The 72,089-nt window shown below is 42.4% G+C and overlaps 2 protein-coding genes across 4 annotated transcripts in view; one reads left to right on the top strand and one right to left on the bottom strand.

Annotated features, from left to right (window-relative positions):
• The window catches only part of LOC121690252 (C-type mannose receptor 2-like), a 1,098,322-nt gene extending 1,093,162 nt beyond the window's left edge, over positions 1-5,160 (bottom strand). Inside the window, exons 1-5 of the mRNA XM_042070719.1 lie at positions 5,135-5,160; positions 4,973-4,975; positions 4,708-4,805; positions 4,172-4,552; positions 3,024-3,350 (exon numbers count right to left, since the gene is read on the bottom strand). Of these exons, the coding sequence (XP_041926653.1) occupies positions 3,024-3,350; positions 4,172-4,552; positions 4,708-4,744 (745 nt within the window). The 5' untranslated portion in view covers positions 4,745-4,805; positions 4,973-4,975; positions 5,135-5,160. The remainder of the gene's footprint in view (positions 1-3,023; positions 3,351-4,171; positions 4,553-4,707; positions 4,806-4,972; positions 4,976-5,134) is intronic.
• Positions 5,161-15,932: 10,772 nt separating this feature from the next.
• On the top strand, positions 15,933-40,734 carry LOC121690240 (interferon-induced very large GTPase 1-like). 3 transcript variants are annotated; one of them, XM_042070674.1, is made up of 6 exons: positions 15,933-15,981; positions 25,689-25,725; positions 31,052-31,163; positions 31,922-32,179; positions 34,745-35,005; positions 35,358-40,734. In XM_042070674.1, exons 2-6 carry the CDS (start codon positions 25,702-25,704, stop codon positions 40,046-40,048), a joined length of 5,346 nt encoding a protein of 1,781 aa, XP_041926608.1. In that variant the 5' UTR covers positions 15,933-15,981; positions 25,689-25,701; the 3' UTR covers positions 40,049-40,734. The 3 variants fall into 3 exon arrangements, with proteins under 3 accessions (XP_041926608.1, XP_041926607.1, XP_041926609.1); XM_042070673.1 differs by lacking the exon at positions 15,933-15,981 and having other exon boundaries at positions 25,493-25,725; XM_042070675.1 differs by lacking the exons at positions 15,933-15,981; positions 31,922-32,179 and having other exon boundaries at positions 25,493-25,725.
• The last annotated feature ends 31,355 nt before the right edge of the window (positions 40,735-72,089 follow it).

Genomic DNA, 72,089 nt, shown 5'->3' with positions numbered 1-72,089 from the left:
GGAAGTACAGTCTGCAATGGAATATGGAAAGTAGCAGTAGCAGTTTGCATTTTACATTTATAGTGCTGAGTATGGAAATGCACCATAGTTTATCTTTTATTTCTCTGCATTGTGTAGGCTACACTCACAAATACATAATATACAGCGGTTAAATTGGGCTGGGCTGTCCGGGGAGCCACCAAGAGGTCCAAATCAAATCAAACCAGGTAGGCTAAATTCCTCTCTCCATGAAGCTGCACAATGAAGTTTAAACATGACATAGTCTTATTCTCCCATTGAAGCCTAAACCCCATCACTAGTTGCTAGTTTGTGTGGTTTATTTTGCCTACTTACACTCTGCGAAAAGCTTTATAGCCTATGTCTCTTATCTTTTACAAAGAACAAAGGGGCAAAAATGTACATGCTGAAGGAAAAAGGGAATATTCAAAAGTTACTTATTGTGAGAATGGTCTCTTCTGGTCAGACAGTGAGGCCCAGTGAGTGTGTGCGTGAGTAGGAGTGAGTTCAAGTGTGTGTGTGTCAAAAAGGGAAGGTGTCAAAATATGAGAGAGGAGTGGAAGCGATGGGGAAGGGAGAGTGACAGGTGTTCTTATAGCCAACACCTGCACCAGGTGTGCCTAATGAGCCATTAACGTCCTGACTGCAGCCTGTCTACAGCTCCAACACCTGCACCAGGTGTGCCTAATGAGCCATTAACGTCCTGACTGCAGCCTGCAGCCTCTCTATTACTGCCTTTATGCCGACCGGAAACTCGGAAGACCTGACTTTTCCGTCCTCAAAAAAAGTGTGTTCATGAGATCAGCTCGGAAAACAAATACAGGAAATGCATAAATAAGTTATTAGAACTGCTTACTATGGTTTAGCAAGAAGGAACATGTCTTGAGTGTTTCTATCTATAGTGTAATTTAGTGATGAATTACATGTACCTTGCCTATTTGTAATGAGAGTGAGATTGGCCTCTTGTGTTGTTGCGAGGGAGGCCGCCATGGTTGGAGAATATGATAGTGACATCAAATCGGATACGTCGGGGCACAAGACTTCCGCACGAGTCACCGAGCAAAAAATCTTACACTCTGGGGGGCATGATGAACATGGGGGCTCACAGACATTCACTAGTGTAGAGCACTACACAGTGAATAGAAACCATAGAGCATAGCATTATTTCAGGCTGGGAAAAGAGTCACGGCCAGCTTCTCAGAGTTTGCCAGTAACTGGGCTGACTGCCCAGCTGATCATCCATTGCTATTACATTGGTGTAAATCCTTCAGAGCGCCTTATTTAAACTGCCTTAGCCTGTCTACTCTTGCCGCCTTCTCTGCAAGCCTTTTTGCAACCCACCTCCTCCTCATCTGACTTATCAATGTCTAGTTGCCATTGGTGCATGCTCTGTTCTGTACCCTACACTGTAATAAAGGAAAATAATAATAATAATAATAATAATAATAATAAGCTTCATTTGCATAGCACCTTTCATACACATAATGCATAGTGTGTGTGTGTGTGTGTGTGTGTGTATGGTTCCGTCATCTTGGAGTTATGGTTTCTGTAGATGCAGATGTAGATGAGCACAGGCTGATAAAGACCGGGTATCCCGTGTGGTCTGAAGCACTATATTGCATTAGAGGAATGACCACTGACTCGCCACCTGCCACTACACCTTCTGCCAGTAGAGGGCAGCAGAGAGCCACTCCCCTGCATCACAGTGCCGAGAACAGAGCGCCACACTCATTCTATCTTACAGGCCAGCATCTCCACACAGGACAAGGGGCCCATAACATCAGTAGTTTCAATGAGGCTTTTAACATTTAACATTTTATGTTTCTCATTTTACGTTGGTATGTGTACACGTTGTGACTATAGAAGTGAACTATGACTGAACTATGTTCATTTAGTTCAGCTGTGTCCCTGATTTTGAAATAGTGTATGACTGACTATAAACAAAGCATGTAAGATAACACAAACAACCACCATGCTGATCAAAGTCATTTTTATTAGGCGTTTGCATAGTACATTTTACATTTTACATTCCGAATAAGAAATGTTCATCATATTAATTAGAAATAGTCATGTCAGGTAGACTACAGTAAACATTCATAAATTCTACATCTTGACAAGTATGTGATAATAGTTGGTAGATAGTTAGTAGTACTCATAGTAGTGTATGTGATAGTAGATGGTAGTTAGTTAGTAGTACTCATAGTAGTGTATGAGTGGTGAGCATCAAGGGGAGCTTTAGGACCCTGAGGAGTTTCTTCAACGCTGCTCAGGACTGGGGATCCAGTACTGCTCTGTAAATAGGACGTGAACACACATGTACACACACACACACAAATACACTCATGCACACATACACACACAAACGCACATACACACACACAGACACACATCCGTAAACTGAAGTTAAACCAACACTGTAATATTCCTATTTCCTCCATTAAAGTTTCTCAGTCCAGGACTAGACTTAATTCTTGTACACACACACACAAACACACTCATGTCTATATTAGGGAGAGATGGACTCACCTTCAGTGGTGCAGATGAAGTTGAGTTTGTCGGTCTCAGTCAGGTTGCTGACCCACTGCCCCCCTCCAGACTCCACTGCCCCCGCTCTGTGTTTGCAGGACTCCACTTGCTCTTGTCCTGGGGCCCAGTGGTTGTAGCAAACGGTCTCTCCACAGACCCAGAACCAGCCCAGGCCACAGGCGTGACGCAGGCCCAGCCACACGTGAGCAGTGGAGGCTCCTTTAGCCCGCTCACTCACCCAGCGCTGGACCCGCTCGGACGTCACAGACACCAGGTCCACATGGTGCTCTCGGCAGTACTACAGCGCCTCTTGCCAGGTCTTACTCTCACGGACCAGAACCAGCTTGTCTGGAGGGAATATAGAGGAAATAGAAAAAAAAATAGAGGGAGCAGATAGTGACACAAGTAATAAATCAGAACACCATTTAGAGACAGTGACACTGTAAGGGGATGATGGTACCACTCAGCAACAAAATGAATCAAGTTGAAAAAAGACTGACCTTCATAGCAGATGAAGTTCTGAGATCGGCTACACGGTGCATCATTCCACTGACCACTGGACTTAATTTCAGTGCACTTATCCACATCACCTTTACCATTGTTCCAGTGGCGGAATGAGGAGTTGCTGCCATCTGACCACTCCCAGGTATCTTTGAACAGGCCGATCCAGGCACCATCAACACGTCCTCTAACTTCCTCTATCTGGTCATTCTCTGCTTGATTCCTCACACTGGCCAGGTCTGTGTGTTTCTCTCTGCAGTATCTCTGAGCGTCTGCCCAGTTCTTCTCCTCAGTAACCAGCACATAGGGCTGTGTAGAGTCTCCCCCTGTGGTAATGCATATGTCATGGTTAACAGAGACTGATACAGCAGTCTCAATTGTGAATGTGAAATGTGAATTTGAACACAAGGTTGTAATAAACTGATTGGTTTCCTTGCAGAGACTGGCTTCTTGTGTGTATGACTTGTGTAAGTGAACAAAGCTTCTGAATGCCTGAAGGTGGCTTCTCACCATTGTAACAGATGAAGGGGAACGTTTCTCTGCAAAAGTAATCATGCCATGTCCCTCCATGCTCATCCTGAACAACACAATATTCATCACCCTCCTCTGGTTGGTTTTTACCCCAGTTCCTGAACTCTGTTTCATTCTCTCTGTAGAAATCCCTGTCGGCCAGAGACCACTGCTGCTTAAAACTGCTTCCCTGCTTCAGTCCAATCCAAGCCTGACTGACACCTGCTTCTTGGATCATGCTCTTCACCTTCTCATTCTGAAGGCAGGGATACTTCCTCTAACTTCCTCTACCTTGTCGTTCTCTGCCTGATTCCTCACACTGGCCAGGTCTGTGTGTTTCTCTCTGCAGTATCTCTGAGCATCTGTCCAGTTCTTTTTATCAGTAACCAGCACATAGGGCTGTGTGGAGTTTCCCCCCGTGGTAATGTATGGGTCACGGTTAACTGAGAATCAGCACAGCTTTACAGTCTGAACTAGTGTGAGTGTAACAAACTGTTACTGCACAGTTTGGCCATCTGTATCCATGAGTGAGTCTGAACTAAACTAATGTAAGTGTACCTGAAGTCATAACCTACTGATTTATTGACCTGCAAAGTTTGCCTGCATGTATTGCTGAGTGAATGAATAGTCTCCTCACCATCATAGCAGATGAAGGGTCTGTTCTTACTGCACGGGGCATCATACCACAATTCTTTGTAATTATTTGCACATATGTGTCCACTTTCATCTGGTTGGTTTTCACCCCAGTTCCTGAACTCTGTATCATTCTCTCTGTAGAAATCCCTGTCGGCCAGAGACCACTGCCACTTAGGACTGCTTCCTTGCTTCAGCCCAATCCACGCCCTCTCAACACCTGCTTCATGGATCATGCTCTTCACCTTCTCCATCTCTGTCATGTCGTCTATGGTGACGAGGTCAGTGAACTCCTCTCTGCAGTACTGCTGAGCTTCTGTCCAGCTCTTCTGCTCCTTCACCACATGGAACCGACGTGGCACAGAGGAGGAGAGACGGCACAGACCTGAGTGGAGAGAGGAGCGAGCACACACACACACACACACACACACAAACATAATGGGTTCAGTGGAGGGCATATAGAATAGGATTCATGATGAATGTATTTGTAATATAAATGAGTCTCATTCTTTTAACTCAAACATACACACATAGACTAACCTGAGAACAGCAGAATAGCAATGAGAAGCAGAGTCATTCTGACTAAATGCCTTAAATCTTTAAGTGTACAGTAGTCTTGCGGTGTAGTAGGCACCTTTCTCCAGATCAACTAACAAAACATAGAAAACCCAGAATATTACAAACTACAAAAAATAACGTAAAATGCACGGCACAACAAATTGCATTGGACAACACTAAATATCTGTTACTACTAAAACAACATTTTCTACAACAAGAACAACCAGCAGTAACCTTACATACTGACCAACTAGTTGCTTATTAAGGATTTGCCAAGAATAAATTACCTATTGGTTAAGAAATTGTGCAATAAAGACCTAATACATGTGCCATTATGCGTGTGTTACTGTATGTTAAGTGTTACCATATGAAGTGCTGGTTTGATTAAGAAGGATAAACTGGGTCTTACCTGTCAGACAGCTCTGGAGTTGCTCCTCTGTCACCCCTTCTGGTTACGCTGGCTGGTTGTGTCTGAGAGCCCCAAATTTGACTGGTTCAGGTGTATGTTGCCTGCATTTATTGCACTTCATGCATTCAACCTGCCCCGAGGTCCTTTATGCAAACAAACGCCACACCCCCAGACATACAAACACATACTCACACATTCATTTCATATTTATTATACAGGAAAGTATTTTAAAGTAACAAAGCTACAGTTTAAAACGGGCCTGACTCAGTAAAAAACTGATTTCCAGCAGGTTCCTGCTGGACACACACACACACACACACACACAAACATTTTAATACTGTATCTGGAAGATTATTGTAAAGATCTGAATATTTGTAAACAGTAGCAGCAGCCTGAAGCAGTCCGATGCTGTCATGCTGCTGTTCCGCAGTGTTTGATGTCCACCATCATCACCCAGTTCCTAAGAAGCAGACAGTGACCTGCCTAAATGACTATCGTCCAATTGCACACACATATCATCATCATCATCATCATGACATGCTCATGTCAAAAGGTGTCATGGCTGAAGTCTTGTTCTGACACTAGGCCTCATGTCCATCCATTTCCAACAGCAGGACAGTGACAGGGAAGAAGGAAAAGGCAAAGCCCATCTGCATACTGTTTCCTGTTCTGGACTGGGCCTATAGGCTTCTCTGAGTTGCTTGTGGGTACACAGGGGCATTGTGCCACTGTGGTTTTACTCGGCCTCAGGGCAGTGCCATGGAAGTTCAAAATGTTGCCACCTTTCCCCAATGCAAATGTGTTGGAGTGGGTTATGGACAAGCTGGACTTTGTGGAAGGAGAACGGTCTCGTCCCTGTTATGGCCGGCTCGTTGACCACAACATAGAAAGAGGTGGCAGACAGTGAAGTCCATTTTTAACAAAAGTAATATATGAATCAAAAAGTAAACAGAAATAAAGTCTAGAGCAGGGGTGGGCAAACTACAGCCCGCGGCCTGCAGCCACTATATAGCTCCAATATCTGCAGGGGATGCAGGGTGTCATAACAGTCCCTGAGAGAAGAGACAAGCGCTGTCCTGTGGCACGACTCCTCATGACAAGGGATCCGGTGATGTTTTACCTCGGTCCGGTCTGCTCTTGCTCCTTCAGCCCTGTTACTGTAGATTCAGTAATATCAAGACATTTCACCAGAGCCTCTCTGGCCTGGACTGTCCAATCCTTCCTTCACACACACACACACACACACACACACACACACACACACACACACACACACACACACACACACACACACACACACACACACACACACAATTTGCATGTGTGAACACATACCATTCTAGGATGCAATATTCAAGCATGGAGTCTCCTACTCAGTAATGGCAAGACATTTCACCAGAGCCTCTCTGGCCTGGACTGTCCAATCCTTCCTTCACACACACACACACACACACACACACACACACACACACACACACACACACACACACACACACAAATTTGCATGTGTGAACACATACCATTCTAGGATGCAATATTCAAGCATGGAGTCTCCTACTCAGTAATGGCAAGACATTTCACCAGAGCCTCTCTGGCCTGGACTGTCCAATCCTTCCTTCACACACACACACACACTCACACACACACACACACACACACACACACACACACACACACAAATTTGCATGTGTGAACACATACCATTCTAGGATGCAATATTCAAGCATGGAGTCTCCTACTCAGTAATGGCAAGACATTTCACCAGAGCCTCTCTGGCCTGGACTGTCCAATCCTTCCTTCACACACACACACACACTCACACACACACACACACACACACACAAAGCACCTTACCATGCCTTACTATGCACAGAGAATCACAGGCTCAGTCCCTGCCTCAGTCATTGCAAGCGCCTCTGATTTATTAATCACCACTATGTGGATACTGTTTTTAGAATTGATTTAGATTAAGTGTTAGTATAATTTGTATTTTTGTAATTTGTATTTTAGTATATTTTGATATATTGTATTAAGTGTTAGTATAATTTGTATTTAGTATATTTAGCATATTCTTTATCTTCTACTGTCCTTACTGCTTGGTTGTGTTTTTTAATTACTCTTTCTGCTGTTAAAGAATGTGTTTGTGTTGTATGTATGCTGCTGAGACCTTGAATTTCCCCTGGGGATCAATAAAGTATCTATCTATCTATCTATCTACTCAGACTGAGTGACTGAACAGCCTTGTTTCCATGACATGCCCATTGCCCACACATTATTGTGCCACTCCCAGAGGTGTATATAGAGAGATATTGGGGTTTTCTCCAACCTCTCCTTGCATACGGCCTCTCTCCTCGGTCATCCAGTCCCTCGGAAATCGTTCAAAGCCAATATAAGTATAAGTATATACACTCCCGTGAGGGAAATTTGGTCTCTGCATTTATCCCAATCCGTGAATTAGTGAAACTAACTGCACACAGTGAACAACCCTCCGGTTACAAGTCTGAAGCGCTAACCAGTAGGCCACGGCTGCCCTTTAAGCCTGACGTCATCGAGGACATCTCACTCATCTAATTGCAACCAGAGGAGGCAAGACTGAGGAGAGAGGAGGGAGGTGGAAGGCCCGATACGCGAGGAAACACAAGACCATCCTACGCGGAAACGTGGCATTTTGGAGATGGCCGTTCTCTGGCTACGCAGGGTGACGTCTCCTGTCGGAACATTTAAAACCAATGTTTTTATAAATTAAGCGGCCTCTTCCGCCCTTACACTGACGTCACACGTTTTCCAAATGGCATTTGCGCAGTCGGAATGTCTCATTTGTGCAGTTCATCGGGCTTCATTCCTCCATCCTACTATAGTTCCTTCCTCGTTTCCTTCACAACATTAATTAGAAGGAAGGGCTAGGGGTGGGGGGAGGAAGGAAGGAAGCAAGTGAGGAGACAAGTAGACAGATGAGAAAACCCCATAGAGAGTTTGGCTAAGTCAAATCATGGACGCCATGTTGAAGACCAAGTCAGACTCAACAGCGTAACCCTAATGTGCTATGTTGAAATAAATAACTTATTTTCACCATTAACAGACATAAATGTTATTATCAATGTTTGTCAATATACAAAAGACCCTTACAGAATTATTTCAGTGTATATTACCTGCTATATCTTGTAAAATCCCCATTATAGTGAGTAACCATGTTGCCTAATCAATCTCAGAGCAGTGTTTACCTTTATTTTCGTCTCCCGCATTGTGACATAACCTTTCGTAGTTCATCAGTCACCGAGGACAGGTTAAACTCAATGTGAAAATTATAACTGTAACTATTTTTGCACTGTTAGTAACTGTAGGAGCCATTTACGTATATCCACCTTTAGTTAGGTTAATTTAGTTATTACTTATTTTAGCCACTTGGGGGAGTATTGCACTGGGTGTGGCATGTCACTGGAAATTAGGTATATTTACAGGTGTGGCAATCAATTAGGCAAAGGTGTGGATGGCGTGGAACACACGGTTCTTACCGTAGCCGTGAGCACCCACTCCACTGACAGCACGCCACAGCAATTTATTTATTAGCACAACAGCACTTTATTAATCAGCACTAGGCAAAGCACCATTTTATGCAAAATACCTTTTGATACATTTATAATAAATGGGAACACCACCCAAACAGAGCTAATGCAGGATTCTTTCTGCTACGCGTTGAGAACACCATGCCATCCATGCCGAGGCTTATAGGATAGCCTCCACAGTAACATTAGGCTATTCTCATTATTATTAAGAGACATTGATAAACCTTTCCCATAATGTAGCCTAAGACGTTATGTGATTCTGATACTCTGAACACTAGTTCAGATAGGATAGGACCTAGGCCAACAAGCATGGTGACCTATGTATTGATGTGTTATGATAGTATTAATATATTTTTCCAAATATAACGAAGAGAGAAATTGACATTTACCTCACACAATAGGCCTATTGAGTAATTATTTGCCTCCTTTTGACCTTCTGCTCCCATATTTTTCTCCTTTTTGGGTCACAGGGGAACTTGTGCAATTGTTTCCCGCTTCCTGGTCTTGCACTGCAGCCAAACGCAAAACAGTTGGGCATTTTGTTAATAATTTATGTTGTTTTTAAATCATTTATTAAACGACTCCTGACTACCTCACAATGCGCAGTCTGGGGCCAGTTTCTCAGGTGGTGAAATTGTTGTATAATGAGCATAGAGGCCAAGAAGCTCAGTATGTCATGATTGCCATGGCAAAGGTGAAGCTTGATTCAGACCGCCATCGTGGAGTGTGCGTCCTGTCTCTGTTCTGTCACTGCTGCTGGACTTTCAGCACCAGTGAAAGGTGTCAGTTATGCATTGTTGATGGGATTCATATGACAATCAGCGTCAACGTCATGGGCAGGCCTTAGGGGGCCAAGCCTGTCCAAACAGGCCAATGTGCCCCCCCCCCCCAACTAAGTTCTCTCCCTGACATAAGAAACCAATCTAAATATTATTATGGCTATGATTGACATAAATCCATATTGAACACTGATGTTGAACACTTAGCCTACTTAAAATGGCTATTGTTCACTTGTGTCAACTATGATACTGTTGATTCTGTGCGCAAACTGCGCGATGAAGGGATTCTGCACACTCGGACACTGTTTCAGCGAGTGCCACGATACATTTACCACCACTCCTGCAACGCCAAATGAGCATTAAATCTCGACCAGAAGGGTTTTTTGACACTGCTGCATAAGAACTTCAGTACTGGGAAAATTCGCGTTTTTCGCGTCGCGTTTCTGACCGCAGGATGACCCAGGATGACCCAAGCTGTCAGAGGAGGCTCACTGAGGCACTGTGAATGCATGAGCTGTTGATAAATAAATGACAGAAACCGTATAAATAAAGGGCCAAACTGACATGTCGCATTTTCTGTATTTTCCAATATTGTCCAACGCTAATGATAAACTCAAGCAACAGAGACGTAGGCCTATAGTGCTTTGAATCATGTAGGCTACTTTAGAGGAGATGGAATCGGAGATGGAAAACATTAGACTAACAGTCAATAAAAGTGGAATGTCAGAGCAGCACAAAATACTAAAAACCATGCAGTGTCCTGTTCGCTCTTAAACTTTCCATCACATTTGGTGCATCTACCTAGCCATTATTGTGTTAGAATTCATTCCGTAGGCCTACTTTATGGAACATTTTGAACGATCACATAGTCTATGTGCAATGTTGTGCATAGTCGTAATATTATCAGTAGCCTATGTGCAATTTGCCTTTGAGCAGGATCTTACATGAAGATTTCGAAATGAATGGACAGACACAGAGATGTTGTACTCAGCTGTAGCCTAGGCCTGTTAGTGGTGAGTCCATTACAGCCTATTTACTTGTATTGTAGCCTATGCAATGCTATTCTATTAAACGCTGTGTGATAGTCTATTAAATGCTATAGGCTATGACCGCTATGTTCTTGCACTATTTTCCCCCATGATCATATAGCTCGAAGGATGCTCTTTATTAAATGGCAATTTTGGAAAAAATAACTAATACAAGTGAGTTGAGGTGCTTCCCTGTCAGTGCTCATGGGCCCCCTCACACTTTCTCTGGCGCCGACCCTGATGACAATTAACACACCTTTTCACCAGCTCTTTTGGCTGAAAACATTTCCAACGCGCTTGCCCCTTGCATGAAAAATAGGCGCATATTCTATTCTCTAGCTGGCACAGGGAGACGTGTCTCATGCAGGCATGTCTCATGTTAACACTGAAGGTGTACTCTGTCCCAGGTTTCAACTTCTCTACTTCAGCACTCTTGGAGTTGGTGATGCTATGTGGAGCTGATCCTCTCGTGAGTTTTAGTCCATGATTATGTGTGTGTTGTTCTTGCTGTTGATAGGCATTACTTTCATTTTTCTGATGAGTTTCTGAAAAGTTTATTTTGAGTCCGAGCAGAGCAGCAGTTTCCTCCAGTTTTCCTGATTTGTCCTGCATCTGTTGGTGTGTGTGAGCCATAGTGCCAGATCATCAGCGAAATCTAGATCTTCTAACTGCTCGGTCAAGCTCCACTGTATGCCTGTTCGTCTATTGTTGTTTGTTCCATGTCCCATTATTCCATGTCGCTATTGTGGTGGGTTGCCTTGAGGTCAGAAGCAGCTTTGAATGTACAGTCTACTTGCGGTTTTCCATGCACGTCGTCATAGTCTCTTTAGCTTGGGTCGCTGCAGAGGCTTCCTTCCCAAGGCTTGAGGATTTTCTGATATTTGTTGATGTTCCCGTCAGGCTTGTGCAAAATTCCAGAATTGAATTGAAACTGGCTCTTAAATTCTAATTCAATTCTTGAATTTCACTTGCATTTCAATTGAGGTAGCAAACAGGAAGCAGAATTGAAATTCGAATTGTCCACAACCCTGGTTCCCGTAGCTGAAGGCTTTTTACAGGGTAGAGTAAATGGCCCACGCCCAACCCCCACCTTTAAGGGAGTGTTTTGGAGTTGGCTTGTTATTCCTCTTCCCTCCCCTATTGTCTTCCAGGTGATGGATTACGGCCTCGTACCATGTGAGGCCAGACAGGCTTTGGGCCGTGTACAAGCTGTCTCGGAACATCAAGTCCAACCAACTCCTGCTGGTGTGTATTGAAAGCTGCACTAGGCAAGCTACCCCTACCAGCAACGCGAGACAGTCTCTCACTATCCTATCACAATAAAGGCAAAAAGCCCCAAACACAATATCCCTCCACTTAAACACACTTCTCTACATTAGACACATGATTCAAACCTTACAACATGTGTTTTCTTTTGAAAAGCCACTGCCATGCAAATGGAATGTAAAAAGAGCAGTCATTTTTGCAAATGTGTGATGTTTTGCATATTGTGTGTATTTAGTGTACAAGTCTTTTAGGTTTTGAGTTACATTTTCAATAAATGAGACATTCGTCTGTGTGTGTGGGTAAGAGAAGGGTGGGGGCTGATTTTGCATAAAGAGTACTATATCGGCAGTGGTGGAGGAAGTACTGAACCTCAGTACTTAAGTAAAAGTACAAATACACAGAGAAATATTTACTTTAGTAAAAGTAAAAGTACCACAATGACAACCCTACTTAAGTAAAAGTAAAAAGTACCTGCTTTTAAATGTACTTTAAGTATTAAAAGTAAAAGTATTTGCATAATGATTTATTCTCTTAATATCTATATTCTAAAAGGAAAAATCAGTATGGGCTGTGGCATTTAAATTAAGCTAGTTTTAGGTTATACTCGACTAGATAGTTTTAAGTTAATGCAATTGTGCTTACCATCTGTGGCCCAGTTTACATTCTGACCTACAATTCTAGAGACTGTAATTCTGGTTATCTACTAGGGTGATCTGCTGAGTAATATCATTCAGCAAAACACGAGAGCCTGAAGTTTAACGGGGTAGACAAGGGAAACGTCGGGTGGATCGTAATGCCAATTATGCTGATTGAACAGAAAAGTTGCTGAGAAAGGTGTCTTTATGATTAAGTTCAGTTTCACTTGCGCAGACGCATAGACATTGAATGAGCGCTCACGTTACTACCCCCCAATTGTAGGCTATGCATCTTTATTTAATCACACACAATTAAGGAATATTTCCTAATCTGGAAAATGTTACGTTTTTTCCGGCCACCGGTTCATTAATAGTCTACCATTCATTTGTGCCGCAAATGATAAGACGTGTGACAGAAGCATGGGCATAACCTGTAACTTCGCTGATCCACGGATAGCAATCTCATCGGAGAGGAGGCCCTAACGCTGCAGAGAACAGACAGAGAAAGGCACAGAACGCAGTTGCATGTACAGTGTAGCCATGGGTCTGGTGAATAGGCCTATAGCCTACCGAATGCAGATGGCTACAAGCTCACGCTTTGCCTGGTCTAGACTAGAAGCTTATGTTTCTAAGAATGCACGTAGCGCTCCAGAATCTTTGGTAGCAACCCCCCGGTAAAACAAACGTGTTTGTCAGAGAGAAAAAAAAAACTGATCATAAAATGTATCGTAAAAAGGAACGATGGTGTTGTAGAAATGTAGCGGAGTAAAAGTACAGATAATTGCTGTAAAATGTAACGAAGTAAAAGTCAAAAGTATACACTATAAATTTTACTTAAGTAAAGTACAAATACGTGGAAAATTTACTTAAGTACAGTAACGAAGTATTTGTACTTCGTTACATTCCACCACTGTATATCGGTTGTGTACAAAGACAACAACAAGAACCAGAATACTGTAGCTTATAAGGATAAAAGGAGACGTCTGACAGTAAGGTAAGGCTTTTACAGTTTTTCTCAATCAAAACGTATTGTGATAAACAGAAGTAGCAACGCCTGCAAACGTCAAAAAATGCAGTTGGAAAATGCAGAAATTTATTTACAGCAAAGGTAGACCCACATGCATTGTTTCCTGACATATAATTTGTAATTGCTCAGACTTGCAGAAGAAAAGATTTGACACATAGCACTGACAATTCAATAATGGGCCTACCCATTTCACCACCTTCTCTGAGCCAGCATCCTCTAACCACGCAGATACAATAGTGCTATTTTCTGATTGGCTATTGTATAGCCCCTTTCTTTCTTTTTTGTTTTGTTTGATTGGCTGGTAAGTGGCAGGCTCGACTAAGAACTCCAGGGGAGACGTGCTTGATTCCTCCGGTTCCATAGTGAGAGCGGTGCAGGCAGATAATTTTTGGGCGCTGCAGCATATTAGAAATAGTTTGTCTGCATGAGAAATAGCTTACAATGTGTGGCGGGAGTGCGTGACTAAAAGACTAAAATGACTGACTGTCTAATGCGTGACACTTGAGAGCCCTTCTGAAAGTGTGTAGAGCAGGGGTCTCACGGGCCAATTCCGGCTCACAACATGTCAAAATAATAATGTAATTTGGCCCTTGAGGGTATTTTTAATTGAGACAAACAACACTGATTAGGCCTATTTGACAAAAAAAGCATTGCATTTTCAGAAATAGCGCTTCTTTTTTTGTATTATTCTTTAACACTGACGTGGCCCTCCAATCAGATGATGTTGGCAGAAGTGGCCCCCAGCTCATTTGAGTTTGAGACGTGTAGAGCAAAACGTTTGCATTTCTGATCCCGTCGTCCCAGCGACAGTTTAACAGGTGTGACAATTCCGAATCCCCATGTTATTAACATCTCAAGATACGGGATATCCTTATATGGGCAAACATGGTAGCTTGTATGTAGGCGAACTTCAGAGGTATATTGTACAAATAGAAATAAAAACTATAGACACACACACACACACACAAAATAAAATGTAGTGGTTTCAGCTGTTCAGCAATCAGCTGACTGCTTGTGGGAAGAAACTGTTACTAAGACGGGTGGTGTGCAGGGCTGGACTGGGACAAAAAATCGGCCCTGGCATTTTTGCCCCAGGCGGCCCACACCCACCATGACTGGTCAGACACATTACCTGCAGACAGTCCACTTAAAATATGTGTGCATTCTATGCCATGAGTTGCCTAGTGTTCTGTGTTCCTGTGATAGTTTTGGATCTTTCAAGACGGGTCTCAAGACTTATCTGTTCAGCTTAAATAATTAATGAGTTATGAGTTCTCTGCCTAAATTGTGATGCCCCTTCTCCCTTGGTGCCGTGCGCACAGATGCGCGTGGTAGCGGCGGGACACTTTAGGTGCGTTTACAGTAGCCTACAAGGCCGATGAGCTGTGATAGAAAATCGGGAATGCAGCTGTCGCTGACGGGACAAAATTACCCAAAATACGGGATGTCCCGCACAATTACCTTACCTGCATATCACTTCACTGCTTGAATGACAGTACCATACATGGAGACATATTTCAAGTTAATAACGGAGAGGTTAACTCTAACTTTTGTGTCTTTTTCTTTCGGTGCGCGCTATCATTCAGTTATGCCGCAAATTAACAGACAGAAGCCGGGCGTAATTTAAATTCATGGCTCCGTATACCAGCAATCTACTCGTCGAGGAGGCTCGTAGTTTGAGCAACGCTGCAGATCATAGACAGAGAAAGGTCTGAGAATAGAACGCAGGCATGATTTTGTTGTCACAGCCGGCATTGTAGGCTATTAGCGCTAGTAGCTATGGAAAATGAACCAGTGGCGCTGCCAGCTGAAGAAAAAAGCATCCTGATTTGTGTTTTAGTAGGGTGGGAACTTCCCCATCCTGAATTCCGACCACTCTTGCCTCCTATCAGTACTCCCTCTCATCCTGTTGGGAAAATGCCCGGTATGCCAGACAGACCCTGAGTCACGGTCACAGTCAAAATGTGATTCGTCAGCACCTTAGAAAGAGAAGGCATCCTCCCTTTCTATTCCTTCCTGGCTGTCAGTCGTCAGGTGCAATTTTGCGTTTTGTTGAGATCAGATCACGTTAGCAAGTGTTTTTTCATGGACAGTAGAGGTTTGGGAGACGGCATTCAAACCTTTTATAAACTTAAAACAAATGCGGTTGGGCAGACAATCTAGACGTCACGTTATTGACCCATTAGAGCTATAGCCTATGGAAAATGAACCAGTGGGTCGCTGCAGCTCTTTGAGGGCCAGCGCTGCCAGAAAAAAAACCCATCTACGATTCGCCCCAAAAGTGCCATGGCCCACCGGGAAAATGCCCGGTAGGCCTATGCCAGACGGCCAGTCCAGCCCTGGTGGTGCGTAATCTGATGCTCCGATGTGGAAGAAAGGAACTAAAACGAACAAGTGCGACCCTTATGGTGGCATTGGCATTCTTCTCTCACCCTCCTCCCACTTTCGTTTATCGAGAAAACGAAACTAGAAATATCCGTTATACGGGAAATGAATAGCCCTCAAACTTGATTAGCCTACTTTGAAAACCACTGAAGACAGCAGGCAAGGTAGGTTCGACCTTTCCCTGAGTAGCCTATCTCCACGTTTAACTTTCATGTGCAAATGTTAGCCGTCAATTTCGGCAGCAATCTATCTACAAAAACACCAATTTGAAGTATCATTCATGATATGTTGTCAAATATTGAAGTAGTATGAAATAGAAATCAAAGCACTTTCCCTATGTCGCACGCGCACGTTAATTGTTCATCCAGCACCGGCTTTGGAAATAACGATGCCCACAGACAAGGTAGAATATGTTGCATGATTTTGTGAAAGTATGATGTATTGCGACATCAGAAGCAAGTCAAATTTGTAGTTTCTTATTCTCATTCCATCGAACTAACCGATCTGGCAAACTCGCATAGTGCGGTTAGCCGATAGAGGGTCGCGAAGCGATTACAGAAGTGTCGTTCACCCTGTTAATGAACCACTGAAACGATTTTGGAAAAAAATATTTTAAGGTACAACATTTAAATTGTATGTTTCTTCCGTCCCCGTAACGCTTATCAGTTCAATTTTCTATTCCAGAACTTAAAAATCGGAAATTTAAAAATGTATTTCGATTTCCTAACATTGTGTTTTTTTGTTCGCCAGGTAAATGCGCGAGTAAGATTTTGGCGTCGTTTTTTATTTTGCATATGTGTTGAGCTTGATAGAAAATTGGATAATTGAAAAAATAGAAATTCAGGTTCTGTTCTGTATCTGCATGCGTCTCTGTACTTGTCTGGAGAAGCCAACCCCCTACCAACCCACACCCACCTAGTGGCTGTGCACAAAAACCGCAGACGGCTCGGTGCCAGGGGCGGAGTGGGGCACTAAAATCCACCGGGAAAATTCTGACGGCACCGGATCTACACGTTAGGTGGTTGTACCGCTGCATTAAAGCACCCAACGTTGCAGATATGCAACAAGCTTTTTGAGATTCTGCTTATCATTCATCATTTAGAAGAATAAATCAAAGAATATATATTTCTTTGATTGATTTGGGGCTCAACTGAGGCACAATTACAATATGCAACTCTGGCCTTTCAGGTATACAACTAGAGAATGTAATTCCAGGGAATTACGAGTGCATGAAAATGACGCTAGGACAGACATGGTGGTTGCACAGCTTAATAAAAGTTGATAGTTTAAAAGTAGACAGTTTAAAAGTTGAATGTAGATTGGGAGTTGATCACACTAGTTGAATGAAAAGCCCAGGTTGCCAAACAGTTGTGGGCAGAGGACACAATTGGCGGGAGTCATAGCTGATGACAACTGACAGTTGGATTGGTTCAAATATTTCATAGGGAATTATTGTAGTGAGGACTTTTATTTTGAAACAGCATTGGGTAGAGGAAACAGTTGACGGGAGTCATAGTTGATGACAACTGACAGTTGGAATAGTTGAACAGTTAAAACGTTGGATAGTTTAAATGGTTAAATAATTTAATAGGGGATTATAGCAGTGAAGACTTTTATTTTGAAACAGTTGTGGGGAGAGGAAACAGTTGACGGGAGTCAAAGTTGATGACAACTGACTGTTGCTAGAGTAGTTATGGTGGTTGCTATGCTGGTTGCTAGGTTTTAACTGTGAATGTGGTTGCTAGGCTGTTGCTAGGGTACTTGAAGTCGTTGGTAGGTTGTTGCTAGGGTGTCCATGGTGGCTACTATCAGAAATAAAGCAGTTACTACAGTGGTTTGCTAGTATAATCATCTTGGTTGCTATGGAAACTGACATAGATGCTTAATTTCAATGGTTGCTAAATTGGTTGCTAGGTAGGTGGTGGTTTAATATAGTAGGCTAGAGGCATAGTTGATGATAACTGACAGTTGGAATAGTTGAACAGTTAAATAGTTGGATAGTTTAAATGGTTAAATTATTTAATAGGGAATTATTGTAGTGGAGACTTTTATTTTGAAACAGTTGTGGGCAGAGGAAACAGTTGAACAGGATCTGTAGTCTTAAGCGAGCCAGATTGTATGCTTAAAGCCTGAGACAGACAGTTGCTGGAGGTGGCCGGAACCATAGACATAATATACATAGACGCCGCATCGACCGCTACTCCTTACTAGCGCTGACGAGATTTGGAGCCGCCATCTTGGACCGGTCATCCACTCCACTCAGTGTAATCTGTTTGGCCGGTGAGATGAGCTGTCAGCGCACTTAATTAGTCATATCTCACTGAATACCGAACAGATTCTCACGCGTTTTTTTTTGCTGCAAAGGTCATACATGTAGCTATGATACAGGACACATGATTTAGCGTATTTTAATATTCATAGTGGGTTTAACAGTAATAGAATATTCTGATATATGATATAAAGTGACCTGACGTCCGATATCAAAACTGGGAACATAATCCATGTTTGACAGCATAGACAAAACTAGTTTGATACAAGTTTAATGAGTTAAATATAGTTCACAGTTGACAGAAAAGTTCCATCAACAGCATTATTCACAGTCCACAGAAAGGTTCCATAAACATTTAAGTGAGATCAGTGCCATTCAGACATCTGAGGGGTATTCCAAGTAGGCCTATGTGGTTTAGTGACAAACTTGGGTAAATTGACTCAGAATAAGTTGTAAACCTCCCAGTAGAAAAGCTGTATGATACAGGAAACACGGTTGTGTGTATTTTAATATTCATAGTGGGCTTAACAGTAATAGAATATTCTGATATATGATATATTATAAAGTGATGACATCCAATATAAAAACTGGGAACTTAACTAATCCACGTTTGACAGCATAGACAAAAACTGGTTTGATACAAGTTTTAATGAGTTAAATTTACAGAAAAAAATCCATTAACATTTTCAGTTCAGTGCCATCAAAAATAAAGTGATGAACAGACATTGGTGTGGCATAAAGGAAATGGAGTAACTGGGTTCAATATCAACAGCATTTGTTAGACAAGTTCCATAAATATTGTAAAGTGCAAGTTTGTAGGTTTGTTTCTGATCCTTAAAAAAGACATTGGTTTGGCATAGTAAGTGTAACAGTTCATCAATTCAAGACAAAAAGGTGACTTGTCACTTGTACAGTGTCAATGGGTTCATCAACAGCATCTGTTATTTACAGTTCACAGAAAGGTTCCAGCCCCAATGAAGAGATTAAATAAAAAGGAATTAAGAAACATTTTAGAAACTGCTAAGATCAACCTGTTCATTGCAATCAGTAAAGAATCAGGGAGTGTCTTCACAGGCTCAGTGAGACAGAGTTACCGTGATGCAGTTGGTTCTATGATTTCGACAACTGGTGCATGTCATTTTGTATGTTCCCACCTTGCTAAAATTGCTTGGGTACACTTTGGCTGAGAACAAAAGTGCTTCAGACAGCAGGTGGGCAAATAAGATGGCATAGTAAACTGGGTACTCCATAAAAGAGGACTGAGTCAACCAGACGATGGGAAAATGGGACACAGAGTGGCGAATGCAGGTGATGAAGGTGGAGCTCATAAATCAAACATTCAGTCACAGTGTAGCAGATGCCCTGCAGTACTGCAATGAAGAGCTGCACCTTCCTCAGTTCCAGGGGTGTGAGGAGACCGTTCAGTTCATTCACAGTCTTCTTGAACAAGGCAGTTGTTCTGGAGAGATACAAAATAATAAATAAATGAATGAAAAGGAATTTGAGAGGCATCTTATTCTTGTTAGGGTAAATTACATGTGAATAATACAGTGTTGGGCAAGCTACTTCGAAATTTTAGTGAGCTAAACTATCAGTTACTCTGCCATGAATAAAACACTACACAAAACTACCACCCAGTCAAATGTATTAGTAGCCTAACACAAACACAGCAGTAGGCTAGTTCACTACATAGGAAGCTACTTTAAATTGTGCTAATTTCACATGACAAGAAAAGTGTAGCTTGTCTGGCTAAGCTACTTGATAAATAAAGAAGTTGAGCTATTGAAAAGTTATTTTATTCAGGAAATAGTGAGGCTACCACCAACACACTTATGCTACAAGTAGCAGCTAGCGATTGCCCAATAGGCTAGTCTGTGCCACTTGTGTAAAATTTGCCAGCCAAATCTAGTATGATTTATTTCTACAATAGCCTTCTTGTGTCAGTTGTAATCTAAGTCAGTGTTATGGAATATGACTTATCAAGTCTCAGTTCATAGCCGGGTGAACACCGAGTAAACATAGCCTAGCTAGATGGCTACGATTTTCATACAGTAATATCAAAGATTGCTCCTTCTCAGCTCTCTGGTAATATTCTATTCACAAAATACAACCAATAGTACGGTTATGTTAAATCTTACTTGTGAAAAGTAAATCCCCCGAGTATGGTCCACCGATTTGAGAAGGAACATGCTGCACAGTGCTGTCATCTTGTGTCTTCTGCTGCAACGCAACGAGGAGTATGACCGGTCCAAGATGGCGGCCGCATTTCTTGTTTCCAGCAGCCAATGCGGCGTCTATGTATATTATGTCTATGGCCGGAACCATATGGCTCTGGCCGGAACACGGCATAGGATTCTAAGTGCTCTATTGTGATGCCATAATCGCCAATGTTAACCCTTTAGACGCCAGAGGTTTTTTTTCGAAACGTTCGATTTTGACATCTTCATTTCAAAAGGCTATATCTTAAAAGTGATAAGAGATAGAGACTTTATGTAAATTAGAGAAATATTAAGGATGACCCAAAGTTTATGTAGAGATTAAATGTGTATATCTAATTTGCATATTATGATGTCATATGGTGGCGGCCATGTTGGATTACAGAATTTTCATGAAAAGTTGCATGTTTGAATGATAAAATGCACCACTTCTTTCCCCCCAAAATGTCCCTCACCTTCTGTATGCTATATTGCACAATACTGAATGCTCAGGTAAATAGTAAGTAGTAAACAAACTGTGCATCAATTGCAATGATTACGTGGATTTTGCAACAACACGCCAACAAACATGGGTATGTAGTGAGCACTCAAAATAATAGTATATGCAATAAACTGACGCTTCGAATAGCCCAGGCTACTTTGGACTTGAGACTTTGACTAAACAAACGACAATTCCGACTGCAAGGTCCCAAATTGAAACGAGCGATAGGCTAATGCCACATAGCTAGACAACAAGTGGCAGACTGAGCGACGTCACTTATGCTAAAGACTGTTTTTGAGTCACATCGTTGCAAATTTCAAACAATGATGCATCATTCCACAAAATGGTTTGTCTTCAGTATTAATAAGTTATTCAGTAAGATTAAAGGAACCATATGTAAGATTGTGGCCAAAACTGGAACTGCAATCACTTTCAAATTACTCTAGAGCGGTGTATCCCCTCCCCCTCCCCCCTGACTTGAGGTTGCCAACCCGGATGCCCAAACACTACTAACTTCGTGATTAGTACATAGGTGGAGGGTGGCGCATCTGGCCAAAACACAACATGACATGACAAAACACAACATCAACATCAGTTGAGGGCTGCGACTTCACTTTTTAAAATGACAATATCCTGGCCGGACTACTGTTGTCAGTGATATAAGTATTTGAAATGAACATGATTTCTTAATGTCTAGTGACATACCAGGGCCATTTTATGATTAATTGAAATACATTTCTTACATACGGTTCCCTTAAAACACATTTAGCCTTAACTCAAAACAGTTGTTAGGCTGATCTGTAGAAATGTCCTAGCGGCCAAGCCTAAATTTATTACACATGTATTAGAGGCCACATTAATTATAGGCTAATATATTATAATATTCAGTATCCATTATTGAATGCTTAGCTGGAATGATGTTTCCCTATCATCCTATTTTTAAAGAAGGCATACCTGTGGGCATGTAATTGGGCTACGGGTTTTCTTCAGGAATGGCATGTTTGAACAGGCACTGCACTAGTTTAGGTAAATGCAGAATACCTATTACTCACATTGTCATGCCTCTTAAGAACAGTAATAGGCCGCACATTGTTGTCTCCCGACTGCACAAATATTTAGGTAAATATATTACCTATTACTCACATTGTCACTCACACAGAGTGTTTCACTACAACGTCAAACAAAGCTGTGGAAAATGAACAGGACTGTGTGAAACATTGTTGCATTAAAACCTCTGATGAGACTGATGCCTTTTAACTCACACTTTGGGCCCTATCATGACATTCTAAAGCGCATCGTCACTCGTCAAAAGTCTATTCAAATTTAGTAGGATGTCCAGTTCACATTGGGAGGGGTTTCCTTATCAAACATGGAGTGCATGGCGCAACACGGTGTTCCTAGGTTTTTAAATCAGTCATATGGGTGTGTTTGGGGCGTAACATTATTTTAAACCAATGAGAATGACATCTGTCATTCCCTTTAACAGCGCAAAGCGCGATATGTCAAATAAATGCATCGGTATTTTGGCATTCAATGGCGCATTTGAAGGAGGCTGCTTGCGAGACCGTAGGCCTATGAATAGTCATTCTTAAACCATGCTTTACTAAAACCTAGCATAGCCTTCACGCATTTGCAATCGTCTATTATTTGAACTCATTGGCAAAGTGAAACTAACTTCACCAAGGAGTCAGTCAACGACAAGACAGTTATATGCAGTTACTTTCACTATTGACTGACAATGGGTTACCACCGAAAACATAGGCTGGAAAAAGCAACACTTACCCTAATATTGCTCAAATGACTGAATAAAACTACATTTATCCTGCAGAGGAGTTGCTTATATCTCGTGACAGTGCATCTTCAGCTGCTCCATGTCTCTCGCCTCTCCCCTAATCACTTTTAACCGTCATTACCAATTTACAAATGATGGTGAATAACTACTCATCATGAGATGTACAGTATTTCGTAATATCTTTATTCTAATTATGTTTCCCATTGTAATCGTGCAATTTGTAATGCTTTGCATGGACGTGCGCTGGTGTGCGTTCATGAATGATAGAAGGATGGTGCGTGCACCTGCCAATATGACTGTTGACATGCGCTCCTAAAATAGCATATGAACAACTCGCCAATGACTTCTGACCAGGTTTAGGTGGTGTATGATAGCGATTTTTAGACAACGTGCTAGGACCCTCCCTAGGTTGTTAATTGCCACACCCCTGGGCGCAATGCTTAAAAAATAAACGTGCAAAATACCGAATTCAACTTGTGCGGGTGCCCAAAATACAGCCCTTTAAGTTTCCGGGAAGTGACCTAGCGAGACCTGGTGAGACTGCCACCTAGTGATAGACCCACGAAAATGGCCTGAAAGCGCCAACCATCAAAAGCCGAGTTATGATAAAATGTCCAGAAAAAAAAAGTCCAGATTGTGCGTTTTCATGAGTTTTCGATCGTCACATATTTTATTTCCATTCATCACAGAGTTCCTAAAATCACATATAAGGTGTGTTAAAGTGTCTAGTTTCGTAATTAAAACAAAAAAGCTAAAAATTTAATATTACGTTTTTGGCACTCTATGAGTTAAGAACAGTAATACATATAGGCTGCACATTGTTTACAAACAGACTCAGTAGGAATTACCTTTCAACTTAGAATTAGCTGGTGGTTGCTGTGGCCTGTTCTAGTGTCTAGTGTTTTTTGACTCCTTGGTATTAGAGTGTCTTCATAAAGTACATTAGTTACAGTGGGTCGGAGCATCCTCTAACTTATATTCATTCCATCTGGTCGTCGATGTTATATCAAGTTAATTTAATGTGTCATTATACAGATAGGAAAGAGTTGCTTTTGAACTATGCTCATTGCAAGAGGCAGGAGGTGCCATCATATTTTATTTTACTATTTGAGCATAACATATACAAAACCTGCATCTGGGCTGCATCTGCATCTGATTCCACCTCATGCAGCTCAAGGCTGCTGTGGGTGACAGCCAACCCGGCATGCAACCAATGTTTTGTGAGACACTTAAAACATCACTGCTACACATGTGAGAGCGCAAGCAAATTACCTCAGCTTTGACCCTTCAGATATTTTGGCACTGTATCTGAAGGACCTAATTTAATTTTCAGCTATGCGAATAATGGTTGATGTTTGTCCTATTAAAAACACTCGGTATGACCTGTATGTAGTCTAACATACATTATTTTGGAAGATATTATTTATATATTCTTGTAAATAATTTCTAACATCAATCTCTTATTGACTAGGTCCCGGGTTGGTGTAAATATTACATTGTCATGTAGGCTACACAAAACTGCATGATCATCAACAGTTTAATGATAAAGTTCAGCTCCAATTTACAGAGTTGAATATAAATGAAATGCTGGGGGAAACTAGGCACATTGTAAGGCCATAGAAGACGGAGGGTTCACTTGAGTGTAACTGTCCTGCTATATACATAGTGTCAACATTTCTCAACAACAATAGTAACATTAATTCTGTCATGCCCCTTCAGTCAAGCTTTTCTGTTGACTGAAACAGCTACGTAACTTAGAAGTGAGAAGTGGGTGGAGACTTTTATTTTTAATGCAGCGGTACAACCACCAAAAGTGTAGATTCCACAACCACAAAATGTGTACAACCACAGAGGACAGATGTAGATTGCTAGTGACAAAATATTAGCTTTCATTGTTTTACGATGTCTTGTAAATGACGTTTTATTCAAAAGTTCACATTGCACGCATATTTCGGCTCCCATGTTAACAGGTTAGAGCTTGCACACTGCCTGCGTGACACGCACGTCACGTTTATGCTAGGAATAGGACTCACGCCTATTTGTCACGCCACACGCAAGCATGTTGGAATCATTTCCATTCAAAACAGTGAAGAAAAAGAATTTACGTGAGAGCAAGAGACGTTTAATTGTCAGAGAGGCCACATCAGACACGCTTCTGGTAAGCAAAGACATAGAAAACGCCACGCGACATTCACACCACGTTCCCGGTGTGAAACGGGCCTAATGTCCCAATGATTTTTGTTGTGCGTGCTGCCTGGCGTGCCGCAATCAATGATTTCGGCTGCGTGGCGTTTCCTATGTCTTTGCTTACCAGAAGCGTGTCTGATGCGGTGCTGCGGCCGCCTTTCTGCCAATTAAAACGTCTCTCTTTCTCACGTCATTTTTTTCTTCACTGTTGGATTGGAAAATGCCGAATGGAAACGCTTCCAACACACTTGCATGTGGCGTGAAAAATAGATGTGAGTCCTATTCCTATCATGTACGCGTTTTCGGCGCGGCTCAAGCTGCGCCTGAGACGTGTGTGTCACACAGGCGGTGTGCAAGGTCTAACCTGTTAACATGGGAGCTGAAATAAAAACGGACACGCCAAGCAGCTGACACACTCACGCCACGCACCTGGTTCACACCCGATTCCCAAATAGCGAGCAGCCTATGATCACCTAATTAAATGCTCTGCAGGCCGGATTAAAGTGTGTGGCGGGCCGGATCTATGATAACCTAATAAATGCTCTGCAGGCCGGATTAAAGTGTGTGGCGGGCCGGATCTATGATAACCTAATAAATGCTCGGTGCACTTGGGCAATACGCTGCTGTTTGCGCGTGTAATGTGAATCCCCCCTTTACGCACCCAGTATAGCCCCCCTGTTAGCATGGCACTTCAACTGCTTCCAGCTCTATTTCTGACACATCTTTCTAGCGCTCCTTTTCCAAGAGACATTTTTAGACATTTTGTAGTTCTAATGCAGCTTTTTTCAATTGGCAGAAATGGGCTTCCATACACAACTGATCTTTTTCTGGTGTTTTTCTACACAAAAAAATAGCTTGGTTTATTATGGCATTATGGTTTTAATTTCATTTCAGAATTTTGGTAAATTGTCTGACCTTTGTTTCAGCACTGTGAACCCCATGGCTGATACCTCAGAAGATGAGGTAGTATATTCATATCTTTAATTAACCTTGTGTGTTTCTGTATTGTTTATTTTTGTAATTTCACATCTTTGTCTACATACAGTATATCCCTAGCCTGGAAGCCAGCTTGAATTTACTATAATGTGATGTTCAAATTTGAGCCTAATACTAGGGGTGTGATGATGGTGTACGGATACTACATGTATTATAATAAGTATTGCAATACCCTGAAATTAAAAATGTCACAATACCTAATTTTATTAGTGTCAATACCTTTAAGAATTGACCATGTTCTTTTGAAGTTACATGCGTGTGTGCAAGGCATTCCTCTAGTGCCTCCCCTAGCCTGCGTGTCTTTTCTCCTCACACACACCTATAGCTGTCGTGCCATAAACAGTGAGACATGGCTGCTAGTTTAAGTGATGCTATGGTTGCACAGCAACACTAAAAATAGTCTAAAGTCGATTTGCTCACTTACATCTCTCAAGTTTGTGTTGCTAACCTACCTAGGCTTATGGGATTTAGGTAATGTAGGCCTACTGTTGGGTTTAATGTCATTTCAGAAATAGGCTATGCAATCTTTGCTAATTATCCCGCCAGATCAGGTCATGTCTGTCATTCGTGTAGTGCTTACTAAAATCATAAATGAACATCGCAAATCTCTTCTATGATCCCAGAAAGATTTTCTTCAACTTGTTAGTTTCCTGAACATTTATTGTATCTAATGACACAGAAAACATAACGAATTGCATCCACATATCCTTGTTATGCACTATTTTTCACTAGCCTAAAACCGTGATACTGAAGGCTAATTACTCCCACGTACATGTATTTCTTAAAGTGACAGGCACTCAATTACACACACCACCAATGCGTACTCAATTAGACCTACACACCACATTAAGGATATGCCTAAGTGTAATAGTTTAAAAATCAATCAAATTAAAATCGCAATTCTTGACTTGGTATCGGTATCGAAACAATAATTTTGGTATCGTGACGACACTAGTGATGATACTCTCAGCCCATAAGGACGCACAAGAACGAGACAATATACCAGGACTAATTAGCAAAATTACATTTTGGCCTGTAACGGGTGATGTGTTTTGAATTAAAACTTACTAGTGTTGTCTGTTAATACTGTGGGAGGTACAAAGGCCGACAGATGTTAATTTTTGTTGTCAACGTAATTGATCCGGCTGCCATATTGAATTTAATAAAAAACACTTAAAAGTTTTCAAAGGTCACAAAGTTTATCCAATTTTCATGAAACTTGACGCAGATGATCGTCAGACCATGACTTATAAGTGCATTGCTTTTTGGAGCCACATTCAAAACCTGACGTCCGTCATGACCAATTAAGTTTGGCAGCAAAGCCGCCAAACAGGAAGTGGCCTCATAATTCAGCAATGCTTTAACATATAGAAACCAAAGTCAGTACATGGCGTCAGGACCCAATAAGGAGGAGACTCAATAAATTTGATGACTTTTCACCACTATGGTGGCACTATAACTACAGGAAGTAGGCTCATATTTCAGCAACACTTTCACGTAAAAGAAACCAAACCCAATCCTGAGGACACTCAATAAAATTAGTGACCTTTGACCACTAGGGGGTCTAACTAGAGTTACAGGAAATTAGCTCATATCTCTGCAATGCTTTCACATATCGAAACCAAACTTGGTTCATGGACTCGGGGTCACATCATGAGGACGCACAATACATTTTTATGACCTTTGACCACTAGGAGCACTATAATTAAAAACATTTTCTCGTATCAACACCAAACTTAGTACGTGGACCACAACCTGAGGACGCACAATAAATTTGGTGACGTTTGACCACTAGGGGTGCCATAATTAGAAACACTTTCACCAATCGAAACCAAAGTTGGTATGAGGACATGGGACCAAATCCTGAGGATGCATAACAAATATGTTGACTTGTGACCACTATGGGAGCGCTAGAGTTAGGGAAATTATCTGATACATCAGCAAGGCTTTCACGTATCAAAACCAAACTATGTAAGTGTATGGGGTGTGTGGGGGGGCTGGGGTATGTGTGATTGGGGGTGGGTGGGGGTTAATGGGGTGTGTGGGGGAGGGGGTTTATATGTGTGACAGGGGGGGGTGATGGGGTGTGTCTTCGAGGGGGTCTGTGTGGAGGGGGGGTATGGTGTGTGTGCGGGGTTGTTGGGGTTATGTGACGGGGTGGAGGGGTTAATGGGGTGTGTGGGGGAGGAAATGGCAAATGCAAGAAATGGAGTGGAAAAAAAAAACCCTGATGAAGTGTGAGGTTGATGAGTTTAGGTATAAGGAAGAGTATGACAGATCAGCATTCAGTTGGCTTGTGGATAGAAGCTGTATCTGTGAATAATGTAACAACAATGCGTTGCCATGACAACTCTTGCTCAACAGCTTGGTCCCCTCATTGCTGCTTGCAGCTATATTTTATGTCTGTGTTTGGTATATAGCCTTGCTTGCATACAGAAGTCTCTTATTGATGTGAATTAATGTGTAGAACCCAAGTTTAATTTTAAATGTATTTATGTCTCTGTGTGGTATATAGCCTACTTGGGATGCATGCTTACATGCAGATGTCAAAAGTTTTTCTATTTTCATATTGAAGTGAACTAATGTAAGTTTAAACAGTAGCTGTGACATGCAGTCACCTGACATCACCAGATTAGTGGATATTTCAGAACTATTAACGTGGACAGCTCCCCTTAAGAGCGTCTTAAGAGCAGTGCACGTGCGTTCACGCTACGAACATGTTCGGGAAAAACCAAACGAACAATCTTAAGATGAAACGTAGAAAACCCTCGTAAGTGCGTGTATCCATCGTTATCGGGAAACCGGGCCCAAGCCTTTTTTTATTTTGATTGAGGTGTTTATATGAGAATTTGTATTCCGATTGAGTCCATCAGGGCTTAAAGGCACCATGCCTGAATTCAGGCATAAGGTGGTATGCCTATGATTTGAAAATAGGCAATGGAACTACAGTATATATGAATTCCTCATAAATGTCTGATAACTTCAGGCACAGTCAAAATGTAAAACAATCCATGTGCATTTTGAAATAGGGATGCACCAATACCATTTTGTTTTTCAAATCGAGTACCAGTATTTACATTTGAGTAGCCTACTTGCCGATACCGAGTACCAATATATATAGTATTAAAACATGCAATGAATTGGAACAATTATTTTCCTCTGCTCTGGTTATTGCAATACACAGAACATAAATATTAATGAGTATCAAATACATGTATGTAATAGCAGGCTATTTCAAACCTAAATGTCTACACATTTTAATTAAACATATTATCAACAAGATTTTTTTTCACTGTCTCCATCTCTCCCACCAAAATCTAAATCAAAATCTCTAGTCACCAAAATCTCATAGAGTAACAAAAGTCAGTTACCATAAGACTGTAGACCCTTGTAAAAGTGGTGTGGCTCCACGTTTGTTTATTTCTCTCCACAACTAGCACAGTGAAGTGCACAGAGCTACACTTAAACACAGCTAGACTTAAACACAGCTACATACAAGTATACACTCAACAAAGTTTGTGCCACTTGCACAGGTTAGGTGAGCTATTGTTTCAATGGTGGACCATTTGAGCAAGGGTATTAGACTGTGTAGATTCAACTCAGGTCCATAATTCTTGTTATAACTTCATGTTTTTTAAGTAAGCGGTGCAAGATTGAAATAAACATAGTGGCATCACATGAAAGGGTAGTGGCCATGCTACTATGATTTAGGGGAAACTGTAATTAAGTGGTATTACTGTTTTCACCGGATTTCCAAAATACTGCTAAACAAGAAATGGCGGGGGCATCTTCTATGTTAATTTCCATCGGCTTGTTAGTCGGCTGTGCTGCTGCTGGTAAACGTACTCTTGCAGGCTGATGAAATGAAACCAACATAAATTAAATACTTATCAGTAGAAGCGCACACCCTTCATTGCGGCGCAACCATGCATTTCATGTCTGCAACTGCTGTCACTATCAGAAACGTCTGACACAATGCAATCTCATAGAGACCTATTCAGATGACGCTACATCCATTTAAAGCAGAGGGAACAGGGGTTGTTGTCTATTTGGCAATGGCCTCAACTGTCTATCTGATCAAATAGATGCATGTATCCAAATCATGTCAAGATTGCAGGAAAGCAAACTGATAGTCATAGAAATGTATTTTGTCTTAAATCACATGGTGACATATAGGCTACATGATCACAACGCTGCGTTGTCATGGACTACCTACAGGCACAAACTATAGCCTACATAGCGGTGTGCCTTTAAAAATAGTCAGTGAGTAAAGTGAGTAGGCTAATAATTTAGGTTTTAGGTTACACATCTGCTAAAATGTATTGTATATATGTATATGTATAGTCAGTTACCTTGCCAATTCACAAATAACATTAATAATATGACCACATTTATTTATTTTTTTCTTTTATATACCACAAAACCTGATATAATAGCCTACATCCTAAACCATGCAGATAGTAAGTCAAAAATCCATAGCTTAATCCAAGTAGGCAGTCATTTATTTTATCGTCCTCCAGAAATGGTTTACCACCAATATGGACGCGCAAGGAAGCTCATGCCAAAAACTGAACTTGTGTGGGACAAAATAGCTGCCAGAAGTGGGCCAATGTAATGCCATGTTTTTATAAAATGTGGGCAGTCAAATGCGATGCTAATTGGCTGAAGCTAACCTTCCAAATCCTGACCCCTGGTCTATATGCCCAATTAAGGTGTTTTTGGGCCAATCAAGTCATTTGGATGGGCTTTATACGATGATGGACAGATGAGCAACAGTAAAGTAGTCCTCCTCATCACCTGAGCTGAGTTGATTTTGTTTACAACAAAATGGCTGCCGATGTTTAGATGTTTAGATTCCGCTATTCCATCTGGGGGGTAATTCCAAGTATGTGTAAGTGGTGAACCTCCTAATAGAAGAGATCTATGGCTTCATTCTCCTAACAAAACAATGTCATATGGCTCTTGTTGTAGGAGGTTTACCACTTACTCTGAATTAACTCACCCAGGTTTGTCACTAAACCATGTACTTGGAATACCCCCCTGTTGTACAAGATTTTGACAATGCAATAACTTTAAAAGATGAACTGAATACAGCGAGTTTAGCATTTAGCATCCTCAAATTTTGTGGGTAGGGTCAATTTAGGCTGCATGGCTTCTAGGCGAGGTTGAAACCTGCCCCATAATCAAATCCAAATGCTGTTACCAGACTGAAATGCTGATAAGAACTATCAACATCAACATCAGACATAGCGGTTTTCATGTGTTTTGATGGAGCGTGTTGTTTTTTTCAAAGGCATTTGAAGATGCCAGTGATTTCCATAAAGATGAAGAGTCATGCTTATGCACATCATTAACAAGTCAGTCATTAGAAGATGACAGCAAAGAAAATTGTCTACTAACAGATGGTAATCAATGTCTCACAAACATTGTTCTTCCTGTTTTCTGTTTACATTTCACTCAAACATTCCTTAAAATGTCACATTTGTATGTCATATACAACCCAAATTCCGAATAAGTTGGGCCGCTATGATTTACAAATCATGCCAACCCTATATTTAATTAATAATAGTTCAAAGACAACATATCAGCTGTTGAAGGAGAGAAATTTGACTATTTCATGGGAAATATAAGCACATTTTGAATTTGATGCTAGCAACACGTCTCAAAAAGGTTGGGACAGGGGCAACAAAAGAAGTAGTTATAGTGTGAACTCTACCATGCAAAGAAGACATTTTATTTAGACATGATACAGAAATGCTACCGTATTATCTGGACCTGAGCTCATTTAAAATGGACTGAGGTAAAGTGGAAAACAGTCCTGTGGTTAGACCAGTCACAATTTGTGATTCTTTCTGGAAATGATGGACTCTCCTGACTTAAAGAGGAGGACTATCCAACTATCCAATTTATGCAACTTATTATAGTGCTATATTTAAAACCCAGCAAATCTGGCAAATTTCTCTCCTTCAACAGTTGATATGTTGTCTTTTGAATTATTCTCAATTAGATATAGAGTTGACTTGATTTGTAAATCATAGCATTCTTTGTCCCAACTTTTTTTGGAAATCAGGTTGTATAACTGTGATTTTGTTAGTGTGTGTGTGTGTGTGTAATGCCCTTCAATGTAGAATTCACATCCATATGAAAACAACTGTATCTGCAGATGTTCCAGCTCCAGGTGACCTGACCATACAGAGCATCAGCACCCACTCTGCTGTTCTTATTTGGGACCCACCTGAGGGGATAGTCACCTTTGAGCTCAGCTTCTTCACCGATGGAGAACAGGCAGAGACCAGGACCACCAACTCCAACAGTGCTGAAGTGGAGAAGTTGAAACCTGGGACAGAGTACACCTTCAGTGTTGCCTCGGTCACAGAGAAGGATCGGCGGAGTTCGCCAGTCACTGTGACCACACACACTAGTAAGAACCTACTGATTCTTGCAAAATTCATGGACAGCTGTACATGCATTTGTTGTATAGGTAAAATACTTTTGTCTTCATAGCTGGTTCCAAATCCCACAGCTTGTCAACAAATGGCAGTGTTTTCATGCTCCAAATCAGTGTTTGTGCAAGCATTCCACAGAACTCAGAATGGTTGTATTCGAAGCTAACGTAAAAGTCTTCTGAATATAGTTAGGTATAAGACTGGAAAGTTTGGTGTATGCAGGTGCTTCTAAAGTGAAGATTTTGTTCTCAGAGTGGGAGAGGGAATCAATCTGTATCTGTCTGTCAATCAAGGGTATCAATCAAGTATCTGTCTGTCTATCTATCTATGTATCTATCTATTTATCTATCTATTCTAGAGGAAACTCATTTTGAGAAAACAGCCTTGAGACAGCCAATGAGATTCTGTTCTCAGCCTAGACTCACCTTTGAACTTCACATGATATGTTTCGGATAATGGTCGCGGTAGTGCATGCATGTTAGAATGCTAACTTTTGGTGAATTTAAGAGAAATATACAGGCGCTAGTACACAAAATGTAATGAAATAAACACCTAAATGTGTAAATCAGACTTTTTTGTTGTAGTAGTGAAAGAATACAAGCTAAGGTGGCAAACTACCCCAACATCTCGAAACCAATGCACCAATGCATGAAAAAACTATGTTTTCACCTGCCATCCAAATGTTGGATTCTCTGGTAGTTGCGTTGTGTTTTAGTTCTAATGTCTGTATTGAAGATGGTCAATAAAGCTTGACGGCTGGATCAGGATCGGCGATTAGATGATGATTTATTGTAGATGGTACAATAATGAATAACAGAAGTCTTGAACAGTAAAACTGCACATAGTCTAACAGTTGTGGTTGTTATTAGAAGCGGCTACTGAACTTCCCGGCAGAAGATGCTCCTCGAGTCGCTTCCTCGAGTCCAAACCTAAGAAAAAGCCTGTTATACTAAAACATACAAACGTCAATCATGCCAACGTGGCAGGTGCCAACCAGTGTACAGAAACCGACTCTGGCCAGATGGAGATACTAGCCCGAACAGGCCGACATGTTGTCTCCCTCGGCCCATGTTATCACTTATTTTCCTTGGATGTTCCTAAACACTGGGCTGTATGACCTTCCTGCTGGTACACAGGCCTAATGCACAGTTATGTACAATGGTATGGACCTCTCCCCGTTGTATACATATGAACACATATGAACACATCAGAATACAGTGAGAATTCCCCAGAATGCTGCTTATTGGTCCTTGTTGTCAAGTCTCCCTATCTCTCATTTTTAGATTTGTTCTATTTATTTGATTTTATTTTACTTCTTTATTTAACTTTTAAAATTTCTTATCCAATATTTTATGCACTAATTCATTCAGTTTCTTCGGCATTTTTTACCCCTGCCATGTAGGACCATTTTTTTGCCGGTATCTCCTTGCTCCTCAAATGTATTTCTTTATTGTCAACTCTTAACTGCCTCAACTGAGGTAAAGTGGAAAACAGTCCTGTGGTTAGACCAGTCACAATTTGTGATTATACAGTGTGATTTTTGAATGTTAAAAGGTGCAATTGGTGGATAAACTTGAATAGGAGGTGGATAAACTCTATTGCTGAAATTTCAGAGGTAGATAAGCTGCGTTTACTTGTGTTTAGCCTCCACTACATCCCTGCTTTGTGTGGAACAACTGTACAACAGAAGGGGCAACAGAATATCACGTTCCATTCTTAGCTGTCTTAAAGGAACGGTTCGCTGTAAGCAAAATCAAGATTCTATTTATGGATGATAAGTTCAAAATTTCGTTTGGGAGCAAAATAATGTTAATTGGAGGAGTTTTGAACTAGACCTTTGCTTGCATTAGCAACGAAATGGCTTATAATTTGTAGCAAATTTACCTTGAATTTCCCCTGGGGATCAATAAAGTATCTATCTATCTATCTATCTATCTATCTATCTATCTATCAATTTGTGTTATTTTCAAAACACACAACCACCTTATGCTTTGGTGATAGTGTGGAGAGGATCCCTACAGAAAAATCAAATGACATGCTAACTGAAAAAAATCTAAAGAAAACTAAGGGCGAGAGACAAGTATTCAGTTGGTTGCAATCACACCGTTTGATGGGAGAAATTTTCACACAGGATAGCATGAAATCGAACTGAAGTCCACAGACAGACATGTATGAGGTTGTATGAAGTTTCCAGGTGTTTGTCCCTGCCCCATCCATCTAACATAATACCAATTTGGGTGAACACCAAACTGACCAGAGATCTTTCTGTCTCCCTTTGACCGACTGTGTGCCATATTAATTTACATCATACTGGTTTCTTGGTGTTTTATGCCCCCAACGTTGTCTTCAAGGCAGGGCTGCCTGGAAGGCGCTAGGGTTAGGCATGGGTTAAGGTTAGGGTTAGGGTTGGGGTTAGGTTAGGATTAGGTGCCTTTAAGTCAGCGGTGGCAGTGCTGCCTGGAAGACGACGTTAGGGGCATAAAACACCATCGAGCCATCATACTGACTACCAAAATAATTCATATGATACTCAATTTCAGAACCGGTTCCTCCAGAGAGAATCAAGGTGAACCATGTCAGTGCAGACTCTGTTTCCCTCAGCTGGGAGTCACCTGACTTCCCGGTGGGGGAGTACCATGTGACCTGCTGGCAGGGAGATCAACTCGTCCAGGAGATGGCAACCAAGTCCAATAAGACTACATTCAACAACCTCTTATCAGATGTTCAGTATTCCATAAAGGTCACATCTGTTCTTGTGAATGGCAGTGAGAGCAAGATGGCCACCAGATATGCACACACAAGTAAGTGCCAAATGGATATTATGCAGATTTTTGTCTCTACCTCCATGTTGTTTTGTTGACTTGAGAATATGTCTACAATAACTACAAAGTATGGTAATGGGACATTACCCTTTTTAAGGAAGGAACATTTCTCTTCATATTGATATCAATAGACCAAAGAGGCCCACATGCATTCAACACAAATTTTCATAAATGGTACAGGGTAAAGACTGAAAAACTGAAATGTCCTTCCTCGGCTAGTATTTTCTTATAGAGTTTGTCAAGTAGATTTTAAAATCACTTGTATTTATAAGTATGTCATTGGAAGGTGAGGAGCTACCCTCCTGATGCTGACTGTGCTCTGTTCAAACAGAGACCAATCTAATGGGCCTTCTGGTCAAACTGGGGTTAGTGGACCACTTCAAGGACAAGCTCTCACTCAGCACTGTTCTTCAAATCAGTGAGAAGACCATCACCGATAAAGCACCTACATCTCTGTCATCCTTGCCTTGGTGTTTCTTAAAGAGATTAATGATGGTAAATGTGACAGCTAGAAGTGTGAAATGTGTTTCAACTGTTGATGACAACTTGGACAGTGCAGACTTTGATATTTACAATGACTTGGACAGCTTGGTGGATTGCATGGACTCGAGCATTGTGATAAACCCCTTAGATATTGTGACTGCTCTGTTTCTGTGTTCCGATGGCTTTCTGCAGCAGGAGATGGCCTTGAAAATGTCTATGTGTCAGTTCTCCGTGCCTTTGCTTCTCCCATCTTGTGATACAAACCAGCCAATGTTTATGGTCTGGGCTTTGCGGGATATTGTTAAGAAGTTCAGACCACACTCTCTGGGGGATCCTAGGGGATTTGTAGAAGAGAGGATTGTTCTTTCTACTCTGCCAATGGTATCGTTTGTCAGGTTAGGTGAATGTGGCTTTTCAAAATCACAAATCCTCAACAAGTTGCTCAGCAACCCTCAGCAATACCATGACACCTTCCTTCACCATGATATGGACTGTGGGGACAGTCCACGGAAGATCTCTGACGGATTGGTGGAAATTAGCTGGTACCTTCCTTGCGGTAACAAAAACATTGACATTTTTCCTGAGCCGGTGGCTGTGGCCAACTTAAGAGGTGACATTCGCTCGTTTGAAACACAGTACTCCTTCTTGTGTCAGACATCTTCAGCTGTTTTTGTCTTTTTTGACAGTTTGGATACAGAACACAAAATACTGACAACTCAACATCACAAGGCACAGTTGTTCTTGGTGGGCAATGCTCAAAACAAGAACTTCAACGTGAATGACTTGAAGCTGGTAGCCTCAGAACTGAACTTGAAGAAAGCCAATATAATTCTTAAAGTCAAACAAATGAATAATGCAGACTTTGTGAAAAATCTGCGTTCAACCATAACAAATTGGCTGAAGAGTGACCCATCCAAAATGCAGCTGGAACAGATGTCTGACATTGCCCATGAGCTTGGCATCCGTGTAGATGAGGACAACAGGGAATGCCAGAATGCAAAGATAAACGCATTTGAAATAACTACAAAAATTGAGGACACATCACAGTTCAAGGAGAGCCAACTGCCCTTGCAAGGGAAGATTTGGAAGGAGCTGGCAAAACTTGAAAAGGAAGAGTGTAGACTAAGAAAAGCTGGAGATCAGAATATTGAGAACTACAAGAGTGAGCTTCAGACACAAAAGAGGAACCTTAGGAAAGAGCAGCGTAGCTACAACATGTCAGGGGCCATGACATGTTTCATTAATGCATTATCAATGTCTGGACTAGAGAGGGCTTACTTTTTGAAATGGATGAGAATGAATTTGGATAACTTGTCAAGGAAAAGTCTCACAGGACTTCGAGACCAATACAAGGAAAAATGCCAGGATTCAGTGGTAAATAAAAAAGAAATCAAAGAACTTGACAAACAGATTTCCAACAGCTCTTTGGGAATAGAGCACTTTGTGCGAGAGATGGGCCAGCTCTATGAATCCACGTTAACCCTACCAAAAACTTCGAAAGTCCGACAACAAATGGTGCATTTGCCTGACCTGTGTGCCAAGTTACTGCTAGATGGCTTTCCTCTGGAACTTGTGGATGGGGATGCCTCCAACATACCGTTGAACTGGGTGAGGGATGTGTTACTGAAGCTTGATCATCTGGTAAAGCCCAGAAACAAGATCCTTGTGGTTACTGTCTTAGGGGTCCAGAGCACTGGAAAGTCCACACTCCTTAACACCATGTTTGGGGTACAGTTTGCTGTTAGTAGTGGGAGATGTACAAGGGGAGCTTTCATGCTGCTCATAAAAGTCGATGATGACCTTCGTAATGAGATGGATTGTGATTACTTGATGATAATTGACACAGAGGGATTGAAGTCTCCAGAACTGGCTCAGCTTGATGACAGCTACGAACATGACAATGAGTTGGCTACGCTTGTGGTCGGACTCAGTGACATCACAATAATAAACATCGCCATGGAGAACTCTACGGAAATGAAAGACATTCTCCAGATTGTGGTGCATGCGTTTCTAAGGATGAAAGAGGTGGGAAAGAAACCGATTTGTCAGTTTGTGCACCAGAATGTGGCTGACGTCTCTGCACATGATAAAAACTTGAGGGACAGGAAGCTCCTTCTGGAACAACTAAATGAAATGACACAAGCTGCAGCCAAAATGGAGGGCAAGGAGGAGAACCAGAAGTTCACAGACGTGATGGAGTATGACCCAGAAAGAGGAAACTGGTACATTCCTGGATTATGGCACGGAAATCCTCCTATGGCTCCTGTCAACGCAGGTTATAGTGAGGCTGTCTATGATTTCAAGAAGACCATGGTCCAAGTGTTTGGAAACTGTAAGACGTCTGGAAGCAACATCAAGGATTTCCTGGAGTGGACAAAGAGTCTGTGGAATGCTGTGAAGTACGAGAATTTCATATTCAGCTTCAGAAACAGTTTAGTGGCAGACGCCTACATGCGGCTATGCACGGAGTACAATAAATGGGAGTGGGATTTCAAGAAGCACATGTACTCATGGCTCACCAGCGCTGAAACCAAAATCTCCAACTTTGAGGTGACCAGGACTGAAATGGACAATGACATCAATGACTTTCTTTGCCAGTTGAAAACCAAGGCTGTCCTAGAACTTGACCAGAGGGAAAAAGTCGTTCTTAACAGTCTGACAGAGTACTTCAAGCAGACAGAGGGTCATGTCTTTCTTGTGGAGCGATACCGTGAGGATTTTTCCAGCAGTGCAAAATGTCTCAGAAGAGACTTGCAGAATTCCGTGCAAAGCAAACTCGAAATGGCTGTTTCCATTAGTAAGGGCATGAACAAATTAGAAAGGATTAAAAAATCCCACACTGATGTCATGGAAAGGAAAGTGCTGCAGCTTCTTGAAAAATGTAAAACCAGCAGTTCAAAGAAGACTGATCCAGAACTCCAGGAAATCTTTGAGAGGGTGTGGGAAGAAACTGTGTCTGAAGTAGCATCCCATGGATTGAAGAGAAGGGACATTGTGAGCGATGTACACAATCACCTGAGGTCAAATTTGAAACAGAGAGGAGGTTCAGTGAATGAAATGATTAACAAAGTCAATCTGTCAGAGTGTGGTACACAACCTTTCATTGTAAGTCCTGAGAATTTTTTTCAGAAAGTATTTCATAATGTTAAAAACTTTTTCTCTGAAGACAACCAAATGATGGCCCAGGAAGTAGCAGACAATCTCATTCAGAATTGCTTGTCATTTGTTGAAGAAAAATGTTGTGGAACATCTGACTATTATGAAACCTACATTCAAGAGATTCTACACAAGATTGACAACACATTATCCTCCAACCGTAAGTTTCAAAAGGATGAATTTGAAGTTTCTCTAAAACTCCATATTTGTGGAATTGCCGCCAAACGTTTTCAGGACATGCACAATCGCTTCATACATGATAATGATCCAAATAGGTGCCTTCAGCATTTCAAAGAAAAGTACTTTGCAGATTTCAAAGACCTGTACAATGAGCGAGATCAGTGCAAGAGGAAAGCAGAACAATTTACAACGTTATGCCTCCAACCTGCTGTGGAGTTTTGGATTGCAGCCTCTCTAGGTCCAGACATAGTTGATGAAATACTGATGGGAAAGAATGCACTTCAGTTTAGCACAAGAGCATTTTTTCAGTATTCACTCCTAAGAGAGTTGCTCTTGGAATGCAACTTTACAAATTATGAGAGATACATCTGCTCTTATGAGGATTTTGTGAAAGACTGGATATATGGCCGCATCAAGGAACACTTTGAAAATGGAAATAAGATGTCTCAACTGGAGGACAAGTACCTCAAGACAATCTTAAAAGATATCCTCAAGGCTATTCAGACTGCACAGAAGCAGACAAATTCAGGGGCCACCGTTAAGAAATTCATTCAGAACATTTGTAGAGAACTTGAAGCAAAACTGGCCATTCCCAAGGATGTTCTAGATGCCGTCATGGCTCTTAGCAATGCAAAGGTGGAACCATTTGCCCAGTCGCTCTCAGGGTTCATCCAAGACCTTGAACGATCACTGAAAGAGAAGTTCCTAAAGCTAGATACTCAAGCAAGACTCCAAACTCTCAGGATGAAACCACAGGATGAGCTGTTCAAACGAGTCTTCGGATGTGGCAAGCAGTGTCCATTCTGCAAAGCACCCTGTGAGGCTGGTGGGGAGGCTCACACAGATCACTGTGCTTCAATCCACAGGCCTAAGGGTCTGGGTATGTACCGATGGGAACAAAGTGAGAAACTAACTATTGATATTTGCTCCTCATCTGTGTTCAGTGACATTCAGTTCAGATGCTCGGAGACAAAGTATCAGTGGCATCCTTATAAGAAATATCGTGAGATTTTCCCTGATTGGCACATTCCAGCAGACCCCAGTATTCAAGCCTCAGATTACTGGAAGTATGTCATGGTAAAATTCAACACACAGTTTGCAGTTCACTACAGGGCAAAGCCAGCTGATATTCCTCCTGAATGGAAAAGAATCACCAAAGAACAGGCTGAGAATAGCTTGAAGGAATCATTCAGTATCAAGTAAATCACAAATATATATAAAAGTGTTCTCCAATGTTTTCTCATTTAGCCTTTTAAAATGATGAACAGAATGTGTCTGGAACATTGGATGAATGTTTGCTAAAAATGGGCAATGAAGATATTGCATTAAAAATCAGCCATTTCTTTCTTCAACAGTCAAGAACCCTTTTGCAATTACTGTATGAAAGCACACGATGCAATCTGAAAACTGCTGCCCAGATTAAAAAAAAACAATCAACTGATCTCAGCTGGTATTCTGTCTATAATGGAGTGGAATGGAAATTTCTAAGTGACCCCAAACTTTTGACCGGTAGTGTATAGTTTAAATGAGTTAGAAAATGATCAATCCTGAGTGTGTTTGTACTTCAATGATCTTTCAAAATAACAAGTAGGTAGATGGACTTTTGACTTGTTTGATTGTTTTTTGCTCCATTATATTTTTCAGTGTGCACATGCAGAATAAACAATGATACTCTTCCGGTTAATTTAGCATTTTGATAGGTGAGAGTGATAGAAAACATGGGGGTAATAAAATATGAATTTATCAGTAGGTGCAAGGTTCAAACTGTTAAAGAAGCAATTATTTGTGTACTTTCGTGATAACTGTTATGGTAGTTGCATCATTGAACATTGATCTGATCTTTATTGAGAAATCTGCATTTTTTTCCCTAATAAAATATGTAATCTGTATGTAAACTGGTTTATTTGTTTTTATTGTAGTTGGAGATAGTGACTGTATCAAAGATTTAGTCAGTAATGCCAAATGTTTTTGAATTTGTCTTGAATATCCCCTTGGGGATCAATAAAGTATCTATCTATCTCTATCTTTCTATGTTTTGTATTTCATTTTTTTAGTCAGTCAAATCACTAAGAGGTTGACTGACTGAGTGGTGAAGCTCATTCATGTATATATATAATCTTCTTCCCTTCTACCAGAGATGCAAGACAGTGGGCCATTCTTCCATTCCATTGTAAAGCAAAATACTTGTTAGTAAAATCAGAAAGAAGTTGACTGAGAAGTAAAGCTCATATACAGTATAATAGTATAATATATCACTTTCAAGACTTTTTTCCAAATATTACACAAGGGGGTTTAAGAAGATTATAAAAATTAAAAATAGCCTATCTGAAATGGTCAGAATAGGACAATTAAGTAATTTTTTACTGATGTTAGCGCTCATGTAATCAGTCAGTGTGTTTAGTACTTGTTTACAAAATACAGGAAGATTCCCATACCAGCTCTGTCAACTCTCTTCTTCCCTTCTACCAGAGATGCAAGACAGTGGGGCATTCTTCCGTTCCATTGTCAGATCATTTATGTTGTATTATGTTTTGATATGGGAAAAGGTACAGTAATCAAGGTATCACCAATGCCCCCCCTGCGCTCTGAGTGGCTGCAGTAGAGTGTATTTGACACTAGAGGGAGCTATAAGAGCAGTTATAATCGTGAACTGGCCATCTTCTGGCCATTCTCATAGTATATGAAGTAACATAATAGAGGTGCATGGTGGACCTCAATATCCCATACAGTAAGAAAATATGTAAAAGTTGACTGTACTGTATAGTGAGTGTGCAGTAGAACCCATTACTGTATTTTACAGTGTGGGTCTAATAAAGTAGTTAAGAAGTTAACAACCTACATTTGGCAGTGAAACAGGTATGAATGAACAGGTATGATAAGGGATCAGATTCCAAAAATAATTCAGTGGAAATGCATGGATTCCAGTTGCTGCTACTGGAAGAAACTGGAATCCATGCATTTCCACTGAATTATTTTTGGAATCTGATCCCTTATCATACCTGTTCATTCTTACTCGTCGCTTGACTTATCGTGACTAAATTCAAGATGGCTGCAAACGCTAAACTTTGTGAAGATACTGTCTGTATAAATCGTCTTGTAAGTAAACTACCAGTGCTTTTTCAAAGTTCTCAATGTCTCGTTTTAAATGTCAGGGCCCTCGGAAGTCTACCAATGAAGTGTGGAGATACATTGAGCCTCGTAAATGGGTGTAAAACAGTGATTTATTTGCATGGCTAGCCCGATGCCGAAGCACCACTATTGAAAAAGCTGTTGGTAGCATCGGCTAACTAGCGCCAGATTTTGGAGTGCAGGGGACAAGCCGAGATGGGCTATGAGACATACGTTCACACTCGGTATCATGTTTCAATACACTTTAGGTCAATATCACACCGGAATTCTCCTTTAAACCTCCCTTGGCTGTCACCGGAACCATCTAAAAGGCTTACTACATATACCTTGTAAGATTTGAACAATGAACAATAAAGATACAGCAATGGGAAATTTTGTGATTTATTCATAGACAATCATTCTTCCATGTTCTCCGAATTGTCTCTATGGTATGGTGGACTATGAAGTTGCAGTAGGATATGATATGAATAAACTCAGCAATGGAACTTCAACAAGAGACAGTGTTACAGATTTCATTATTACACAGGATTTTGACATCTGTTTTTTTTTTTTTTGTCTTAGACATGTTTACCACTCAGTTTACTGTGCCGTGTGTGTGATTTGTATTTACATCTCTGAAAAACAGCAGTGTGTTTAAATCACATCTGTCTCTCATCTCTTCTCATTCTTCTCTTTGGGTGATCTTTCCATCTGGTTGTCTCATCCAGATAAGTTTGGTGTCTGCTGGGATTCCCCTCTCCCTCAGTCTTTGCTGAATCTGGAGAACAGAACCCAACTCATTCAGAAGCACTTTGCAACATGGACTGTTCACACTGAAACCACATGTCTGGTTCTTTTAGTGAGCTGACCAGAGAACCACTTTGACTCTAGAGCAGGAATCACATATACTGTATGTTTCCTCAGAGCAAACACACAAATGTTATCACATACCTAATGGCACCATCAGCAATTCTAAATTATTTCTAACCTATAACTTTTGTCACATCCAGCGAATATCTCCTCATTATCCGCTACCTCTCCATTCTTTGAGTACACTGTAAAAAAACACAATCTTTGTATACAGCCCTGGCTTCAAGAAGCATATCCACCAAACATGACAAAACACACAAACACAGTCACTCATTCAGTCACCGAAAGGGAGGATATTGTGGTACAGTATGGTGTTTGTTAGTGTTTTGGTCAAATATCAACAGATGCGACATCATTCTGAATTGCTGACAGCATCAAGTTCTCTAGCACTATACATTTCAGGTTGAATGACTCTAGTATAAGGTAATGTGTTACAAACGGTGTCACCTACAGTACACAACACCGAAAACCATGTTGTTGAGGGCAAAACCATGTAGTCTTATAGGGTTTTTCTGTGGTAAACTCATAATCCATTGAATATAATGGGTTTTTATTATCTTCTGTTGAAATATTTGACCAGAATTAGGATTAAAGCTGCAGAATGAGATAAAGGAAAAATATATGAATTCATTACCTGCTGTAGGAAGGTCATCCATGTTCACCTGAGAGTCCGTCTGAAGCTCCACCCAACAGGTGCCACATTTCTCAAAACATGTTTTTGCGGTATTACAATGAACAGGCCTAGGTTAAATCACAAGACGGATACTTCCAGTCCTTGATTATGATTGGCTGAATCACATTTATGCCTAACAACAGTCGTTAAGTGTTCTAAAATGACTGGAACCTACGGCCTCTTGAGGCTTATTGTTTACAGTAAATAATCTGTGCCAAGGCCCAGCTGCTGTATCGGATCATCTCTCCGCTGACCCAGAACCAGATGCCCAGGCCACAGGAGAGGCGCAGGCCCAGCCACACATGAGCAGTGCCCGCTTACTCACCCAGCGCTGGATCCGCTTGGACATCACAGACACCAGGTCCACATGGTGCTCTTGGCAATACTGCAGTCTTATTCTCACAGACAAGAACCAACTTTGTCTTACTTTGTCTGAAAACAAGGGACAAGGTAGAGCATCCTATGTTAGTCCTATTAACTTCTAGTCTCTAGTTTTGTTTTCTCAGAAGTAGGAAGAGGATCTTCCATTGTAAGAGGGACATTGACATATTGTGGTGAAGCTGCCTGGTGTAAGAATTAGTCATTGGGCTCACCCCTAATACAGGTATGCAGGTGAGCAATGTGTGAGTGGGTGAGTCAGGACTGTCCAAGTGAGCATGCTGAATGCCGGGTGAGTACTGGAACCAGGGGGGATCTGAATTGTGGAAGTTGTGATCATTAGGATCCTCCCCTCAGGAGGGTCTTATGAAGCAGAGAAGTCTCCTTTTACTTCCAAAAGACTGTTTGTGTCTATTTTTATGAACAACAGACAGGCTGTTAGTGCAATATAACTTGATATCTGGAAAAACATTTCCTCATTACTGTGCCGTGTTGCCAGAACTACCACAACTCAATAACATCTTCACCACTCACTGCACAAAGAAAGCCCAAAATTTGAGGGAGTCAAGGACACCAACCAACCTGCATATGAGCCAGCTAGCTTGCTTCATCTAAAAAGATTTTACTGGTCCATCAAATCATACAGCACCCCTCTTAGTAATAGTTTCTTCCCACAAACAGTTAGGCTGCTGATTGCTGAACAGTTAACACCACATACCAATATCACACTGAGGTCATGTAGCCTATTTATTGTATTTCTCTACGGTATTAAACCACATTGGTTACATGCTTATTCTACTGTTTTAATTGCAGCATGGTACTCTTATCATATTCACTGAACCGTTTGAATGTGTTGAGTCTCTCAATGCTGTTTTTCCCCCATACAGTATGTCGTCAATGTCTTTTGTGTAAGGCAGAGAGAGAGAGAGAGAGGGAGCCTGAGCAGAAGTATTTCATTGTATTCATAATAACCATGACAATAAACTTGAACTTGAACTAATCAATTGGAGAAGTTTCATGATGATATACACTACCTTTCAAAGTTTGGGTCACTTAGAAATGTCCTTGTTTTCATCATTAATGTTGTAAATGACTTGTAGAAAAAATTGGCTGATCTTTAATGCAGTATCTACACTGCTCATTATCTACACTGCTCATTCGCCTTACATGTATTCACCCGGCGGCCAGAACGAGGCTACAGGGTACCACCACCATCTGCTGGACTGAGGTGTAATGGCAAGTGTACCCTGTAGCCTCGTTCTGGCCTCCTGGTGAATAAGGCGAATAATCAGCAACCATTCATGGAGTATATGGAGCAGAGGAGTATATATTCAGGTAGATCAATCGCTAATCTCATAGAAACACAAAAAAATAAACAGAAATACACAGAAATACATGTCAATGTGTACTTGTTTCATTTTCTATGCACTCTCATACATTTTAATTGTCCACATACGTTTTGTTTTTGTCCGTCTTCCATTTGAAAAATGAGACACAAATTACCCAAGACTGAGAGAGAGAGGTTCCCTGAGGTAAATGGGAGAATGCAGGTAAAATTGAGAGGAGATGAAGAGAGTTGACATGCAGAGCTAGTATGGAGATCTCCCTGTTTTGTGTAAACTAACTAAACACATTGACTGATTAACAGTACTTACATTTTGGCAAAGAGAGCACATAAGTAAAAAAAAAGTATTTTATTATCATTATTAAAATCACCACTTAATATATAATATTTGGAAAAAGTGTACAGTACATTTAAAGGTGCCATGTGTAAGAATTGAGGTAAAAATATCCAAAAGATGAGCTACACGCATCAAAAGAATGAGAAGAAATAAGGGCGATGATGTCATTAAAAAAATAACAAGGTAGAGTGCTGCAGAGATATCAACCTGAAATATAGCTGCAAGCAGCAATGAGGGGGCCAAGCAGTGAGATCAGCAGGCCAGATTTGCCATGCAACTCAATGCCGTGGCATCAGGCATATAGCATTAAGCAGTCACAACAAGTTCCATGTTAAACAACCCAAGATTGGCTGAGTTACAAGGTCAAGTTTCACATCAAAACATAACTGATTTTGTGGGGCTGAACCAGGGCTGAGTGTCGCCGCCCCCTCCCCCAGCCAGCCCACCGCCGCAACCGCCCCTGCCCATCCCACCCCGTCCCACCCTTGCACGTACACATTAGAATGAACTAGATGGAACTTGCGGTCATCAGTTTCACATCAAAAATAAAAGATTGACTGAGATATGATCACACTTGCTGTGATTTAAACACAGAGGTCAAAAATTGACGTCATAGGGTGTGTGGGGGTGTGAACTCGACTTGGCCCAAGGATTCCAATGATACCTCATTTTGCCATTCGGGTCAACAGGTCAAAAGTTACGTCCGTGAACACAAGTCCAACTTTGGCCTGTTGGTGGCGCTAGAGCGCTTGAGGTGCCGGCATGAAACTTGGTGGAATGAATTATTGGACTGTCCCCAATTAGTGTGCAAAATTGTATAACTTTTTACCAGACGGTTCTATGGGCTGCCATTGACTTCCATTGCAAAATAATGCGCATCAGCAACTACTGGCCAAAATGCATTTTTGTCAATTACGGAGCCCCCTAGAGGTCAAATGTCACCAAATTTCTTGAGCGTCCTCCCAATGTGGTCTGAGGTACATGTACTAAGTTTGGTTTTGATACATGAAAGCGTTGCTGAGATATGAAATCACTTCCTGTTTGGCGGCTTCGCCGCAAATTTCGATTGGCTGGTACAGGTCAATGCTTCTGTCAATTGTTCCAGAAAGCAATGCACTCATCAGGCATGGTCTGAAGATGGTCTCTACCAATTTTGGTGAAGAACAGATGAAATTTGTGACCTGCGAAAACTTGTACGTGTTTTTGATTAAATTCAATATGGCGGCCGAATCAATTACGATGACATCACAAGTTGGCTTGGGTTGACCTAAGGACCTTCAACAGTAGTACCAGACACCACTAGTGTGTTTTAATTCTAAGCACAACTGCTGCTACAGGCCAAAAGGCATGTTTCTTAATTACAGCGCCCCCTAGAGGTCAAAGGTCACCAAATTTCTTGAGCGTCCCCCTGATTGGGTCCTGAGTACATGTACTAAGTTTGGTTATGACAGATGAATGGGTTGCTGAGATATGAGCTCACTTCCTGTTTGGCGGCTTTGCCGCAAATTTCGATTGGATATTACGGGTGAACGGTCATAGTTCCGAAGACAAAACACCACAACTTTTGTGAGGCTTGGTCTGAAGATCATGTATGTCAAGTTTGGTGACGATCGGACAAAATTTGTGACCTGTGAAAAATTAGTTTCACTTTCACTTAAATCCAATATGGCGGAAAATCCATCATGGCGGAAAATGACGTCATAGGGTGCGTTGAACTCGGCCTGGTCCAAGGATTCCAATGGTACCTCATTTTTCAAAATCGGGCCAACGGGTCAGAAGTTACATGCATGAACGCATGTCCAAATTTGGCCTGTTGGTGGCGCTAGAGCGCTCGTGGTGCGGACTCGAAACTTGGTGAAATTAATTCTGGGACGCAGCCTAATTAGTGTGCCAAATTTCACAACTTTTCACCAGACGGTTCTATGGGCTGCCATAGACTTCAATGGCAGAGGAATAATAATAAATATAGCTGCAAGCAGCAATGAGGGGGCCAAGCAGTATAGGCCGGAGTAGCCACGGCGACAAGATAGAACTCAGCAGACAGTCGCGATCAACACTTTCAACAAGTGTCACATCAAACATAACTGATTTTGTAGGGCTGAAACAGGGCTGAGTATTGCCACCGCCTCCGCCAGCCAGCCCCCCCACCTAATCACCCCTGTCCGTCCCACCCCGTCCCGCCCCGCCCTACCACGCACGCATTAGAATGAACTGGATGGAATATGTTGTCATCTGTTTCACATCCAAAAATAAAAGATCGATAAAACACATCGCAACTACAGATCAAAATGCAATATTGCTAATTGCAGCACCCCCTACAGGTCAAAGGTCAACTACTTTCGAAGTGTTATCATTTTTAATAACCCACGTTTCACAATATACTGTGCAAATAAAGGCCTAGACTCGCGATCAACTAATGTTGTTGCGCTGCATTGCCTCTAAGTGTCGCCAACTGACGATACACATTGGAAATGTGCGTAGGCCTACGCCAGACATGAAGTTTGCGTGGAGGACCTCACATTCTCACGTTCAAGTCAGCCTTCGTACATCCGCACGTGAGCGTGAGAAGTGACGTACGCAGCATTTTTGTGCGTATGCAAGCTTTGTACATGAGGCCCCTGGTCTGTTTTATTTCACGTGAATATTGCAAAGTACCACACACACACATGCTTTCATCATGTGATCACATGTGTTGCATGCATGCACCTGATTGAAGTCGCGCTGACAACGTGTTACAATTGTCACGAGGATAACAGGACACGCAAATATCTCTGCTCTTACCTCAGACGGATGTTCAATGTCCACATCAGAGTCGTCATTAGATGTAAAAATAACCCTGATCTCTTCATCAGTAAGCTGACGCCTTTTCAAATGTGCCATGACTAATATTATCGATGAAATTGTATAGCGTCTGTAAATACTACGAATGTTTTCTGAATGAATGAACTTCGAGATGCCGGTCGCTGTAATGTTTTGCATTGACGGACTTGATGGATGCACTGCTATTGCGCAAATAAAGCTGTGATTATAATGGGACAAGATAAAGATGTATGCGCATTTCTTGTGCGAGTTTTAATGTCATGAATGTAGCAAACTAGGTTTCCTGAGCCGTGCGTTACTGAAAGCTTCATAGCTTGTGAATGAACGATGTTTGTTTCCAGCATTCCGTACATTTCGCGGTCATTTTGATTTTCATCTTTTCAGTGGCCATGAGATTTGACTAAACACTGAATAACATCATCATTTAATTTAGAAAAATCACTCATTTTGCTTGTTTTATTGTGCTTGGTGTAATGACTGACATTCAGAAATATGGCAATAAATGGCAGTGAAGCTAGAAACATTTGTAGCCTCCTGTAAATAAACGTCTTCCCAATACTTGCCACTTCCGTGGATTTTGTCATGTACAGTATGGCCCGACCACACAATCATAATATAAACTAGATCTGCAAAATGTGGACATAACAAAATGGTAGTGGCAAAGTGATTTGCGAGAGACCATTTTTGACTTTGAGAATGTACAATGTCAGCCCATGTTAGCCAACCAGTGGTAGCCCATTGTTAAGCAGCAATTAGAATACTTATGTAGCAACATTCCAAACACAAAAGTGTGACGGTACGCTTTTACGGATAGTTACGTTCTTAAGGGTTAAGCAGTCACAGCAAGTTCCATGCCATACAACCCAAGATTGGCTGAGTTACAAGGTCAAGTTTCACATCAAAACATAACTGATTTTGTGGGGCTGAACCAGGGCTGAGTGTCGCAGCCCCCTCCCCCAGCCAGCCCACCGCCGCAACCGCCTCTGCCCATCCCACCCTGTCCCACCCTTGCACACACACATTAGAATGAACTAGATGGAACTTGCTGTCATCAGTTTCACATCAAAAATAAAAGATTGACTGAGATATGATCACACTTGCTGTGATTTAAACATAGAGGTCAAGAATTGACGTCATAGGGTGTGTTGAACTCGGCTTGGCCCAAGGATTCCAATGATACCTCATTTTGCCATTCGGGTCAACAGGTCAAAAGTTACGTCGGTGAACACAAGTCCAACTTTGGCCTGTTGGTGGCGCTAGAGTGCTTGAGGTGCCGGCATGAAACTTGGTGAAATGAATTATTGGACTGTCCCCAATTAGTGTGCCAAATTGTATAACTTTTTACCAGAGGGTTCTATGGGCTGCCATTGACTTCCATTGCAAAATAATGCGCATCAGCAACTACTGGCCAAAATGCATTTTTGTCAATTACGGAGCCCCCTAGAGGTCAAATGTCACCAAATTTCTTGAGCGTCCTCCCGATGTGGTCTGAGGTACATGCACTAAGTTTGGTTTTGATACATGAAAGCGCTGCTGAGATATGAAATCACTTCCTGTTTGGCGGCTTCGCCGCAAATTTTGATTGGCTGGTACAGGCCAAAGCTTCTGTCAATTGTTCCAGAAAGCAATGCACTCATCAGGCATGGTCTGATGGTCTCTGCCAATTTTGGTGAGGAACAGATGAAATTTGTGACCTGCCAAAACTTTTTTGTGTTTTTGATTTAATCCAATATGGCGGCCGAATCAATTACGATGACATCACAAGTTGGCTTGGGTCGGCCTAAGGACCTTCAACAGTAGTACCAGACACCACTAATGGGTTTTAATTCTAAGCACAACTGCTGCTACAGGCCAAAAGGCATGTTTCTTAATTACAGCGCCCCCTAGAGGTCAAAGGTCACCAGATTTCTTGAGCGTCCCCCTGATTGGGTCCTGAGTCCATGGACTAAGTTTGGTTATGATAGATGAATGGGTTGCTGAGATATGAGCTCACTTCCTGTTTGGCGGCTTTGCAGCAAATTTCGATTGGCTGTTACGCGCAAACGGTTTTAGTTCCGAAGACGAAAAGGAATAACTTTTGTGCGGCTTGGTCTGAAGAGCATGTGTGTCAAGTTTGGTGACGATCGGACAAAATTTGTGACCTGTGAAGTTTTAGTTTCACTTTCACTAAAATCCAATATGGCGGAAAATCCATCATGGCGGAAAATGACGTCATAGGGTGCGTTGAACTCGGCTTGGTCCAAGGATTACATCGATACCTCATTTTTGACAATCGGGTCAACAGGTCAAAAGTTACGTCCGTAAACACAAGTCCAACTTTGGCCTGTTGGTGGCGCTAGAGCGCTTGAGGTGCCGGCATGAAACTTGGTGAAATGAATTATTGGACTGTCCCCAATTAGTGTGCAAAATTGTATAACTTTTTACCAGACGGTTCTATGGGCTGCCATTGACTTCCATTGCAAAATAATGCGCATCAGCAACTACTGGCCAAAATGCATTTTTGTCAATTACGGTGCCCCCTAGAGGTCAAATGTCACCAAATTTCTTGAGCGTCCTCCCGATGGGGTCTGAGGTACATGTACTAAATTTGGTTTTGATACATGAAAGCGTTGCTGAGATATGAAATCACTTCCTGTTTGGCAGCTTCGCCGCAAATTTCGATTGGCTGGTACAGGTCAATGCTTCTGTCAATTGTTCCAGAAAGCAATGCACTCATCAGGCATGGTCTGAAGATGGTCTCTACCAATTTTGGTGAAGAACAGATGAAATTTGTGACCTGCGAAAACTTGTACGTGTTTTTGATTAAATTCAATATGGCGGCCGAATCAATTACGATGACATCACAAGTTGGCTTGGGTTGACCTAAGGACCTTCAACAGTAGTACCAGACACCACTAGTGTGTTTTAATTCTAAGCACAACTGCTGCTACAGGCCAAAAGGCATGTTTCTTAATTACAGCGCCCCCTAGAGGTCAAAGGTCACCAAATTTCTTGAGCGTCCCCCTGATTGGGTCCTGAGTCCATGTACTTAGTTTGGTTATGATAGATGAATGGGTTGCTGAGATATGAGCTCACTTCCTGTTTGGCGGCTTCACCGCAAGTTTCAATTGGATATTACGGGTGAACGGTTTAAGTTCCGAAGACAAAACACCACAACTTTTGTTAGGCTTGGTCTGAAGATCATGTATGTCAAGTTTGGTGACGATCGGACAAAATTTGTGACCTGTGAAAAATTAGTTTCACTTTCACTAAAATCCAATATGGCGGAAAATCCATCATGGCGGAAAATGACGTCATAGGGTGCGTTGAACTCGGCCTGGTCCAAGGATTCCAATGGTACCTCATTTTTCAAAATCGGGCCAACGAGTCAGAAGTTACATGCATGAACGCATGTCAAAATTTGGCCTGTTGGTGGCGCTAGAGCGCTCGTGGTGCGGACTCGAAACTTGGTGAAATTAATTCTGGGCCGCAGCCTAATTAGTGTGCCAAATTTCACAACTTTTCACCAGACGGTTCTATGGGCTGCCATAGACTTCAATGGCAGAGGAAAGATGTGTAATAATAATAGGAAAAGCTAGAAACACAATGGGTGCCTTCGCAGCTTCGCTGCTTGGCCCCCAAATATAGCTGCAAGCAGCAATGAGGGGGCCAAGCAGTGAGATCAGCAGGCCAGATTTGCCATGTAAGTCAATGCCGTTGCATCAGACATATAGCCTTAAGCAGTCACAGCAAGTTCCATGCCATACAACCCAAGATTGGCTGAGTTACAAGGTCAAGTTTCACATCAAAACATAACTGATTTTGTGGGGCTGAACCAGGGCTGAGTGTCGCCGCCCCCTCACCCAGCCAGCCCACCGCCGCAACCGCCCCTGCCCATCCCACCCTTGCACGCACACATTAGAATGAACTAGATGGAACTTGCTGTCATCAGTTTCACATCAAAAATAAAAGATTGACTGAGATATGATCACACTTGCTGTGATTTAAACACAGAGGTCAAAAATTTACGTCATAGGGTGTGTGGGGGTGTGAACTCGACTTGGCCCAAGGATTCCAATGATACCTCATTTTGCCATTCGGGTCAACAGGTCAAAAGTTACGTCCGTGAACACAAGTCCAACTTTGGCCTGTTGGTGGCGCTAGAGCGCTTGAGGTGCCGGCATGAAACTTGGTGGAATGAATTATTGGACTGTCCCCAATTAGTGTGCAAAATTGTATAACTTTTTACCAGACGGTTCTATGGGCTGCCATTGACTTCCATTGCAAAATAATGCGCATCAGCAACTACTGGCCAAAATGCATTTTTGTCAATTACGGAGCCCCCTAGAGGTCAAATGTAACCAAATTTCTTGAGCGTCCTCCCGATGTGGTCTGAGGTACATGTACTAAGTTTGGTTTTGATACATGAAAGCGTTGCTGAGATATGAAATCACTTCCTGTTTGGCGGCTTCGCCGCAAATTTCGATTGGCTGGTACAGGTCAATGCTTCTGTCAATTGTTCCAGAAAGCAATGCACTCATCAGGCATGGTCTGAAGATGGTCTCTACCAATTTTGGTGAAGAACAGATGAAATTTGTGACCTGCGAAAACTTGTACGTGTTTTTGATTAAATTCAATATGGCGGCCGAATCAATTACGATGACATCACAAGTTGGCTTGGGTTGACCTAAGGACCTTCAAGAGTAGTACCAGACACCACTAGTGTGTTTTAATTCTAAGCACAACTGCTGCTACAGGCCAAAAGGCATGTTTCTTAATTACAGCGCCCCCTAGAGGTCAAAGGTCACCAAATTTCTTGAGCGTCCCCCTGATTGGGTCCTGAGTACATGTACTAAGTTTGGTTATGACAGATGAATGGGTTGCTGAGATATGAGCTCACTTCCTGTTTGGCGGCTTCGCCGCAAATTTCGATTGGATATTACGGGTGAACGGTCATAGTTCCGAAGACAAAACACCACAACTTCTGTGAGGCTTGGTCTGAAGATCATGTATGTCAAGTTTGGTGACGATCGGACAAAATTTGTGACCTGTGAAAAATTAGTTTCACTTTCACTTAAATCCAATATGGCGGAAAATCCATCATGGCGGAAAATGACGTCATAGGGTGCGTTGAACTCGGCCTGGTCCAAGGATTCCAATGGTACCTCATTTTTCAAAATCGGGCCAACGGGTCAGAAGTTACATGCATGAACGCATGTCCAAATTTGGCCTGTTGGTGGCGCTAGAGCGCTCGTGGTGCGGACTCGAAACTTGGTGAAATTAATTCTGGGACGCAGCCTAATTAGTGTGCCAAATTTCACAACTTTTCACCAGACGGTTCTATGGGCTGCCATAGACTTCAATGGCAGAGGAATAATAATAATAAGAAAACTAACAATAACAATGGGTGCCTTCGCAGCTTCGCTGCTTGGCCCCCAAATATAGCTGCAAGCAGCAATGTGGGGGCCAAGCAAATAAGCAGAAGTTGGGATTGGACTGGACTAGACTAAGCTAGACTAGACAAGGTTGGACTGGACTGGACTGGACTGGATTGGATTGGATTGGACTGGACTGGACTGGATTGGATTGGATTGGATTGGACTGGATTGGGATTGGGATTGCAGAGATATGAGCCTACTTCATGTGATTGTTGATTGGATTGGATTGGATTTAATTGGACTGGATTGGATTGGACTGGATTGGATTTGATTGGACTGGATTGGGATTGCTGAGATATGAGCCTACTTGATGTGATTGTTGATTGGATTGGATTGAATTGGACTGGATTGGATTGGATTGGGATTGGACTGGACTGAATTGGACAGGACTGGACTGGATTGGATTGGAATGGACTGGATTGGATTGGATTGGGATTGCTGAGATATGAGCCTACTTGATGTGATTGTTGATTGGATTGGATTGAATTGGACTGGATTGGATTGGGATTGGACTGGACTGAATTGGACAGGATTGGATTGGAATGGAATGGACTGGATTGGATTGGATTTGGATTGCTGAGATATGAGCCTACTTCATGTGATTGTTGATTGGATTGGATTGGATTGAATTGGATTGGATTGGACTGGACTGGATTGGGATTGGGATTGCAGAGATATGAGCCTACTTCATGTGATTGTTGATTGGATTGGATTTAATTGGACTGCATTGGATTGGACTGGACTGGATTGGATTTGATTGGACTGGATTGGGATTGCTGAGATATGAGACTACTTCATGTGATTGTTGATTGGATTGGATTGAATTGGACTGGACTGGACTGGATTGTACTGGACTGGACTGGACTGGACTGGATTGGATTGGATTGGATTGGACTGGATTGGACTGGACTGGATTAGATTTGATTGGACTGGATTGGGATTGCTGAAATATGAACCTACTTCATGTGATTGTTGATTGGATTGGATTGAATTGGACTGGATTGGATTGGGATTGGACTGGACAGAATTGGACAGGATTGGATTGGATTGGATTGGATCGGATTGGAATGGACTGGACTGGACTGGATTGGATTGGATTGGGATTGCTGAGATATGAGCCTACTTCATGTGATTGTTGATTGGATTGGATTGAATTGGACTGGACTGGACTGGATTGGATTGTACTGGACTGGATTGGATTGAATTGGACTGGACTGGATTGGATTGGGATTGGACTGGACTGAATAGGACAGGACTGGATTGGATTGGAATGGACTGGATTGGATTGGCATTGCTGAGATATGAGCCTACTTCAAGTGATTGTTGATTGGATTGGATTGAATTGGACTGGACTGGACTAGATTGGATTGTACTGGACTGGATTGGATTGGATTGGATTGGACTGGATTGGACTGGACTGGATTAGATTTGATTGGACTGGATTGGGATTGCTGAGGTATGAGCCTACTTCATGTGATTGTTGATTGTATGGGATTGAATTGGACTGGATTGGATTGGATTGGGATTGGATTTGGATTGTTGAGATATGAGCCTACTTCATGTGATTGTTGATTGGATTGGATTGAATTGGATTGGGATTGGGTCTTGAGTCCATGTACAAAGTTTGGTTTCAATCCATGAAAGCGTTAGTAAGATATGAGCCTAATTCAAGTCATAGTTTTCCCTAGTGGTCAAAAGACACCAAATGTATTGTAGCTATTCAGGATGTGTTCATGAGTCCACGTCCCAAGTTTGGTGTTGATACGAGAAAGTCTTGCTAATTATAGCACCCCTAGTGGTCAAAAGTCACCAAATTTATTGTGCGTCCTCAGGTTGTGACCACTAGTCCACGTACTAAGTTTGAGGTTGATGCGAGAAAGTATTGCTAATTATAGCGCCCCTAGTGGTCGTCAAAGTACACTAAATGTTTTGTGTGTCCTCAGGATGGGGTCCCAAGTCTATGAATCAAGTTTGGTTTTGATATGTGAAAGCGTTGCTGAGATAGAAGCTAACTTCCTGTAACTCTAGCGCCCCCCTAGTGGTCGAAGGTCACCAAATTGATTGTGTGTCCTCAGGGAGGGGTTCCAAGTCCATATACCAAGTTTGGTTTTGATATGTGAAAGTGTTGCTGAGATATGAGCCTACTTCCTGTGATTATAGCGCCCCCATAGTGGTCAAAAGTCACCAAATTTATTGAGCCTTCTCCTAATTGGGTCCTGAGCCCATGTACCGAGTTTGGTTTTGATACGTGAAAGCTTGGCGGAGATAACATTTCACTTCCTGTTTGGAGGCTTCGCCGCCAATTTCGATTGGTCGTCATGGCTGACTTGTTTTGAATAAAGGTCCAAAAAGCAATGTGTTTGTGACGGTTGGTCTGAAGATCATCTGTGTCAAGTTTCGTGAAAATTGGATGAAGTTTGTGACCTGTGAAAACTTTTAAGTGTTTTTGATGAAATCCAATATGGCGGTCCAATCAATTATGTTAATGTCAAAAGTTGAGATGTGACAGCCTAAGGACCTCCCAAAGTATTGATAGAGATCACTAATATGTTTTAATTTCAAACACATCACCCCATACAGGCCAAAACGTAGTTTTGTTCATTATAGCGCCACCTGTAGGTCAAAAGTCATGAAATTTATTGAGCCTCCTCTTAATTGGGTCCTGAGCCCATGTAGTGAGTTTGGTTTTGATATGTGAAAGCCTTGCCGAGATCTGAGTTCACTTCCTGTTTGGCGGCTTCGCCGCCAATTTTGATTGGTCGTGACTGGCGACCAGCTTTGAGTATGGGTGTCAAAGGCAATGTAATTATGAGACATGGTCTGAAGATCATCTGTGTCAAGTTTCGTGAAAATTGGATGAAGTTTGTGACCTGTGAAAACTTTTAAGTGTTTTTGATGAAATCCAATATGGCGGTCCAATCAATTATGTTAATGTCAAAAGTTGATATGTGTCAGCCTAAGGACCTCCCAAAGTATTAACAGAGATCACTAATATGTTTTAATTTCAAACACATCACCCCATAGAGGCCAAAACGTAGTTTTGTTAATTATAGCGCCACCTGTAGGTCAAAAGTCATGAAATTTATTGAGCCTCCTGCTAATTGGGTCCTGAGTCCATGTACTGAGTTTGGTTTTGATATGTGAAAGCCTTGCCGAGATCTGAGTTCACTTCCTGTTTGGCGGCTTCGCCGCCAATTTTGATTGGTCGTGACTGGCGACCAGTTGTGAGTATGGGTGTCAAAGGCAATGCAATTATGAGGCATGGTCTGAAGATCATCTGTGCCAAGTTTCGTGAAAATTGGATGAAGTTTGTGACCTATGAAAACTTTTAAGAGTTTTTGATGAAATCCAATATGGCGGAGGTCCAATATGGCGGAAAGTAATGTAATAGGAGTCAGTGAACTCAGGTCGGTCCAGGGGTTCCAACTGTATATGGATCTTCAAAATTGGACATACGGTTGAAAAGTTAAGTGCATGGATGCAACGCCAACTTTGAGACATTGGTGGCGCTAGACTGCCTGGGGTTCAGACTTGAAAATTTGTGAAATGGAATATGGGAAGGTATGGAATGAATGTGCCAAATTTCACAACTTTTTACTGTACGGTTCTATGGGCTGCCATAGACTTCAATGGCAGCGGAAAGATGTGTAATAATAATAATAATAAGAAAAGGTAGAATCACTAGGGGTTGCCGCGCAGCTTCGCTGCTTGGCCCCCAAATATAGCTGCAAGCAGCAATGTGGGGGCCAAGCAAATAAGCAGAAGTTGGGATTGGACTGGACTAGACTAAGCTAGACTAGACAAGGTTGGACTGGACTGGACTGGACTGGATTGGATTGGATTGGACTGGACTGGACTGGATTGGATTGGATTGGATTGGACTGGATTGGGATTGGGATTGCAGAGATATGAGCCTACTTCATGTGATTGTTGATTGGATTGGATTGGATTTAATTGGACTGGATTGGATTGGACTGGATTGGATTTGATTGGACTGGATTGGGATTGCTGAGATATGAGCCTACTTGATGTGATTGTTGATTGGATTGGATTGAATTGGACTGGATTGGATTGGATTGGGATTGGACTGGACTGAATTGGACAGGACTGGACTGGATTGGATTGGAATGGACTGGATTGGATTGGATTGGGATTGCTGAGATATGAGCCTACTTGATGTGATTGTTGATTGGATTGGATTGAATTGGACTGGATTGGATTGGGATTGGACTGGACTGAATTGGACAGGATTGGATTGGAATGGAATGGACTGGATTGGATTGGATTTGGATTGCTGAGATATGAGCCTACTTCATGTGATTGTTGATTGGATTGGATTGGATTGAATTGGATTGGATTGGACTGGACTGGATTGGGATTGGGATTGCAGAGATATGAGCCTACTTCATGTGATTGTTGATTGGATTGGATTTAATTGGACTGCATTGGATTGGACTGGACTGGATTGGATTTGATTGGACTGGATTGGGATTGCTGAGATATGAGACTACTTCATGTGATTGTTGATTGGATTGGATTGAATTGGACTGGACTGGACTGGATTGTACTGGACTGGACTGGACTGGACTGGATTGGATTGGATTGGATTGGACTGGATTGGACTGGACTGGATTAGATTTGATTGGACTGGATTGGGATTGCTGAAATATGAACCTACTTCATGTGATTGTTGATTGGATTGGATTGAATTGGACTGGATTGGATTGGGATTGGACTGGACAGAATTGGACAGGATTGGATTGGATTGGATTGGATCGGATTGGAATGGACTGGACTGGACTGGATTGGATTGGATTGGGATTGCTGAGATATGAGCCTACTTCATGTGATTGTTGATTGGATTGGATTGAATTGGACTGGACTGGACTGGATTGGATTGTACTGGACTGGATTGGATTGAATTGGACTGGACTGGATTGGATTGGGATTGGACTGGACTGAATAGGACAGGACTGGATTGGATTGGAATGGACTGGATTGGATTGGCATTGCTGAGATATGAGCCTACTTCAAGTGATTGTTGATTGGATTGGATTGAATTGGACTGGACTGGACTAGATTGGATTGTACTGGACTGGATTGGATTGGATTGGATTGGACTGGATTGGACTGGACTGGATTAGATTTGATTGGACTGGATTGGGATTGCTGAGGTATGAGCCTACTTCATGTGATTGTTGATTGTATGGGATTGAATTGGACTGGATTGGATTGGATTGGGATTGGATTTGGATTGTTGAGATATGAGCCTACTTCATGTGATTGTTGATTGGATTGGATTGAATTGGATTGGGATTGGGTCTTGAGTCCATGTACAAAGTTTGGTTTCAATCCATGAAAGCGTTAGTAAGATATGAGCCTAATTCAAGTCATAGTTTTCCCTAGTGGTCAAAAGACACCAAATGTATTGTAGCTATTCAGGATGTGTTCATGAGTCCACGTCCCAAGTTTGGTGTTGATACGAGAAAGTCTTGCTAATTATAGCACCCCTAGTGGTCAAAAGTCACCAAATTTATTGTGCGTCCTCAGGTTGTGACCACTAGTCCACGTACTAAGTTTGAGGTTGATGCGAGAAAGTATTGCTAATTATAGCGCCCCTAGTGGTCGTCAAAGTACACTAAATGTTTTGTGTGTCCTCAGGATGGGGTCCCAAGTCTATGAATCAAGTTTGGTTTTGATATGTGAAAGCGTTGCTGAGATAGAAGCTAACTTCCTGTAACTCTAGCGCCCCCCTAGTGGTCGAAGGTCACCAAATTGATTGTGTGTCCTCAGGGAGGGGTTCCAAGTCCATATACCAAGTTTGGTTTTGATATGTGAAAGTGTTGCTGAGATATGAGCCTACTTCCTGTGATTATAGCGCCCCCATAGTGGTCAAAAGTCACCAAATTTATTGAGCCTTCTCCTAATTGGGTCCTGAGCCCATGTACCGAGTTTGGTTTTGATACGTGAAAGCTTGGCGGAGATAACATTTCACTTCCTGTTTGGAGGCTTCGCCGCCAATTTCGATTGGTCGTCATGGCTGACTTGTTTTGAATAAAGGTCCAAAAAGCAATGTGTTTGTGACGGTTGGTCTGAAGATCATCTGTGTCAAGTTTCGTGAAAATTGGATGAAGTTTGTGACCTGTGAAAACTTTTAAGTGTTTTTGATGAAATCCAATATGGCGGTCCAATCAATTATGTTAATGTCAAAAGTTGAGATGTGACAGCCTAAGGACCTCCCAAAGTATTGATAGAGATCACTAATATGTTTTAATTTCAAACACATCACCCCATACAGGCCAAAACGTAGTTTTGTTCATTATAGCGCCACCTGTAGGTCAAAAGTCATGAAATTTATTGAGCCTCCTCTTAATTGGGTCCTGAGCCCATGTAGTGAGTTTGGTTTTGATATGTGAAAGCCTTGCCGAGATCTGAGTTCACTTCCTGTTTGGCGGCTTCGCCGCCAATTTTGATTGGTCGTGACTGGCGACCAGCTTTGAGTATGGGTGTCAAAGGCAATGTAATTATGAGACATGGTCTGAAGATCATCTGTGTCAAGTTTCGTGAAAATTGGATGAAGTTTGTGACCTGTGAAAACTTTTAAGTGTTTTTGATGAAATCCAATATGGCGGTCCAATCAATTATGTTAATGTCAAAAGTTGATATGTGTCAGCCTAAGGACCTCCCAAAGTATTAACAGAGATCACTAATATGTTTTAATTTCAAACACATCACCCCATAGAGGCCAAAACGTAGTTTTGTTAATTATAGCGCCACCTGTAGGTCAAAAGTCATGAAATTTATTGAGCCTCCTGCTAATTGGGTCCTGAGTCCATGTACTGAGTTTGGTTTTGATATGTGAAAGCCTTGCCGAGATCTGAGTTCACTTCCTGTTTGGCGGCTTCGCCGCCAATTTTGATTGGTCGTGACTGGCGACCAGTTGTGAGTATGGGTGTCAAAGGCAATGCAATTATGAGGCATGGTCTGAAGATCATCTGTGCCAAGTTTCGTGAAAATTGGATGAAGTTTGTGACCTATGAAAACTTTTAAGAGTTTTTGATGAAATCCAATATGGCGGAGGTCCAATATGGCGGAAAGTAATGTAATAGGAGTCAGTGAACTCAGGTCGGTCCAGGGGTTCCAACTGTATATGGATCTTCAAAATTGGACATACGGTTGAAAAGTTAAGTGCATGGATGCAACGCCAACTTTGAGACATTGGTGGCGCTAGACTGCCTGGGGTTCAGACTTGAAAATTTGTGAAATGGAATATGGGAAGGTATGGAATGAATGTGCCAAATTTCACAACTTTTTACTGTACGGTTCTATGGGCTGCCATAGACTTCAATGGCAGCGGAAAGATGTGTAATAATAATAATAAATATAGCTGCAAGCAGCAATGAGGGGGCCAAGCAGTGAAATCAGCAGGCCAGATTTGCCATGTAATTCAATGCCGTTGCATCAGACATATAGCCTTAAGCAGTCACAGCAAGTTCCATGCCATACAACCCAAGATTGGCTGAGTTACAAGGTCAAGTTTCACATCAAAACATAACTGATTTTGTGGGGCTGAACCAGGGCTGAGTGTCGCCGCCCCCTCCCCCAGCCAGCCCACCGCCGCAACCGCCCCTGCCCATCCCACCCCGTCCCACCCTTGCACGCACACATTAGAATGAACTAGATGGAACTCGCTGTCATCAGTTTCACATCAAAAATAAAAGATTGACTGAGATATGATCACACTTGCTGTGATTTAAACACAGAGGTCAAAAATTGACGTCATAGGGTGAGTGGGGGTGTGAACTCGGCTTGGCCCAAGGATTCCAATGATACCTCATTTTGCCATTCGGGTCAACAGGTCAAAAGTTACGTCCGTGAACACAAGTCCAACTTTGGCCTGTTGGTGGCGCTAGAGCGCTTGAGGTGCCGGCATGAAACTTGGTGACATTAATCATGGGACTGTCCCCAATTAGTGTGCCAAATTTTATAACTTTTTACCAGACGGTTCTATGGGCTGCCATTGACTTCCATTGCAAAATAATGCGCATCAGCAACTACTGGCCAAAATGCATTTTTGTCAATTACGGAGCCCCCTAGAGGTCAAATGTCACCAAATTTCTTGAGCGTCCTCCCGATGTGGTCTGAGGTACATGTACTAAGTTTGGTTTTGATACATGAAAGCGTTGCTGAGATATGAAATCACTTCCTGTTTGGCGGCTTCGCCGCAAATTTTGATTGGCTGGTACAGGCCAAAGCTTCTGTCAAGTGTTCCAGAAAGCAATGCACTCATCAGGCATGGTCTGAAGATGGTCTCTACCAATTTTGGTGAAGAACAGATGAAATTTGTGACCTGCGAAAACTTGTACGTGTTTTTGATTAAATTCAATATGGCGGCCGAATCAATTACGATGACATCACAAGTTGGCTTGGGTCGGCCTAAGGACCTTCAACAGTAGTAGCAGACACCACTAGTGGGTTTCAATTCTAAGCACAACTACTGCTACAGGCCAAAAGGCATGTTTCTTAATTACAGCGCCCCCTAGAGGTCAAAGGTCACCAAATTTGTTGAGCGTCCCCCTGATTGGGTCCCGAGTCCATGGACTAAGTTTGGTTATGATAGATCAATGGGTTGCTGAGATATGAGCTCACTTCCTGTTTGGCGGCTTCGCCGCAAATTTCGATTGGCTGTTACGCACGAACGGTTTTAGTTCCGAAGACAAAACACCACAACTTTTGTTAGGCTTGGTCTGAAGATCATGTATGTCAAGTTTGGTGACGATCGGACAAAATTTGTGACCTGTGAAAAATTAGTTTCACTTTCACTAAAATCCAATATGGCGGAAAATCCATCATGGCGGAAAATGACGTCATAGGGTGCGTTGAACTCGGCTTGGTCCAAGGATTCCAACGGTACCTGATTTTTCAAAATCGGATCAACAGTTCAAAAGTTACGTGCGTGAACGCACGTCCAACTTTGGCCTGTTGGTGGCGCTAGAGCGCTGGAGGTGCCGGCATGAAACTTGGTGCAATTAATTATTGGCCTGTCCCCAATCAGTGTGCCAAATTTCACAACTTTTTACCAGACGGTTCTATGGGCTGCCATAGACTTCAATGGCGGAAGAAAGATGTTAAATAATAATAATAAATATAGCTGCAAGCAGCAATGAGGGGGCCAAGCAGTATAGGCCGGAGTAGCCACGGCGACAAGATAGAACTCAGCAGACACTCGCGATCAACACTTTCAACAAGTGTCATATCAAACATAACTGATTTTGTAGGGCTGAAACAGGGCTGAGTACTGCCACCGCCTCCGCCAGCCAGCCCCCCCACCTAATCACCCCTGCCCGTCCCACCCTGTCCCGCCCCGCCCTACCACGCACGCATTAGAATGACTGGATGGAATATGTTGTCATCTTTCACATCCAAAAATAAAAGATTGATAAAACACATCGCAACTACAGATCAAAATGCAACATTGCTAATTGCAGCACCCCCTACAGGTCAAAGGTCACCAAATTTCTTGAGCGTCCTCCTAATGGGGTCATGAATATATGTAGTAAGTTTGGTGGTGATACATGGCAGGGTTGCTGAGATATGAGCTCACTTCCTGTTTGGCGGTATTGCCGCAAGTTTCGATTGGCTGTTACAGCCGAATGCTACTGTCAATCGTTCCAAAAAGCGATGCACTGATAAGGCATGGTCTGAAGATGTTCTCTGCCAATTTTGGTGAGGATCTGCTGAAGTTTGTGACCTGCGAAAATTCGTACGTGTTTTTGATTAAATCCAATATGGCGGCCGAATCAATTACGATGACATCACAAGTTGGCTTGGGTCGGCCTAAGGACCTTCCACAGTATTGTCAGACACCACTAGTGCGTTTTAATTCTAAGCAAAACAGCAGCTACAGGCCAATAGGCATATTTCTTAATTACAGCGCCCCCTAGAGGTCAAAGGTCACCAGATTTTTTGAGTGCCGTACTGATGGGGTTATAAGTCCATGTACTGAGTTTGGTTATGACAGATGAAAGGGTTGCTGAGATATGAGCTCACTTCCTGTTTGGCGGCTTCGCCGCATATTTCGATTGGTTGTTACGGGCAAACGGTTTTAGTTCCGAAGACAAAAATCGATAACTTTTGTGCGGATTGGTCTGAAGATCATATGTATTAAGTTTCGTTAAAATCGGACAAACTATGTGAGGCGTGAAACTTTAGTTTCACTTTCGATAAAATCCAATATGGCGGAAAATCCATCATGGCGGAAATTGACGTCATAGGGTGCGTTGAACTCGGCTTGGTCCAAGGATTCCAATGATACCTCATTTTGCCATTCGGGTCAACAGGTCAAAAGTTACGTCCGTGAACACAAGTCCAACTTTGGCCTGTTGGTGGCGCTAGAGCGCTTGAGGTGCCGGCATGAAACTTGGTGAAATGAATTATTGGACTGTCCCCAATTAGTGTGCAAAATTGTATAACTTTTTACCAGACGGTTCTATGGGCTGCCATTGACTTCCATTGCAAAATAATGCGCATCAGCAACTACTGGCCAAAATGCATTTTTGTCAATTACGGTGCCCCCTAGAGGTCAAATGTCACCAAATTTCTTGAGCGTCCTCCCGATGGGGTCTGAGGTACATGTACTAAATTTGGTTTTGATACATGAAAGCGTTGCTGAGATATGAAATCACTTCCTGTTTGGCGGCTTCGCCGCAAATTTCGATTGGCTGGTACAGATCAATGCTTCTGTCAATTGTTCCAGAAAGCAATGCACTCATCAGGCATGGTCTGAAGATGGTCTCTACCAATTTTGGTGAAGAACAGATGAAATTTGTGACCTGCGAAAACTTGTACGTGTTTTTGATTAAATTCAATATGGCGGCCGAATAAAATACGATGACATCACAAGTTGGCTTGTGTCGGCCTAAGGACCTCCAACAGTATTATCAGACACCACTAGTGCGTTTTAAGTCTAAGCACAACAGCAGCTACAGGCCAAAAGGCATGTTTCTTAATTACAGCGCCCCCTAGAGGTCAAAGGTCACCAGATTTCTTGAGCTTCCCCCTGATGGGGTCCTGAGTCCATGTACTAAGTTTGGTTATGATAGATGAATGGGTTGCTGAGATATGAGCTCACTTCCTGTTTGGCGGCTTCACCGCAAATTTCTATTGGCTGTTATGAGCAAACGGTTTTAGTTCCGAAGACAAAAAGCAATGCATTAATGAGGCATGGTCTGAAGATCATGTGTGTCAATTTTGGTGACGATCGGCCAAAATTTGTGACCTGTGAAAGATTAGTTTCACTTTCACTAAAATCCAATATGGCGGAAAATCCATCATGGCGGAAAATGACGTCATAGGGTGCGTTGAACTCGGCTTGGTCCAAGGATTCCAACGATACCTCATTTTTGACAATCGGCCATACGGGTCAAAAGTTACGTGCGTGAACGCACGTCCAACTTTGGCCTGTTGGTGGCGCTAGAGTGCTCTAGGTGCCATCATGAAACTTGGTGACATTAATCATGGGACTGTCCCTAATCAGTGTGCCAAATTTCAAAACTTTTCACCAGACGGTTCTATGGGCTGCCATAGACTTCCATGGCGGAATAATAATAATAATAGGGAAGAAAACATAGAAACACAATGAGGTCCTCGCAGCTTCGCTGCTTGGCCCCCAAATATAGCTGCAAGCAGCAATGAGGGGGCCAAGCAGTGAGATCAGCAGGCCAGATTAACCATGTAAATCAATGCCGTTGCATCAGACATATAGCCTTAAGCAGTCACAGCAAGTTCCATGCCATACAACCCAAGATTGGCTGTGTTACAAGGTCAAGTTTCACATCAAAACATAACTGATTTTGTGGGGCTGAACCAGCGCTGAGTGTCGCCGCCCCCTCCCCCAGCCAGCCCACCGCCGCAACCGCCCCTGCCCATCCCACCCCGTCCCACCCTTGCACGCACACATTAGAATGAACTAGATGGAACTCGCTGTCATCAGTTTCACATCAAAAATAAAAGATTGACTGAGATATGATCACACTTGCTGTGATTTAAACACAGAGGTCAAAAATTGACGTCATAGGGTGAGTGGGGGTGTGAACTCGGCTTGGCCCAAGGATTCCAATGATACCTCATTTTGCCATTCGGGTCAACAGGTCAAAAGTTACGTCCGTGAACACAAGTCCAACTTTGGCCTGTTGGTGGCGCTAGAGCGCTTGAGGTGCCGGCATGAAACTTGGTGACATTAATCATGGGACTGTCCCTTATCAGTGTGCCAAATTTCACAACTTTTCACCAGACGGTTCTATGGGCTGCCATTGACTTCCATTGCAAAATAATGCGCATCAGCAACTACTGGCCAAAATGCATTTTTGTCAATTACGGAGCCCCCTAGAGGTCAAATGTCACCAAATTTCTTGAGCGTCCTCCCGATGTGGTCTGAGGTACATGTACTAAGTTTGGTTTTGATACATGAAAGCGTTGCTGAGATATGAAATCACTTCCTGTTTGGCGGCTTCGCCGCAAATTTTGATTGGCTGGTACAGGACAAAGCTTCTGTCAATTGTTCCAGAAAGCAATGCACTCATCAGGCATAGTCTGAAGATGGTCTCTGCCAATTTTGGTGAGGATCCGCTGAAATTTGTGACCTGCGAAAACTTGTACGTATTTTTGATTAAATCCAATATGGCGGCCGAATCAATTACGATGACATCACAAGTTGGCTTGGGTCGGCCTAAGGACCTTCAACAGTAGTACCAGACACCACTAGTGGGTTTTAATTCTAAGCACAACTGCTGCTTCAGGCCAAAAGGCATGTTTCTTAATTACAGCGCCCCCTAGAGGTCAAAGGTCACCAGATTTATTGAGCGTCCCCCTGATTGGGTCCTGAGTCCATGGACTAAGGTTGGTTATGATAGATCAATGGGTTGCTGAGATATGAGCTCACTTCCTGTTTGGCGGCTTCGCCGCAAATTTCGATTGGATATTACGGGTGAACGGTCATAGTTCCGGAGACAAAACACCACAACTTTTGTGAGGCTTCGTCTGAAGATCATGTATGTCAAGTTTGGTGACGATCGGACAAAATTTGTGACCTGTGAAAAATTAGTTTCACTTTCACTTAAATCCAATATGGCGGAAAATCCATCATGGCGGAAAATGACGTCATTGGGTGCGTTGAACTCGGCTTGGTCCAAGGATTCCAACGGTACCTCATTTTTCAAAATCGGATCAACAGGTCAAAAGTTACGTGCGTGAATGCACGCCCAACTTTGGCCTGTTGGTGGCGCTAGAGCCCTCGAGGAGCCGACATGAAACTTGGTGAAATTAATCATGGGCCTGTCCCCAATCGGTGTGCCAAATTTCACAACTTTTTACCAGACGGTTCTATGGGCTGCCATAGACTCCCATGGCGGAAGAAAGATGTTAAATAATAATAATAAGAAATCATAGAAAAACAATGGGGCTTCGCAGCTTCGCTGCTTGGCCCCCAATAATAAGAAATCATAGAAAAACAATGGGGCTTCGCAGCTTCGCTGCTTGGCCCCCAAATATAGCTGCAAGCAGCAATGAGGGGGCCAAGCAGTATAGGCCGGAATAGCCACGGCGACAAGATAGAACTCAGCAGACACCCGCGATCAACACTTTCAACAAGTGTCACATCAAAACATAACTGACTTTGTAGGGCTGAAACAGGGCTGAGTATTGCCACCGCCTCCGCCAGCCAGCCCCCCCACCTAATCAGCCCTGCCCGTTCCACCCCGTCCCGCACCGCCCTTCCACGCACGCATTAGAATGAACTGGATGGAACATGTTGTCATCAGTTTCACATCAAAAAATAAAAGATTGATAAAACACATCAGCAACTACAGATGAAAATGCAATATTGCTAATTGCAGCACCCCCTACAGGTCAAAGGTCACCAAAGTTTTTGAGCGTCCTCCTAATGGGGTCATGAATATATGTAGTAAGTTTGGTTATGATACATGGCAGGGTTGCTGAGATATGAGCTCACTTCCTGTTTGGCGGCTTAGCCATCAATTTCGATTGGCGGTTACGGGTGAATGCTTTTGTCAATTGTTCAAGAGAGCAAGATATTCATAGCTTATGGTCTGAAGATGGTCTGTGCCAATGTTGGTGAAGATCAGATGAAATTTGCGACCTGTGAAAACTTTTTGATGTTTTTGATTAAATCTAACTTGGCGGCCGAATCAATTACGATGACATCACAAGTTGGCTTGGGTCGGCCTAAGGACCTCCAACAGTATTACCAGACACCACTATTGCATTTTAATTCTAAGCACAAAAGCAGCTACAGGCCAAAAAGCATGTTTCTTTATTACAGCGCCCCCTAGAGGTCAAAGGTCACCAGATTTCTTGAGCGTCCACCTGATTGGGTCCTGAGTCCATGCACCAAGTTTGGCTTTGATACATGCAAGGGTTGCTGAGATATGAGCTCACTTCCTGTTTGGCGGCTTCGCCGCAAGTTTCGATTGGCTGTTACAGCCGAATGCTTCTGTCAATTGTTCCAGAAACCGAAGCACTGATAAGGCATGGTCTGAAAATGATCTCTGCCAATTTTGGTGAGGATCCGCTGAAATTTGTGACCTGCGAAAATTTTTACGTGTTTTTGATTAAATCCAATATGGCGGCCGAATCATTTACGATGACATCACAAGTTGGCTTGGGTCGGCCTAAGGACCTCCAACAGTATTAACAGACACCAGTAGTGCGCTTTAATTCTAAGCACAACAGCAGCTACAGGCCAAAAGGCATGTTTCTTAATTACAGCGCCCCCTAGAGGTCAAAGGTCACCAGATTTCTTCAGCGTCCCCCTGATTGGGTCCTGAGTCCATGTACTAAGTTTGGTTATGATAGATGAATGGGTTGCTGAGATATGAGCTCACTTCCTGTTTGGCGGCTTCGCCGCATATTTCGATTGGCTGTTACGGGCGAACGGTTTGAGTTTCGAAGACGAAAAGGAATAACTTTTGTGAGGCTTGGTCTGAAGATCAAGTGTGTCAGGTTTGGTGTCGATCGGACAAAATTTGTGACCTGTGAAGACTTTTTAGTGTTTTTGATGAAATCCAAAATGGCGGAAAATCCATCATGGCGGAAATTGACGTCATAGGGTGCGTTGAACTCGGCTTGGTCCAAGGATTCCAGCGATACCTCATTTTTGACAATCGGGTGAACGGGTCAGAAGTTACGTGCGTGAACGCACATCCAACTTTGGCCTGTTGGTGGCGCTAGAGCGCTCAAGGTGCCGGTATGAAACTTGGTGAAATTAATCATGAGAATGTCCCCAATCAGTGTGCCAAATTTCAGAATTTTTCACCAGACGGTTCTATGGGCTGCCATTGACTTCAATGACGGAAGCGTAATAATAATAATAATAATAAGAAAACATAGAAACACAATGGGTGCCTTCGCAGCTTCGCTGCTTGGCCCCCAATAAGAAAAGGTAGAATCACTAGGGGTTGCCGCGCAGCTTCGCTGCTTGGCCCCCAAATATAGCTGCAAGCAGCAATGAGGGGGCCAAGCAGTGAGATCAGCAGGCCAGATTAACCATGTAAATCAATGCCGTTGCATCAGACATATAGCCTTAAGCAGTCACAGCAAGTTCCATGCCATACAACCCAAGATTGGCTGAGTTACAAGGTCAAGTTTCACATCAAAACATAACTGATTTTGTGGGGCTGAACCAGGGCTGAGTGTCGCCGCCCCCTCCCCCAGCCAGCCCACCGCCGCAACCGCCCCTGCCCATCCCACCCCGTCCCACCCTTGCACGCACACATTAGAATGAACTAGATGGAACTCGCTGTCATCAGTTTCACATCAAAAATAAAAGATTGACTGAGATATGATCACACTTGCTGTGATTTAAACACAGAGGTCAAAAATTGACGTCATAGGGTGAGTGGGGGTGTGAACTCGGCTTGGCCCAAGGATTCCAATGATACCTCATTTTGCCATTCGGGTCAACAGGTCAAAAGTTACGTCCGTGAACACAAGTCCAACTTTGGCCTGTTGGTGGCGCTAGAGCGCTTGAGGTGCCGGCATGAAACTTGGTGACATTAATCATGGGACTGTCCCCAATTAGTGTGCCAAATTTTATAACTTTTTACCAGACGGTTCTATGGGCTGCCATTGACTTCCATTGCAAAATAATGCGCATCAGCAACTACTGGCCAAAATGCATTTTTGTCAATTACGGAGCCCCCTAGAGGTCAAATGTCACCAAATTTCTTGAGCGTCCTCCCGATGTGGTCTGAGGTACATGTACTAAGTTTGGTTTTGATACATGAAAGCGTTGCTGAGATATGAAATCACTTCCTGTTTGGCGGCTTCGCCGCAAATTTTGATTGGCTGGTACAGGCCAAAGCTTCTGTCAATTGTTCCAGAAAGCAATGCACTCATCAGGCATGGTCTGAAGATGGTCTCTACCAATTTTGGTGAAGAACAGATGAAATTTGTGACCTGCGAAAACTTGTACGTGTTTTTGATTAAATTCAATATGGCGGCCGAATCAATTACGATGACATCACAAGTTGGCTTGGGTCGGCCTAAGGACCTTCAACAGTAGTAGCAGACACCACTAGTGGGTTTCAATTCTAAGCACAACTACTGCTACAGGCCAAAAGGCATGTTTCTTAATTACAGCGCCCCCTAGAGGTCAAAGGTCACCAAATTTGTTGAGCGTCCCCCTGATTGGGTCCCGAGTCCATGGACTAAGTTTGGTTATGATAGATCAATGGGTTGCTGAGATATGAGCTCACTTCCTGTTTGGCGGCTTCGCCGCAAATTTCGATTGGCTGTTACGCACGAACGGTTTTAGTTCCGAAGACAAAACACCACAACTTTTGTTAGGCTTGGTCTGAAGATCATGTATGTCAAGTTTGGTGACGATCGGACAAAATTTGTGACCTGTGAAAAATTAGTTTCACTTTCACTAAAATCCAATATGGCGGAAAATCCATCATGGCGGAAAATGACGTCATAGGGTGCGTTGAACTCGGCTTGGTCCAAGGATTCCAACGGTACCTGATTTTTCAAAATCGGATCAACAGTTCAAAAGTTACGTGCGTGAACGCACGTCCAACTTTGGCCTGTTGGTGGCGCTAGAGCGCTGGAGGTGCCGGCATGAAACTTGGTGCAATTAATTATTGGCCTGTCCCCAATCAGTGTGCCAAATTTCACAACTTTTTACCAGACGGTTCTATGGGCTGCCATAGACTTCAATGGCGGAAGAAAGATGTTAAATAATAATAATAAATATAGCTGCAAGCAGCAATGAGGGGGCCAAGCAGTATAGGCCGGAGTAGCCACGGCGACAAGATAGAACTCAGCAGATACTCGCGATCAACACTTTCAACAAGTGTCACATCAAACATAACTGATTTTGTAGGGCTGAAACAGGGCTGAGTACTGCCACCGCCTCCGCCAGCCAGCCCCCCCACCTAATCACCCCTGCCCATCCCACCCCGTCCCGCCCCGCCCTACCACGCACGCATTAGAATGACTGGATGGAATATGTTGTCATCTGTTTCACATCCAAAAATAAAAGATCGATAAAACACATCGCAACTACAGATCAAAATGCAACATTGCTAATTGCAGCACCCCCTACAGGTCAAAGGTCACCAAATTTCTTGAGCGTCCTCCTAATGGGGTCATGAATATATGTAGTAAGTTTGGTGATGATACATGGCAGGGTTGCTGAGATATGAGCTCACTTCCTGTTTGGCGGCTTCGCCGCAAGTTTCGATTGGCTGTTACAGCCGAATGCTACTGTCAATCGTTCCAAAAAGCGATGCACTGATAAGGCATGGTCTGAAGATGTTCTGTGCCAATTTTGGTGAGGATCCGCTGAAATTTGTGACCTGCGAAAATTCGTACGTGTTTTTGATTAAATCCAATATGGCGGCCGAATCAATTACGATGACATCACAAGTTGGCCTGGGTCGGCCTAAGGAACTCCAACAGTATTACCAGACACCACTAGTGCGTTTTAATTCTAAGCACAACAGCAGCTACAGGCCAAAAGGCATGTTTCTTAATTACAGCGCCCCCTAGAGGTCAAAGGTCACCAGATTTCTTGAGCGTCCCCCTGATTGGGTCCTGAGTCCATGCACCAAGTTTGGCTTTGATACATGCAAGGGTTGCTGAGAGATGAGCTCACTTCCTGTTTGGCGGCTTCGCCGCATATTTCGATTGGCTGTTACGGGCGAACGGTTTGAGTTCCGAAGACGAAAATGAATAACTTTTGTGAGGCTTGGTCTGAAGATCAAGTGTGTCAGATT

Source organism: Alosa sapidissima, chromosome 18 (assembly GCF_018492685.1).
Source record: "Alosa sapidissima isolate fAloSap1 chromosome 18, fAloSap1.pri, whole genome shotgun sequence".
Classification (NCBI taxonomy): Eukaryota; Metazoa; Chordata; class Actinopteri; order Clupeiformes; family Clupeidae; genus Alosa; species Alosa sapidissima.
This window is presented reverse-complemented; position numbering and strand designations above follow the sequence as displayed.

What these genes read in the sequence shown, in the direction of transcription:
- LOC121690240 (XM_042070673.1), top strand. Translation starts at nt 25,561, where the DNA reads ATGGGCTTCCATACACAACTGATCTTTTTCTGGTGTTTTTCTACACAA. An exon ending in AAATTGTCTACTAACAGATG is followed by an intron (nt 31,164 to 31,921) that starts GTAATCAATGTC and finishes CTGTATCTGCAG; the next exon opens with ATGTTCCAGCTCCAGGTGAC. An exon ending in CACTGTGACCACACACACTA is followed by an intron (nt 32,180 to 34,744) that starts GTAAGAACCTAC and finishes ACTCAATTTCAG; the next exon opens with AACCGGTTCCTCCAGAGAGA.